At 37.5% G+C, this 72,089-nt stretch overlaps 3 protein-coding genes across 3 annotated transcripts in view; all 3 read right to left on the bottom strand.

Annotated features, from left to right (window-relative positions):
• Window positions 1-908: 908 nt before the first annotated feature.
• LOC128232963 (uncharacterized) lies at window positions 909-3,375 on the bottom strand. The gene is made up of 3 exons (XM_052946780.1): window positions 2,943-3,375; window positions 2,513-2,709; window positions 909-2,294 (listed from the first exon to the last, which is right to left on the bottom strand). Exons 1-3 carry the CDS (start codon window positions 3,255-3,257, stop codon window positions 1,241-1,243), a joined length of 1,566 nt encoding a protein of 521 aa, XP_052802740.1. The 5' UTR covers window positions 3,258-3,375; the 3' UTR covers window positions 909-1,240.
• A 28,961-nt stretch (window positions 3,376-32,336) lies between these two features.
• LOC128233075 (prolyl 4-hydroxylase subunit alpha-1-like) lies at window positions 32,337-53,894 on the bottom strand. The gene is made up of 13 exons (XM_052946953.1): window positions 53,576-53,894; window positions 53,148-53,320; window positions 50,318-50,643; window positions 49,667-49,718; window positions 47,290-47,444; window positions 40,347-40,511; window positions 39,644-39,708; window positions 37,301-37,424; window positions 37,007-37,057; window positions 34,311-34,370; window positions 33,529-33,597; window positions 33,156-33,252; window positions 32,337-32,508 (listed from the first exon to the last, which is right to left on the bottom strand). Exons 1-13 carry the CDS (start codon window positions 53,764-53,766, stop codon window positions 32,435-32,437), a joined length of 1,602 nt encoding a protein of 533 aa, XP_052802913.1. The 5' UTR covers window positions 53,767-53,894; the 3' UTR covers window positions 32,337-32,434.
• Window positions 53,895-66,997: 13,103 nt separating this feature from the next.
• Window positions 66,998-72,089, bottom strand: part of LOC128231493 (phosphatidylinositol transfer protein alpha isoform-like) — a 24,729-nt gene continuing 19,637 nt past the window's right edge. The window contains exon 10 of the mRNA XM_052944389.1: window positions 66,998-71,867. Within this exon, the coding sequence (XP_052800349.1) occupies window positions 71,823-71,867 (45 nt within the window). The 3' untranslated portion in view covers window positions 66,998-71,822. The remainder of the gene's footprint in view (window positions 71,868-72,089) is intronic.

Here is a 72,089-nt window from a genome sequence, read left to right as displayed (position 1 = left end):
GATGTTCAATTGAATATTGGTTTGCATGTAGCTACTGCACGGCCCATAACTCAAGACTGTCGAGTTGTTCTCCTTTTCTGACTTGCTAATTAAAAACAACAAATGAGTGTTACTTTCTTATGTTTGCAGGGTGCAAAACTTAAAGGGGCTATACACCGTGTGATGAAATATCGAAAAAAAAAAGAAACTTGTCAAAAACTGACATAAACTTGGTATCAATGTGTACAATGCATTGAAACTAACTAACTGAAGTACCACATACCGTAGTATACAATTAATTTATTTTCGCATTATTTTTTCCATATTTCTCCATTAATTTTTTTTTACTGGGTATGTATACCTAGTAGAATTCATTCTTATGCGTGATTTGCTAGTTGATGATATCATGGGATATAACCAAGTAAGGTATATTAGCTTAAGCATTCATATGGTTTCGGATAAGCCTTCGTAGCAAAGTGGATACAACACTGGACAGCTATTTTGGTGACACTAGTTCAATCCATAGCTCAATTTTCTTTTACATTTTGGTATTTCTTTACCATTATCATATCAGAAGAGTAAAACATTTTATTAAATAATTTGTCCTGAGATTTGTTACAGAAAAAAACTTTATTGGTGCCAATCTGGTGTACAGTCCCTTTAAACATTGGGACATATTTAGCATGGGGCTAGTTTTTTTAATCTAATGTATCTTAAAGTTAACATTTGTCGGGCATTTCAGTTTGATCTATGGCACTCTTGCCTATTCTTATTTCCACTTAGTTCAATTATGAAACTGATATGAAAATGGTTCATACTGAAAAATCCTTTAAGCAATTCAATACTAATGATTTGAAGTACGTGGTAGATCAATTACACATGGCAAATAAAAAAAAACTCATTTCAGAGCCAAACTTAATAAGTGATCTTTGACTTTTATTCTTAGAAATGTTACAAATAATAAAACCACAAAATACAAAGCAGATGTTTCACAAACAAAAAATTATATCAATAAATTGATCAGTTAATGCATACATGTTTCAAATCAAATCTTGAAATCCATTCACATGAGCATATTTCCTTATCCATTTTTGTCAAACCTGAATCAAATGTGTAATCTCATATGTTATCATATAACTTGCTCGAAAAAATGATTTTAAAACAAAATTGTAATTTCATTGTTCTAGTTAGAAGTATACAAGTTTTTATCCCTAAATCTAATGCTTGATATATACAAACGCTTTCATTGACACATGAGTTATTATTGAACAAGTGGTGGCCATAGATTTGTCAAATATGTGCATATTTTGAACACTTTAGAAATTCTCCTTGACTGTGTTATAGGAATATTGCCATGCAATATTCGAAAGTTCTTGATTCTCTCCATTTGCCTTTCAACATGTATTCGTAAACTTGCAATATCTTTTGTAAGGAGAACCTCACGTTTAGAGAATTGTTTTCCTTTCTGTTTAAATGGTGGAATAATGAGATGAATGCCTCTTGGAGTAGTAAGGTCTGTAATAGTGAAACCCTTATCAACCATTATGGCGTCTCCTTCTTCAAGCAAGTCCAAGAGTCCACATTTTTCTGTGAGTTTCTTGTCACTGGTACAGCCCACCCAACAGTCAGAAACAAAAGTTACAACACCATTTGGGCTTATACCCACCAAAATATTATGAGTCATGTGAGACTTGTAATCACTGTACATTAAACTTTTCAAAGAAAGAGAACTGGATGTTTCACTGTAAATTTCAGTGCAGTCGATAATAATTCTAGTGTTAGAATATTTCTCTTTAAATTGTTCAGGCATGTTATTTTTCACTACCTCACGAGATGGCCATTGAACAAGAAAGGATAATTGTACATGTAAATAGTTGATCCATCTTTCAACAATGTCACTACATTGTGAAGTGGATATGCAAAACCTAGTACCTAGATCTTCAAATAACAGACCTAGACGTAGGCGCATCAGCACCATGAAAAATTCATCCAGAACACTTAGAGTTCTTGGCCGTCCTCCATCTGAATCTTTATAGTTAAGTTTCCGCCTTGATGTCCGCACTTCAGCTTCATCCTTGATTTCATCAAACAAAGCTTCAAACACAACTCGATTAGGGATTCCGGTGTAAAAACTGACCAAATCGTCATTGTATTTTACGTCATCATATGTGAGCATAGGTAGCTGACATTGTACACCAAAGTCTCTAGTAGAATGTTCTGTTTGTGAACTGAAGTCTGCTGTTTTTCCCAGGAAACTTTCTTCAGTTTGTACTTCCATCACTGCACAGTTGTTCTCAGTCTGTGTGTCACAACATCTGAAACATATACAAATTGATCATGTACCCATTTACCACATCTTACATGTACAGTCTGGTAACCCTAACCAAATGTTTGTTTTTTTGGCCTTAAACATTTACAAACACTTAAATTTTCCTATTTTTGTTAAAGAATGAAGAAAAATGATCAGAAGTAATTAACTTATCAGATCGATTTCATAGCACAAGAAGCAATATATATATATATTGAACAATACCTAAAGGACTGATTCTGTGGCTGTAGTACTGGTCCCATGCAGTAATCATGCAGGTGGACAGAGGTATCAATGGCATGCCCGGAAGGGGATACAAATGACAGTTGTGGCTGTATACTATCATCATTTGACAGTTCTAGGTCTAAATCGTCATTGACCGTATCACCATCATCATCATCACCTACGTCTTCATCAAGGAGCTGAAATTGCAAATGAAACTGTATAAGATAAATGTTTTAGTACAAAATCTGCCAGGCTATATGGTACACATTTTTCCAGGCTGTATTTGAAAACAATTCTTTAATCATTTCTTAAATTACAAAATTTACAAATAAGTGCTGTGACATTGTTTTTAAGCACCGTTGATATAACATAATTCATTTTGAGGTGCATGTAAGGAAGAACTTAAACTAATATAAGAAATAAAAAATACCGTTGGCTGGAAGGTTTTGGTAGCACCAGTCTCAGTTGGAAACATAGATGGAAGTGTATGCTGGAATGAAGGTCCTCTGAAGCCAACAAAATGCTCACTACACAATCGTCTGTGTTCATTCCACTGGAACGATCTCATGACCGTTTTACATCGCTGCACCCACACACGTTTTAAACGTTTGTTCTGAGGAAAACGGTGCAATGACACTTTTCTCCCATCAATAACCTTTCCTCTGTAAATTCCTTTACAAATACAATAGTACTTAGGGGTTTTCCTGCCCGTTTTCTTTATTAGTTTTGAATCTTTACTTTCCATTTTCACTTGTTGCTGTTTACTTCCTGGTTTGTGTAGTCCCCGGAAGTAAATTTCCGCTTTTTGCGCATGCCCACTTGAAGAGTATTCAGGGAAAGATAATCGAGTTATCGGAAAGGACAATAGTGGTAGCACGATCTCTTACTGATACTGCCACCTATGGAAGTAGCACGATCTCTGACTGATACTTCCACCTATGGAAGTAACACGATCTCTGACTGATACTGCCACCTATGGTAGTAGCACGATCTCTGACTAATACTGCCACCTATGCTAGTAGCACGATCTCTGCCTGATACTTCCACCTATGGAAGTAGCACGATCTCTGACTAATACTGCCACCTATGCTAGTAGCACGATCTCTTACTGATACTGCCATCCATGGTAGTAGCACAATCTCTTACTGATACTGCCATCCATGGTAGTAGCACGATCTCTTACTGATACCGCCACTAATGGAAGTAGCTCGATCTATGACTGATACTTCCACCTATGGAAGTAGCACGATCTCTGACTAATACTGCCACCTATGCTAGTAGCACGATCTCTTACTGATACTGCCACTAATGGAAGTAGCTCGATCTATGACTGATACTTCCACCTATGGAAGTAGCACGATCTCTGACTAATACTGCCACCTATGCTAGTAGCACGATCTCTTACTGATAATGCCATCCATGGTAGTAGCACAATCTCTTACTGATACTGCCATCCATGGTAGTAGCACGATCTCTGACTGATACTTACACCTATGGAAGTAGCACGATCTCTGACTAATACTGCCACCTATGCTAGTAGCACGATCTCTTACTGATACTGCAATCCATGGTAGTAGCACGATCTCTTACTGATACTGCCATCCATGGTAGTAGCACGATCTCTTACTGATACTGCCAATAATGGAATTAGCACGATCTCTGACTGATACTTCCACCTATGGAAGTAGCACGATCTCTGACTAATCCTGCCACCTTTGCTAGTAGCACGATCTCTTACTGATACTGCCACCTATGGAAGTAGCACGATCTCTGACTAATACTGCCACTTATGCTAGTAGCACGATCTCTTACTCATACTGCCATCCATGGTAGTAGCACGATCTCTGACTGATACTGCCATCCATGGTAGTAGCACAATCTCTGACTGATACTGCCACCTATGGTAGTAGCACGATCTCTGACTGATACTGCCATCCATGGTAGCAGCACGATCTCTTACTGATACTGCCATCCATGGTAGTAGCACGATCTCTTACTGATACTGCCACTAATGGAAGTAGCTCGATCTCTGACTGAAACTTCCACCTATGGAAGTAGCACGATCTCTGACTAATACTGCCACCTATGCTAGTATCACGATCTCTTACTGATACTGCCATCCATGGTAGCAGCACGATTTCTTACTGATACTTCCATCCATGGTAGTAGCACGATCTTTTACTGATACTGCCAATAATGGAAGTAGCACGATCTCTGACTGATACTTCTACCTATGGAAGTAGCATGATCTCTTACTAATACTGCCACCTATGCTAGTAGCACGATCTCTTACTGATACTGCCACCTATGCTAGTAGCACGATCTCTGACTGATACTGCCATCCATGGTAGTAGCACGATCTCTGACTGATACTGCCATCCATAGTAGTAGCCCGATCTCTGACTGATACTGCCACATATGGTAGTAGCACGATCTCTTACTGATACTACCATCCATGGTAGTAGCACGATCTCTGACTGATACTGCCACATATGGTAGTAGCACGATCTCTGACTGATACTGCCATCCATGGTAGTAGCACGATCTCTGACTGATACTGTCATCCATGGTAGTAGCACGATCTCTGACTGATACTGCCACTAATGGAAGTAGCACGATCTCTGACTGATACTTTCACCTATGGAAGTAGCACGATCTCTGACTAATACTGCCACCTTTGCTAGTAACACGATCTCTTACTGATACTGCCACTAATGGAAGTAGCACGATCTTTGACTGATACTTCCACCTATGGAAGTAGCACGATCTCTGACTAATACTGCCACCTTTGCTAGTAACACGATCTCTTACTGATACTGCCACTAATGGAAGTAGCACGATCTCTGACTGATACTTCCACCTATGGAAGTAGCACGATCTCTGACTAATACTGCCACCAATGCTAGTAGCACGATCTCTTACTGATACTGCCATCCATGGTAGTAGCACGATCTCTGACTGATACTGCCATCCATGGTAGTAGCACAATCTCTGACTGATACTGCCATCCATAGTAATAGCCCGATCTCTGACTGATACTGCCATCCATGGTAGAAGCACAATCTCTGACTAATACTGCCATCCATAGTAGTAGCACGATCTCTGACTGATACTGCCATCCATGGTAGTAGCACGATCTCTGACTGATACTGCCATCCATGGTAGTAGCACGATCTCTGACTGATACTGCCATCCATGGTAGTAGCAAGATCTCTGACTGATACTGCCATCCATGGTAGTAGCACGATCTCTGACTGATACTGCTATCCTTGATAGTAGTACGATCTCTGACTGATACTGCCATCCATGGTAGTATCACGATCTCTGACTGATACTGCCATCCATGAAAGTAGCACAATCTCTGACTGATACTGCCATCCATAGTAGTAGCACAATCTCTTACTGATACTGCCATCCATGGTAGTAGCATGATCTCTGACTGATACTGCCATCCATGGTAGTAGCACGATGTCTGACTGATACTGCCATCCATAGTAGTAGCACAATCTCTTACTGATACTGCCATCCATGGTAGTAGCACGATCTCTTACTGATACTGCCACTAATGGAAGTAGCACGATCTCTGACTGATACTTCCACCTATGGAAGTAGCACGATCTCTGACAAATACTGCCACCTATACTAGTAGCACGATCTCTTACTGATACTGCCATCCATGGTAGTAGCACGATCTTTGACTGATACTGCCATCCATGGTAGTAGCACAATCTTTTACTGATACTGCCATCCAAGGTAGTAGCACGATCTCTGACTGATACTGCCATCCATGGTAGTAGCACGATATCTGACTGATACTGCCATCCATGGTAGCAGCACGATCTCTTACTGATACTGCCATCTATGGAAGTAGCACAATCTCTTACTGATACTGCCATCCATGGTAGTAGCACGATCTCTTACTGATACTGCCACTAATGGAAGTAGCACGATCTCTGACTGATACTTCCACCTATGGAAGTAGCACGATTTTTTGACTAATACTGCCACCTATGATAGTAGCAAGATCTCTGAATGATACTGCCGCCTATGGTAGTAGCACGATCTCTGACTGATACTTCCACCTATGGTAGTAGCCCGATCTCTGACTGATAGTGCCACCTATTATAGTAGCACAATCTCAGATTAATACTGGCACCTATGGTAATAGCACAATCTCAGACTGATACTAAACCTATGGTAGTATCAAGATACCTGACTGATACTAGCACCTATGGTAGTAGCAGGATCTCTGACTGATACTGCCACCAATTGTAGTAGCGCAATTTCTGACTGATACTGCCACTAATGGTAGTAGCAAGATCTCTGTCTGATACTGCCACTTGTGGTAGTAGCACGATCTCTGACTGACACTGGCACCTATGGTAGTAGCACGATCTCTGACTGATACTGCCACATATGGTAGTAGCATGATCTCTGACTGATACTGCCATCCATGGTAGTAGCACGATGTCTGACTGATACTGCCATCCATAGTAGTAGCACAATCTCTTACTGATACTGCCATCCATGGTAGTAGCACGATCTCTTACTGATACTGCCACTAATGGAAGTAGCACGATCTCTGACAGATACTTCCACCTATGGAAGTAGCACGATCTCTGACAAATACTGGCACCTATACTAGTAGCACGATCTCTTACTGATACTGCCATCCATGGTAGTAGCACGATCTTTGACTGATACTGCCATCCATGGTAGTAGCACAATCTCTTACTGATACTGCCATCCATGGTAGTAGCACGATCTCTGACTGATACTGCCATCCATGGTAGTAGCACGATCTCTGACTGATACTGCCATCCATGGTAGTAGCACGATATCTGACTGATACTGCCATCCATGGTAGCAGCACGATCTCTTACTGATACTGCCATCTATGGAAGTAGCACAATCTCTTACTGATACTGCCATCCATGGTAGTAGCACGATCTCTTACTGATACTGCCACTAATGGAAGTAGCACGATCTCTGACTGATACTTCCACCTATGGAAGTAGCACGATTTTTTGACTAATACTGCCACCTATGGTAGTAGCAAGATCTCTGAATGATACTGCCGCCTATGGTAGTAGCACGATCTCTGACTGATACTTCCACCTATGGTAGTAGCCCGATCTCTGACTGATACTGCCACCTATTATAGTAGCACAATCTCAGATTGATACTGGCACCTATGGTAATAGCACAATCTCAGACTGATACTGCACCTATGGTAGTATCAAGATACCTGACTGATACTAGCACCTATGGTAGTAGCAGGATCTCTGACTGATACTGCCATCAATTGTAGTAGCGCAATTTCTGACTGATACTGCCACTAATGGTAGTAGCAAGATCTCTGTCTGATACTGCCACTTGTGGTAGTAGCACGATCTCTGACTGACACTGGCACCTATGGTAGTAGCACGATCTTTGACTGACACTGGCACCTATGGTAGTAGCACGATCTCTGACTGATACTGCCACCTATGGTAGTAGCACGATCTCTGACTGATACTGGCACCTATTGTAGTAGCAGTTTCTCTGACTGACACTTGCACCTTTGGTAGAAGTAGCACGATCTCTGACTGATACTGGCACCTATGGCAGAAGCATGATATCTGCCTGATAATGCCCCCATGGCAGTAGCACGATCTCTGACTGGTACTGTCATTTATGGTAGTAGCACGATCTCTGACTGATACTGCCACCTATTGTAGTAGCACGATCTCTGAGTGAAACAGCCACCTATTGTAGTAGCACGATCTCTGACTGATACTGTCACCTATGGTAGTAGCATGATCTCTGACTGAAACAGCCACATATGATAGTAGCACGATCTCTGATTGATACTTCCACCTATGCTAGTAGCCCGATCTCTGACTGATACTTCCACCTATGGTAGTAGCACGATCTCTGACCGATACTGCCACCTTTGGAAGAAACACGATCTCTGAATTATATTGCCATCTATGGTAGCAGCACGATCTGTAACTGATACTGCCATCACTGGTAGAAGTAGCACGATCTCTGAATGACACTTCCACCTATGCTAGTAGCCAGATCTCTGACTGATACTGCCACCTATGGTAGAAGTACGATATATGACTTATACTGCCATCAATGGTAGAAGCACGATCTCTGACCGATACTGCCACCTTTGGGAGAAACACGATCTCTGAATTATACTGCCATCTATATTAGCAGCACGATCTCTGACTGATACTGCCATCTATATTAGCAGCACGATCTCTGACTGATACTGCCAGATATGATAGTAGCACGATCTGTAACTGACACTGCCACCACTGGTAGAAGTAGCACGATCTCTGACTGACACTGCCACCTATGCTAGTAGCAGGATCTCTGACGATCTCGAACTGAAATATGGCACCTATGACAGTAGCTCAATCTCTTACTGATACTGCCACCTATGGTAGTAGCAAGATCTCTGACTATCTCGGACTGATACTGGCATCTATGGTAGTAGCACGATCTCTGATTTATACTGGCACTTATGGTAGTAGCGCGATCTCTGACTGACACTGCCACCTATGGTAGAAGCACGATCTCGGACTGACACTGACACCTATGGTAGTAGCAGGATCTCTGACAATCTCGGACTGATACTGGCACCTATGGTAGAATCACGATCTCTGACTTATACTGCAACCTATGGTAGTAGCACGATCTTTGACTGATACTGCTATCTATGGTACTGTTATTTTCCTCATGTAACTGTTTCGCGCCATAATTTTACTGCGCTGTCATTTTCCTGCATGGTACTTTTTACGGACCATAATTTTACTGCGCTGTCATTTTCCTGCATGTTACTGTTTACGGACCATAATTTTACTGCGCTGCCATTTTCCTGCATGTTACTGTTTACGGAACATAATTTTACTGCACTGCCATTTTCTTGCGTGTTACTGTTTACAAACTATAATTTTACTAAGCTACAATTTTCCTGTGTGTTACTTTACGGAACATAGTTTTACTGTTATGTCCTTTTCCTGCATGTTTTTGATAAACGCTAGCATAACACAAATCATTCGATAACGGTAAACTCTTTTATTAATAATGTTACGGTAAAATTTGTTTTATTATCATTCAATTCCATTTACAAGATTAAGTATTAGAGTTAACACTTTTATTCAGATAAAAGTTCTAATATCTCCTTTGTTGACGTGGGCAAGGTCTTCGAAATAGCTGGTTTGAGTATAAAAAGTTCTTGAACAGTCCTGGAAAGGAACAAATAAAACCATGTTATGTTCTTCTATCATTTTGCCAATACAGTCTAACCCCGTTGGCTCGAACTCCAAGGGACTGGCAACATCGAGCCAAGCGGGAATACTTTCCTTCACTATAAAGAAACCGGTCCTTTACATCTAGTTCGAGGAAACGAGGGATTCGACCCAAGCGAGTTCGAGCTAACGGGGTTCGACTGTATTAACACTCACAGCTTTTCGATAACTGGTGTCTTAAATTTTGTCACATTGCAAGATATATAAATCATTGCCGACGAGTTTTTGTGATCCAATATGAATAACTACAGTCGAACCCCGATGGCTCGAACTTCAAAGGACCAGCGTAAATACCTCGAGCCTCGGAAAATTCGAGCCAAGCGATAATGATTACGTTCAGTATAAAGGAATCGGTTTTTAACATTCAGTTCGAAGAAACAGGAATTCGAGCTAAGCGAGTTCGAGCCGACGGGGTTTGACTATATAAACACTCACAGCTTTTTTACCTTTTCGATAACTGGTGTCTTGAAACTTCGTCTCACTGCAAGTTTTACATATCATTGCCGACGAGTATTCGTGATCCAGTATGAATAGCTATACATGTAAATATATAATTTGCAATTTCATACCAAGTTGCGGTCCGACGATACTCGGGCAATACTGATGTGTGGACTTCGGGCTTGGTTTTCCATTCTGCTTCAAGTTCTCCCAAACGATAGCTGACCCCTAAAAAGAGAGTTCCATTTTACTAGTCGCTATCATAATTATTAACTTTGCAAATAGACTCCGACTTATACGATAGTTTACATTTTTCTCTTAGTTTGTTGATAAGTAACACATCCACATACCTCTGCTATTTCAAATGTGGTCGAACCAAGACAACAACCTTTCCCATTTGTTTATATAATATTTTTATAATGTTTTTATTTATTTGATATTTTGAAATATTGTAAATATGACCATTTTTGCAAATTTAATAAACTTGAGTAAAAGTCGGCAAACCTTTTGGATATGGGCACCGATGTCCATCTTCGGAAATACCACTGTGCCCCAGTAAAAATGTCTAAAAAGAACCGCACCAGTAATAATGTATTATAAAACAACGCCAGTAATAATGTTTTAATAGAACCGCCCCAGTAATAATGTCTAATTAACAACAGACCCGGTAACAATAGGTTACAGAACACTTTAGTATTTAAATACATTTCCTATAAGTTATGTTTTATATAATACCATAGATGTGTCGAATGTTTCTCGACCAAAACATCCTAAATAGGAATTGAGGTCCATTTGAGTCCTAAATAATAAACAACAGAACCAACCACTATTTTTTAAATCGACGCCAGTAGGAATACATACAGTGAAAATGTAAACTAACAAAAAAGATCAAGTTTATCCAGCATGTTCGGCAAGTTTTCTTTTTAAATCACAACCCATTCAGCTTTTAACCTTTACAAATGGAAAGTAGCCAATGGTCTGATATGCTATAACCATATGGTTAATAACTGAACAGAAAAAAATAATTGAGTAGTCAATTCGGAATGGGTGTAATTTGCCCGTTAACAGAAAAGCCATAGAGATACTACCTGAATCATAACTGTAGCTAGTCTGTTTCCAGCAAATGGATATGGATGATAGTCATTGTCCTGTAATAAAGAAAAAAAATATGGTAATAATTTTATGGAAAGAAATGGACATATACAGAAGTTATTTTCCGTAAGAAAACATACCAAATAGTGAGTTTAGTATTTAAAACATATAACAAAATTGTCATACACATTTCTGCACGTTGTTTTATGTTGATCCGGATACTTAATACTGGTTACAAGGTCAATCAACAATTGTTCCCAATTCTATCATTACTGGTTACCATGTTCCCAATTATATCAATAGATGTTACAAGGTCAATCAACAATTGTTCCCAATTCTATGAATACTTGTTACCAGGTTAATCAATAATTGTTCCCTATTCTATCAATACTGATTACCAGGTCACTAGACTTCGAATCCGCCACTTAACTTATGAATGAAGCTATTTTTTTACTGTACTTTTTATATAATTGTTTATTGTTATCATGGGACATTTTGCAAAGTGCTTATTTTGTTTATCTTTCATTTAGGTATTGTTATTCTGTTTGATGAACCTGACTTATTCTTCTGCACAGATTCAGAAAAATAAAATGAAAACAATGATCTCTATTCTGTAATTGTTAAACCATTTTTCGACCTCTTAATTTGTGATCATACATGAGCACCTTAATCAATACTTCTTATCACAAAACAATACTACAATTAAATGAACATTTATTTTTGTCGAAGAAATAATCGGCTTTATGAGTACAAGCCAAACAAGAAAGACAACTCTTTTATTTAAACTAACTTTGGGACATAAGTTTTCTACCCTAACAATCAATTCAAAACCAAAACAAGATTTTGCATCTAAATATCCTTAAATTCTGTAACAGTTGATTTGTGAAACAAACATTACTAATACGTGATTAAGTCATACAGACATTTATAATAAATGTTGTTCAACAATTATCAACAATGCATCTGTTTTAACAGTGAAGCAATGCTTGAGTAAATACTAATCAGGGCTAACATAAAAAAATTCAAATATTTGAACTAAAGTGCATAATTTTGAATTGTTCTGTCTTGTAAAAAGCAATCATGCTTAAAATGATGGTCTTCCTTTTTCGCATTTCTACAATTGGAATAAAACAGTAAAGAATATAGGGGATATTTCTTAATTTCTGTGTAAGATTGTATTTCATTTCACGAGTACCATATAAAAACATATTTTACCAGTGGCAAAGCCAGAGTCAGAAAGTTTGGACATATATTGAATATATGGTATAACTTCGAATTTATGTTCGAGCATTTGTTTTCCTCTGTTATGTTTTATTTGAAAGCATAATATGTTCCAGCATTCAGCTTATTATAAGAAATAAATATATACTGCTTATTAGCAGTTAGGTAAATAAATTTCCTACAATAATCTTTATTTAAACATATGCGATCTTTAAAAAAAATAAAAAAATGACATAATTTAATACTGGTTCAGGAATGACGTCACCATTACGTCATATGTACTTCTGTTGTGTGGAAAATTCTCAATAAAAAAAAATGTTCTTATGATTGATATACATGTTTTCACATGCTCAATACACTGTAAATCAAAACTATCATTATTCCTGAAACTTTTATACCTTAAGTATCTATTCTTGCTTGATTTATTATTTAGAGTAGAGATTAAAGCATAAACCTCTGCCCTATAGTTGAAAGGTCATTTTGGAAGATCTGTCATGGCGGACAGTGCAATTTTTAGAGTTTGTTTTTCAAGTGGAGTGATTTTTCTTAGGAATAACTTGACCCCCCTTTTTTATTGGCTTAAAAGGTAATTTAAAGCTTGTACTTTAAGAATATATGTGGTTATCATAGCCTGCATTCGCTCGAAATGCCTTTAAATGTTGTCTATGGCTGAAAGTTACAACAACAACACTCAATAACAAACATACAGATTATGAGGTACCATAAGCATAGTTAAAGATTACAAGTTACAACCGATTGTACTTTCGATAATATGTTACTTGAGTGGAACCGATTATTGATAGTCAAAGTGGAACTGATTCTCAGCACTACACATGCATGACATAAAGGGTCATGGTTCACAATGGTGTAAAATGTCAGCTGTTTTACACGAAATACAAACAGGGGCAATAAATCAATGATTCAATGCATGTATTAACTAGTCAATGTTGGCCGGCTGGTGCAGTGGTTAGCACCCTCGGACAAGTGGGTTTTCTCCGGGCACACTGGTTTCTCCCACAACTTGAGACCACACTCTCTCGCAACATCGTACCAACAAGAGTCACTTCGTAGAAGTTATCATAACTTTCTTCACAATTGTTGTAATATATATAATGTTTAAACGAACAAGACCAGACAATATTTAATTCGCTTTTAAACACGCATGTACAAATAAATTGCTTGTTAGAACTGTATGCGACTTAAAATGAACACAGGGATAAAAACGTATTAATAGGAAATAAAATATTTCTTGCTATCTCCTCAGACGCGGAGTTCCGCAGCAGGGTTATAAAATCGGACGACTTATTCCCTCGGAGTGAGCGTGGAAAGTGGGTCTAACTCACTGAGTCCACCCCTCATACAAAATATAGTACATGTATGAACCAAAGCCATCCACCCCTTTACCCCAATCGAACACTCTAGTTTATTAACTTATGAAAATTAGTTTTGAGTAATTCCATCAATATTGTGCATCTATTTATTTATACAATTCCTACATATATCATAATATAACTTTGTTATTGTTTTTACAAGGATCGGAAGGATGACAGAACAGCCAGCCAAAATTAAATTGGTCTACGACATCATGCGGTATTTTTTTACTATTGCACAATTTCCAAACGTCAGCATTGTGTGAGTTAGCTTGGTTCTTTAAGTTTATTTATCCTGTTTGTTTCATTCCTAAATGACTTTGTTTCATGCCGTTTGTCAATAATTTCTGGTCGCGGCTTTCATAGTATATCATTTTCTAATGAAAAAACGATCTCTTAGCGTTGGTCATTAGTCTGTGTTGTGAAACTATTTTGTTTGCTCTTTTACTTGAGCGTTACATTCAGATCTAATTCTATGAACAGTTAAACAAAACTTACTTTATTTATGATGCAGGTTGTTGATTTATTTAGTGAACATTTGATTTCAACTTTTGGACAAGAAATCATCTATTTCAACAATGGCAAAAATCAAACAAAAGTCTTCTTTTAAAGAAATACTACTGCTCACCTCACTCAATCATTCATTCACATTCAATCATTCATTCACATTCAATCATTCATTCAGTGGTTTGAATTGAACTATGTAAATTGTCGCATAGTAATTCGGATAAAAAGTATGCCGGTTACATTTAGATTATTGCCTTTTCCCTAAATACACCTACATACATTTAAGCATTCTGTTAAAACACAAATGAATTGTTTATTTTTTCTTTAGCCGCCCGATTGCTGAAGCTGTGGAAAATCTTTGAAGGACAAAAATTTGTGCTGCTCAAAGAATGGTCCCGTTAAGAATTCCATACCGCCTCCGGAGAATGGAATATGGACTAAAAGTAAGAATAGATTCTAAGCATGTGTTGTTTCGATGCTTCTTTTTAGTCAATTAGTGGGGTTTTACATTAGAGTTGTTAAATACTCATTGCAAAATATCCAAGCATAATTTAGTTCATCAACTTGATCTTTAAATGCATGAAATCTGCACTATTTATCAAATTTATGACTTCATATGGGGTTGTGTATGCCTCAAATGATTGTATTAAGGCATCTTGCGTACCTTCACAGTAGTAAATGGTATAATAGTTAAATTCGTTAAAAACATTGCTTTCATGATATTTGCAGATTCCGATGTGTCAGCAACCTGAACTGGTCCAGCAATCTGAAACCGGGAGTCGATGCAGCACTTCTTCCCATATTTCTAGAGAATGAAGATGTTAGTCAACCCTGTCACACTTGTGTGTGTGTAAATTATTCAAACGTATGACAGCAAATGTCTAATTATTGAGCAACATATAGACAATGGAAAAACACCGTTCTCTTACGTTTGTGCAAAATTTAGCATCTGAAACCAGATACTTTCAGAATTTTTCAGTTTTAGTGAGTTTGGTCCATTTCTTTTGTTTCACCATTTGTTCGAGAAGCAATAAGTTCGGCATATAGTTATAATAATGTTTTGACTGTCAATGAACACAAGACAAACTGATGCATTTTAGTAAGCTTAAATTGATTCAATGTTTTAGAAAAAAATGGTTGTTCAAAGGTTTGCGGCTTTTCGTTTGGCCGAAAGGGCTATTGCTGCTTTGTTTGAAAATACCACACTGATTCAATTTTTAAGTATTGAATGGACTCTTGTCAAATTCCAAGTTGTGTTGCATTTAGCTTGAAAATGAAATTGAATCGAAGCATGTTTTAAACTCTGCTTTTTCAAAAATGATACTTAAATATGCTCACGAACCAAAGTTATTGATCAAGATCCAGCTGTCAGTACAGGAAACGAGTGCTTATGTTCTGAATGAAATATCCAGGGTTCTCAATAAGATTCGGTTGAACCCTCTCAAATAGTAAAGTAATCGACCAGCTACTACTTACTCCACTTTAAGTTCACTTATTTTTCCAATTTTGAACTGCCCAAATTGCCATTTGAACAAAACTTTTTGCGATAACTGAATATTAAAAAGAAAATATTAAGTTGAATGAAAAGAGATAAAGCCTCTTTTTTGCTTGAACTTAACATAAGTTGACACTGTATTGCACACCCCCCATGTAAGATGAGTCACGCGCAACAACGCGCCACTTTTTACTTCTGTCATTGTATGGTTTATGAAAAGTATATTAAGCCATTTCAATAAATCGCAATCAAAAATATAAGTATGCAAGAGTTTAATTGAAATTGAAAATAAATAATCTTAAAAACGCGATTTTAAGAGGAACTATTTGACGTCAATAGTGATTTAAAATTACTGCGCTTTATGACGTCAGTAAACAACATCGCACGCGCTTTTTGGTGAAATGAACAAAAGTGCGTTTTCTACGTCAATTTTTCCACAAATTTGAATTTTTATATATGAAAAAATATCCGATCATGTTTTTCCGGTCCGGATAAAAAAAATCCGACCCTCGGGCACGCTGCGTCGCCGGTAACTTGGTAAGCCTCGCTAACGGCTTAGGCTCTTGCCCTCGAGAAGGATTTGTTTGCAATCCCTACCGGAAACACATGATGGATACTTATTATCTCGAATTTTGTTAGAATATTGCAGATCAATAATGTGTCTATGAAAATTCAAGAGCAAAACAGATTTGAAAGTTAACAATGATGATATTAATAGTGTCGTTCATTTAACAATATTCTAAACAATCGGTCGATTTTCAATCATTGGTAAAACTCAAAAGTGCTCATTGAATGGTGAACTACCTTGTGACGTCACCGCCAAAGTAATTAAAGGCATAATATGAACTAGGGCTTGGAGTATTTTGACGGACACCAAGCATGATTGCCTAACACGTTATAGTCTACTTTATGACTAAGTAATACATACCATGTAATTTATCACATAACAGCAGTCAGCAGCCTTTCATTACTGGTTAGCAGATATTTACGCAAAATTTTGTAATTCCAAGACAAAAAATAATGAAGTTGAAAAAACGGTAAATCTGTGAGAGTGCAGCTTTAAGGCTTATTTCTTTAACTGTACACAAATCATATGCTTTTTAATTTCGATCATTCAAGTCTTTTTTGCATCAACATATATTGCGCCCCTTAAAATCCAGTCTCGAGTGTTGAGTGTCTTGAAACTGTTTTGTACCCAATGAATGGGCCGATCGTTCAGAACTTCGTTAATGAGTGTATGTATATATACATATGTATATTAACTCTAGCAGTTCTAAGCTGGCCCGGTTAACACAGTCGGTAAAATGCTAGTATACCAAGTCAAAGGTCCCGGGTTCAAACCTATAGTCTGCAGGCTACAGTCACTGTCGTGAATTGTTTCAATTTAAGTGAAGTCGAGGAATGTGCTTGTTCTGAAGCTCACGTTTTTATTGTGTGTTTACCCCACTTTAACTTAAAAATATATTATGCCATTTCAATATAGCGCAATCAAATATATATGTTTGCAAGACTTTTAATTAAAATTGAAAATAAATAATCGTTAAAAAACGCTATTTTTAGTTATTCAAAATGTCTGCGCTCTATGACGTCAGTAAACAACGTCGCACGCGATTTTTGGTGTAATTGTACAAAAGTTCGTTTTCAATGTCATTATTTCCACAAATTGTTAAATTTAGATATGCAAGTAAAAATATCAATCATGTTTTTCCGGTCCAGATCGAAAAATACGACCCTCGGGCACGCTGCGTGGCCGGTAACTCGGCAAGCCTCGTTACCGGCTTACGCACGTGCCCTCGGGTCGGATTTTTCTATCCGTACCGGAAACACATGATAGATACTTATAACCTTATCATGTGGAGCTCACCTATTCCCAGACCCAAGCCCATGCCACAACACTCTGTTTTTCCGAGAGGTCATTAATTGTTACATATATGGAGACCACCTACTATTCAAGTAATCAAAATCTTGGATAACTTAAATTTTGCTAAAGCTGCAGAAAAATATCTTAATTTCAATAATGCATGGCTGAATATAAATTCATTTTTATTATTTACATTTTCTTATTCCATTTAAAAAATATTGAGTCTTGGAACAATGTAAAGTTTAAACATAACGTTTTTTTTTTATAATGCAGGTGTGTCAGTGAAATTTGCTACAGTGTACTTTTTCTGTTGAGAAAAAGAAGTAGTGCCGAGCAATACGGAGCCAATTGCTGGTCAGACACAGGCATATTTCATTGCTAGGCCGATATGTGGGGATAGTGTTGCAAAGTAAAACTCTTGCAGTCAGAAATGCGCTTTAAATAAACAAAAGTGACACTAAAACTGAAAGTTTGTAATAATATTGACTTTATGTGGCATTATTTTATTATGAGAAATGAATAAAATGCTTATATCATGATTACATTAATTTACATCTAAAATTGGTAGGAGAGAAAATTGGACTGTAAAGCCAACTATATGTGTATGACAAAGTGAGCATTTGAATACATATCAACATTTATTTTAATATTGAGGCATTGCAGACATTGTGTTGCATAGAAAATAAAACATACCTAAGCATTTATTCATTTTCAAATGTCTTCATATGTGTCCATGTCTTTTCTGTTTGTTGATAATTTGATCTTTGGGTTTTGGGTTTCGCCACCAACACTATGAAAAATACATGTATTGTAAAAAATGAATAACTTGTCTGTATTCCTCTTTTTTTCCCACCACCCCTCCGACATTTTTTTTTCTCAAAAAAATCCGTTAACCAATTAATAAAATAAATGGCCTTACGTTTGCGATGTGGTTCCCCACAGGGATGGTCTTTCACAACAATACAAATAGAGGCAAACACCCGTTTTACAATTGTTGGTTCACTGACTGTGTCATCCGCATCTGGCAATTGGTCAATAAAACAGGATAAACGGAATTCATTTTATTTCCTTATGTTTACATCAAATAGTGATTGGTTTAACGGCCTCCGCCGAATCCGCATCTGCAGTGTCCGTCAATGCAATGTGGAGTTCTTCCGTTGTCACAGTTGCAGTCCCCCGCAGCTGCACATCTGTTACCTGAAAAAGGTAAGAGTGGTGGCTGTTTTTATACTCCAACCAGTTTTCCCAAGACATTTTAGTTCAACCTATCGATTGCGTAAAAGAAACAGCAGGTGTGTTTTATTTTTGAGTCAGTCTGGGCTTGATTCTTGTTCATTTCGACAGCCACATCGGCTTGTACTTGTGGTTTCGATTGTATCATCAACAATGCGACATCACGAAGACATTGAAAAGACAAACTATCTAGGAATCAATGGTGACAAGTTGTCCAAGGGCAAGTGTTTCATCAATGAAGACCACTAACAACGAGCACGAACATGCTGTACAGTATACATTAGCGATCTGCACCTTTTCTATAGAGAATAATGTTGCCATATCTACCCGTATCCAAATATGGTCCTGACTATTTAAAAGTAGCACTAATTTGCTAAAGACATTTCATTTCATTTAATCAATAAACAATATCTGTCTACAAACCTGTGTCTTGCAAGCACGTGCAGACTCGGTTCACGCAGTGTACGGTCCATCCAGTGCCAGTACAAGTCTCGTGGTTACAAGATGCCGTACCCAAAAGGCACGATTCACTGGCAACAAGGGCTTAAAAAATAAGCAAGAACTGTCAAGATAACAAAGGCCGCCGAATTGTTCAATTTTCACAGTTATAGCAAAACGATTTCTACGTTTAGCATTGACATTTGAGACATCTTCCCAAAATCGAATTCAAATTAGCAAGTTAAAGCTTATACACGATAGTAACGGGCGGGCGGACGCACAAACAGACGATCTTTCATCACCTTGATGATTTTTTTGAAATGCGCGGGCGGCCCAAGAATTGACGTTAGAGGGGGTGTAATTAAGGGAAGCAACCTTTTGACATTCGCCCGTCTAACAGTACCGACATTCTAATAGTAAAAAGTCGTAGCACGGGGGTTTGGGGTTAGAAGCTTAAGATATTTTTACAATTTCTATGCCGAAATTATGCAATATGAACGTATTTCCGAATTTGACATTAAAAGTAAACTTGAAACAATTTTAGGGGAGGCGCGAGCCGGGTGCGCCCTCCTCTGAAACCGCTACTGAAATGCATTTGTTTCAAATACGAAATAAAGTGTTTCAAATCATCAAGAGTGTTAAAACTAAGATACTGACAACAAAAAATGTTGATTTAAAAAAGACGTTGCTAACGCAACACAGCAAAAAGATGTCGCGTGATCGGTTGATAGACATGACCACGTGATACACACTAGGTATTTAACAAATTATAGAGTATAAATAAGTCCCTGTGGTCGAGTGGTTCTGCTTTTGTTTTTCTATACTATTTTGGCATGGGTTCTTCTCCCACTTAAACTAGAATAATTTTATTATTTAATTGTATTTTTGCAATTTCCTTTTATCATCGCAGTTAACAAGTTACTAAGTCGTTAAACGAGAAACGGAAGTCAATTAAACGAGATAAAAGATAGCACGTATGTCTATTTGAATGACACCGTAGATATCATTCGGAGCTCCTCGTCTATTTTTATCGAAAATAAGCTCGGATTATTTGGACGGTTTACATACTCAAAAAGTGGAACGTTTAAGTCCGCTGCAAGTAGATCGCGTAGTTTATTTAGCAGTTAAACTTTATGACTTAACTCTTGGGAATATTAATTATGTTTGCAATGTTACACTTCACTGTCAATCAATTTAAACTAAGATCAATAAATACAACTCTAAAACACTATATTTAATTAATGATATAATTCAAAATTTACGAACTACTTCAACTGATGTACCGGCATACATCCGAGGTTGTTTTCGATAAAAATGGCCGAGGAGCTCCGAATGCGTAGATATTACACTTTAAATGGCTCACTGGCACCGGATTTTCAAACTCAATCATTTTATTTTTTTTAAATATTATACTTATATACAGTACAAAGTGCATATTTAAAAAAAACAAATTGAACATTTTTCCACATTTTCGGTATCATAATTTTTAGTTTAGAATTATAACATTTTTTTTTTATTTTTTTTAAATGATTGTGTTTGAAAATCCGGTGCCAGTGAAATGGCTATAAATAAGATCAGACAATTTGAGCGAAATGTGGTATCTGATAAGTACCGTGCGTACGTGTAATAGGAGTATCAGTGGTGGATCTAAGAATACATAACTGTAGGGGGGAGGGGGCACAACGACGAAACCCCCTCAAAACTAATGTGTCAAGCTGATGTTTCAAATCATGTGCCATTAACTTCTTTCAGTGAACTGAATCTATTTTTAAAATGATTTTAACTTTTTATTTTTAAAATAAATGTAAAGCAAAGTGAGAAACTGTACATGTTGCTTACCTATAAGGCCAGCCAGGACAGCCAAGGCAATGATGTTCCTCATGTTAAGTCTGTTAGATGGTTATCTCCAGGTTGGTGGACACCCATCTCGTGCGGCGTCTTATATAGGCGCGAAAATGGAAGCATGACTGATCCTACCAAATATGGATGAACCGAGATAACTCCGATGACAAATATATAACGTGAAGTACATGGAACTTTTAGATTTTAAAATCACGACACTAAAATAATTTATTATCAATAGTGTTCAATGAGAGCTACGTACTTAAAACTGATATCATTTTACTAGACGCTAAATTGTAATATTTACCGAATATTCTAATTACAAGAACATACCACAATCAAACAAAGTGGACAGTCATACACACAATTTAGCTGTGTAAAAGTCATACATTTAAAAAAAATCACTTTGATATAGATGTGATGTCCTATGCTGTTTTCAAACTAAAGGAGTCACCACTGTATCCACAATAGAGATATTTTCTTAGTATGTTTTTTCCCTCCCCATATAGTGGGTCCGAATATTTGGCCATGCTGGAAATATCTTGCCCACGGACAAAGATTAAACGGATCCGGCGGAAACAATTCATTTTATCTAACTATATTTTGTTTAACTGAGCTGAGAGAAAACAACATATTTCACGGCCACTCGTGTTGGATAAGTTCATCACAACCCTCGCGCAGGTTGTTCTGTGAACACTCGAAAAACCTCGTTTCCGCAAAAAAATACATTCGGGTTGGGATTTTCCTTTCTTACACTGTCAACCATGGAAGATACATATAGCCTCTATCCGCCTGTGAACGCCATCCAGTAATGTGTATATTGAACGTCATCCAGTTATGTGTACATTGAACGTCATCCAGTTATGTGTACATTGAACGACATCAAGTCATGTGTACATTGAACGTCATCCAGTTATGTATACACTGAACGTCATCCCGTTATGTGTACATTGAACGTCTTCCAGTAATGTGTTCATTGAACGTCATCCAGTTATGTGTACATTGAACGTCATCCAGTTATGTGTACATTGAACGACATCAAGTCATGTGTACATTGAACGTCATCCAGTTATGTGTACACTGAACGTCATCCCGTTATGTGTACATTGAACGTCTTCCAGTAATGTGTTCATTGAACGTCATCCAGTTATGTGTACATTGATACGTCATCCATATGTGTACATTGAACGTCATCCAGTTATGAGAACATTGAACGTCATCCAGTTATGTGTACATCGAACGTCATCCAGTATGTGTACATTGAACGTCATCCTCTTATGAGAACATTGAACGTCATCCAGTATGTGTACATTTAACTTCATCCAGTTAGGTGTCCATTGAACGTCATCCAGTTATGTGTACATTGAACGTCATTCAGTTATGTTCACATTGAACGTCATCCAATTATGTGTACATTGAACGTCATCCAGTTATGTGTAGATTGAACGTCATCCGGTTATGTGTACATTGAACTTTATCCAGTTATGTTCACATTGAACGTCATCCAGCTATGTGTACATTGCACGTCATCCAGTTATGTGTACATTGAACGTCATCCAGTTATGTGTACATTGAACGTCATCCAGTTATGTGTACATTGCACGTCATCCAGTTATGTGTACATTGAACGTCATTCGGTAATGTGTACATTAAACGTCATTCGGTTATATGTACATTGAACGTCATTCAGTTATGTGTACTTTGTACAAGTTTAGAATAGCGTGTACGATTGAACGATAAATGTGTGAGGACATTGGCTTATGCGATCTCAGCGATTGTTTTACAGAAATTTCGTAAATGAATTACAAACTCAAATGCAACTTGAACCCGTACAAGTTGTTTTTCGAAACGTCTCTAATAACTAAGAAAGCAATGACGGATAACGTTGTTTTAAGAAATAGACAACTCAACTAAAATGCAAACAGGAAAGAATATCCAGGGACGGATCCAATATTTGGTGTTGAAGGGGGCTGGGAACCTGATGCAACTTTGAAAATGCACTCCCACCCGAAGAACGGAAACATATAGATGATATATGTTTTATGTGGGTCCTCACCCAAGAAAACTTGGGCTACTTGTAGTAGAAACTTTCAGTCTGAAATTGTGCGTTTGTGCATTTTTATTCCGACATTGAAATATTAAACCTTGGTAAATTTGAGGGGTGGCATGGCCCACAAGACTATTATTCGTCACATACATGTATAACTTTGATATTCGTATCTAGCCCACTTCGTGTGTAAGTTGAACAGCCGTTAAGACCTTTATATATGTACTGATAGGTACTGATAAGGATCAGCTTGTCAAAGTGTGTATTTGGAGAAAGTAAGGTTATTATGATTATAAAGACGATTATGTAATTGAGATGGCAAATAATGTTGACAATTTGCCCAAAATTGAATATCATACTTTACAACAATTGATTACAATATTTGAAAAACCGTGGAGTAACACTAGATGAGACTCATACTGAAATTATCATAATGCACGTAAAACACAATCGTCGGAGTCCCCTGACACACTATTGCGCACTGCTTCGTTTTTCGACGTGGGCGATTTGGCGAGGAAAATCTTGTAATCATGAGTAATTAATGAAATATTTTCAATAGTTATGCAAGGATACATCACGGGAAATCTAACTTTCACATTTGCACTGACACTCATATAAATTTTTGACGTAGAAAAAGTACCTAAATAGTGGTAGCACGATCTCTTACTGATACTGCCACCTATGGAAGTAGCACGATCTCTGACTGATACTTCCACCTATGAAGTAGCACGATCTCTGACTGATACTGCCACCTATGGTAGTAGCACGATCTCTGACTAATACTGCCACCTATGCTAGTAGCACGATCTCTGACTGATACTGCCACCTATGGAAGTAGCACGATCTCTGACTAATACTGCCAATAATGCTAGTAGCACGATCTCTTACTGATACTGCCATCCATGGTAGTAGCACAATCTCTGACTGATACTGCCATCCATGGTAGTAGCACGATCTCTGACTGATACTTCCACCTATGGAAGTAGCACGATCTCTGACTAATACTGCCACCTATGCTAGTAGCACGATCTCTTACTGATACTGCCATCCATGGTAGTAGCACGATCTCTGACTGATACTGCCATCCATGGTAGTAGCACGATCTCTGACTGATACTGCCATCCATGGTAGTAGCACGATCTCTGACTGATACTGCCATCCATGGTAGTAGCACGATCTCTTACTGATACTGCCACTAATTGAAGTAGCACGATCTCTGACTGATACTTCCACCTATGGAAGTAGCACGATCTCTGACTGATACTGCCACCTTTGCTAGTAGCACGATCTCTTACTGATACTGCCACTAATGGAAGTAGCACGATCTCTTACTGATACTTCCACCTATGGAAGTAGCACGATCTCTGACTAATACTGCCACCTATGCTAGTAGCACGATCTCTTACTGATACTGCCATCCATGGTAGTAGCACGATCTCTGACTGATACTGCCATCCATGGTAGTAGCACGATCTCTTACTGATACTGCCATACATAGTAGTAGCACAATCTCTTACTGATACTGCCATCCATGGTAGTAGCACGATCTCTTACTGATACTGCCACTAATGGAAGTAGCACGATCTCTGACTGATACTTCCACCTATGGAAGTAGCACGCTCTCTGACTAATACTGCCACCTATACAAGTAGCACGATCTCTAACTGATACTGCCATCCATGGTAGTAGCACGATCTCTGACTGATACTGCCATACATGGTAGTAGCACAATCTCTTACTGATACTGCCATCTATGGAAGTAGCACGATCTCTTACTGATACTGCCATCCATGGTAGTAGCACGATCTCTGACTGATACTGCCATCCATGGTTGTAGCACGATCTCTGACTGATACTGCCATCCATGGTAGCAGCACGATCTCTGACTGATACTGCCATCCATGGTAGTAGCACAATCTCTTACTGATACTGCCATCCATGGTAGTAGCACGATCTCTGACTGATACTGCCATCCATGGTAGCAGCACGATCTCTTACTGATACTGCCACCTATGGAAGTAGCACAATCTCTTACTGATACTGCCATCCATGGTAGTAGCACGATCTCTTACTGATACTGCCATCCATGGTAGTAGCACAATCTCTTACTGATACTGCCATCCATGGTAGTAGCACGATCTTTTACTGATACTGCCACTAATGGAAGTAGCACGATCTCTGACTGATACTTCCACCTATGGAAGTAGCACGATCTCTGACTAATACTGCCACCTATGCTAGTAGCACGATCTCTTACTGATACTGCCATCCATGGTAGTAGCACAATCTCTTACTGATACTGCCATCCATGGTAGTAGCACGATCTTTTACTGATACTGCCACTAATGGAAGTAGCACGATCTCTGACTGATACTTCCACCTATGGAAGTAGCACGATCTCTGACTAATACTGCCACCTATGCTAGTGGCACGATCTCTTACTGATACTGCCACTAATGGAAGTAGCACGATCTCTGACTGATACTTCCACCTATGGAGGTAGCACAATCTCTGACTAATACTGCCACCTTTGCTAGTAGCACGATCTCTTACTGATACTGCAACCTTTGCTAGTAGCACGATCTCTTACTGATACTGCCACTAATGAAAGTAGCACGATCTCTGACTGATACTTCCACCTATGGAAGTAGCATGATCTCTGACTAATACTGCCACATATGCTAGTAGCACGATCTCTTACTGATACTGCCATCCATGGTAGTAGCACGATCTCTGACTGATACTGCCATCCTTGGTAGTAGCACGATCTCTTACTGATACTGCCATACATAGTAGTAGCACAATCTCTTACTGATACTGCCATCCATGGTAGTAGCACGATCTCTTACTGATACTGCCACTAATGGAAGTAGCACGATCTCTGACTGATACTTCCACCTATGAAAGTAGCACGATCTTTGAATAATACTGCCACCTATACTAGTAGCACGATCTCTTACTGATACTGCCATCCATGGTAGTAGCACGATCTCTTACTGATACTGCCATCCATGGTGGTAGCACGATCTCTTACTGATACTGCCACTAATGGAAGTAGCACGATCTCTGACTGATACTTCCACCTATGAAAGTAGCACGATCTTTGAATAATACTGCCACCTATACTAGTAGCACGATCTCTTACTGATACTGCCATCCATGGTAGTAGCACGATCTCTGACTGATACTGCCATCCATGGTAGTAGCACGATCTCTGACTGATACTGCCATCCATGGTAGTAGCACGATCTCTGACTGATACTGCCATCCATGGTAGTAGCACGATCTCTTACTGGTACTGCCATCAATGGTAGTAGCACGATCTCTGACTGATACTGCCATCCATGGTAGTACGATCTCTGACTGATACTGCCACCTATACTAGTAGCACGATCTCTGACTGATACTGCCACCTTTACTAGTAGCACGATCTCTGACTGATACTGCCACCTTTGCTAGTAGCACGATCTCTGACTGATACTGCCACTAATGGAAGTAGCTCGATCTATGACTGATACTTCCACTTATGGAAGTAGCACGATCTCTGACTAATACTGCCACCTATGCTAGTAGCACGATCTCTTACTTATACTGCCACCTATGCTAGTAGCACAATCTCTTACTGATACTGCCACCTATGCTAGTAGCACGATCTCTGACTGATACTGCCACCTATGCTAGTAGCACAATCGCTTACTGATACTGCCATCCAAGGTAGTAGCACGATCTCTGACTGATACTGCCATCATTGGTAGCAGCACGATCTCTTACTGATACTGCCACTAATGGAAGTACCTCGATCTCTTACTGATACTTCCACCTATGGAAGTAGCACGATCTCTGACTAATACTGCCACCTATGCTAGTAGCACGATCTCTTACTGATACTGCTATCCATGGTAGTAGCACAATCTCTTACTGATACTGCCATCCATGGTAGTAGCACGATCTTTTACTGATACTGCCACTAGTGGAAGTAGCACGATCTCTGACTGATACTTCCACCTATGGAAGTAGCACGATCTCTGACTAATACTGCCACCTATGGTAGTAGCACGATCTCTTACTGATACTGCCATCCATGGTACTGATACTGCCATCCATGGTAGTAGCACGATCTCTGACTGATACTGCCATCCATGGTAGTAGCACGATCTCTTACTGATACTGCCACTAATGGAAGTAGCGCGATCTCTGACTGATACTTCCACCTATGGAAGTAGCACGATCTCTGACTAATACTGCCACCTTTGCTAGTAGCACGATCTCTTACTGATACTGCCACTAATGGAAGTAGTACGATCTCTGACTGATACTTCCACCTATGGAAGTAGCACGATCTCTGACTAATACTGCCATCCATGGTTGTAGCACGATCTCTGACTGATACTGCCATACATAGTAGTAGCACAATCTCTTACTAATGCTGCCATCCATGGTAGTAGCACGATCTCTTACTGATACTGCCACTAATGGAAGTAGCACGATCTCTGACTGATACTTCCACCTATGGAAGTAGCACGATCTCTGACTGATACTGCCACCTATGGTAGTAGCACGATCTCTGACTAATACTGCCACCTATGCTAGTAGCACGATCTCTGACTGATACTGCCACCTATGGAAGTAGCACGATCTCTGACTAATACTGCCAATAATGCTAGTAGCACGATCTCTTACTGATACTGCCATCCATGGTAGTAGCACAATCTCTGACTGATACTGCCATCCATGGTATTAGCACGATCTCTGACTGATACTTCCACCTATGGAAGTAGCACGATCTCTGACTAATACTGCCACCTATGCTAGTAGCACGATCTCTTACTGATACTGCCATCCATGGTAGTAGCACGATCTCTGACTGATACTGCCATCCATGGTAGTAGCACGATCTCTTACTGATACTGCCACTAATGGAAGTAGCACGATCTCTGACTGATACTTACACCTATGAAAGTAGCACGATCTCTGAATAATACTGCCACCTATACTAGTAGCACGATCTCTTACTGATACTGCCATCCATGGTAGTAGCACGATCTCTGACTGATACTGCCATCCATGGTAGTAGCACGATCTCTGACTGATACTGCCATCCATTGTAGTAGCACGATCTCTGACTGATACTGCCATACATGGTAGCAGCACGATCTCTTACTGATACTGGCGTCCATAGTAGTAGCACGATCTCTGACTGATACTGCCATCCATGGTAGTAGCACGATCTCTGACTGATACTGCCACCTATACTAGTAGCACGATCTCTGACTGATACTGCCACCTTTACTAGTAGCACGATCTCTGACTGATACTGCCACCTTTGCTAGTAGCACTATCTCTGACTGATACTGCCACTAATGGAAGTAGCTCGATCTATGACTGATACTTCCACCTATGGAAGTAGCACGATCTCTGACTAATACTGCCACCTATGCTAGTAGAACGATCTCTTACTGATACTGCCACCTATGCTAGTAGCACAATCTCTTACTTATACTGCCACCTATGCTAGTAGCACGATCTCTGACTAATACTGCCACCTATGCTAGTAGCACAATCTCTTACTGATACTTCCATCCAAGGTAGTAGCACGATCTATGACTGATACTGCCATCATTGGTAGCAGCACGATCTCTTACTGATACTGCCACCTATGGAATTAGCACAATCTCTTACTGATACTGCCATCCATGGTAGTAGCACGATCTCTGACTGATACTGCCACTAATGGAAGTAGCACGATCTCTGACTTATACTGCCACCTATACTAGTAGCACGATCTCTTACTGATACTGCCATCCATGGTAGTAGCACGATCTCTGACTGATACTGCCATCCATGGTAGTAACACGATCTCTGACTAATACTGCCATCCATGGTAGCAGCACGATCTCTGACTGATACTGCCATCCATGGTAGCAGCACGATCTCTTACTGATACTGCCATCCATGGTAGTAGCACGATCTCTGACTGATACTGCCATCCATGGTAGTAGCACGATCTCTGACTGATACTGCCACCTACTAGTAGCACGATCTCTGACTGATACTGCCACCTTTACTAGTAGCACGATCTCTGACTGATACTGCCACCTTTGCTAGTAGCACGATCTCTGACTGATACTGCCACTAATGGAAGTAGCTCGATCTATGACTGATACTTCCACCTAAGGAAGTAGCACGATCTCTGACTAATACTGCCACCTATGCTAGTAGCACGATCTCTTACTGATACTGCCACCTATGCTAGTAGCACAATCTCTTACTGATACTGCCACCTATGCTAGTAGCACGATCTCTGACTAATACTGCCACCTATACTAGTAGCACAATCTCTTACTGATACTGCCATCCAAGGTAGGAGCACGATCTCTGACTGATACTGCCATCATTGGTAGCTGCACGATCTCTTACTGATACTGCCACCTATGAAAGTAGCACAATCTCTTACTGATACTGCCATCCATGGTAGTAGCACGATCTCTTACTGATACTGCCACTAATGGAAGTAGCTCGATCTATGACTGATACTTCCACCTATGGAAGTAGCACGATCTCTGACTAATACTGCCACCTATGCTAGTAGCACGATCTCTTACTGATACTGCCATCCATGGTAGTAGCACAATCTCTTACTGATACTGCCATCCATGGTAGTAGCACGATCTTTTACTGATACTGTCACTAATGGAAGTAGCACGATCTCTGACTGATACTTCCACGTATGGAAGTAGCACGATCTCTGACTAATACTTCCACCTATACTAGTAGCACGATCTCTTACTGATACTGCCATCCATGGTAGCAGCACGATCTTTGACAGATGCTGCCATCCATGGTAGCAGCACGATCTCTTACTGATCAATCTTTTACTGATATTGCCATCCATGGTAGTAGCACCATCTTTGACAGATACTGCCATCCATGGTAGCAGCACGATCTCTTACTGATCAATCTCTTACTGATACTGCCACTAATGGAAGTTGCACGATCTCTGACTGATACTTCCACCTATGGAAGTAGCACGATTTCTGACTTATACTGCCACCTATGGTAGTAGCAAGATCTCTGAATGATACTGCCGCCTATGGTAGTAGCACGGTCTCTGACTGATACTGGCAGCTATGGTAGTAGCCCGATCTCTGACTGATACTGCCACCTATTATAGTAGCAAATTCTCAGATTGATACTGGGACCTATGGTAATAGCACAATCTCAGACGGATACTGCACCTATGGTAGTATCAAGATACCTGACTGATACTAGCACCTATGGTAGTAGCAGGATCTCTGACTGATACTACCACCAATTGTAGTAGCGCAATTTCTGACTGATACTGCCACTAATGGTAGTAGCAAGATCTCTGTCTGATACTGCCACTTGTGGTAGTAGCACGATCTCTGACTGACACTGGCACCTATGGTAGTAGCACGATCTTTGACTGGCACTGGCACCTATGGTAGTAGCACGATCTCTGACTGATACTGGCACCTATGGTAGTAGCACGATCACTGACTGACACTTGCACCTTTAGTAGAAATAGCACGATCTCTGACTGATACTGGCACCTATGGTAGTAGCATGATATCTGCCTAATAATGCCCCCATGACAGTAGCACGATCTCAGACTGATACTGCCACCTATGGTAGAAGTACGATATATGACTTATACTGCCATCAATGGTAGTAGCACGATCTCTGACTTATACTGCCACCTATGGTAGTAGCACGATCTCTGACCGATACTGCCACCTTTGGAAGAAACACGATCTCTGAATTATATTACCATCTATGGTAGCAGCACGATCTCTGACTGATACTGCCACATATGGTTGTAGCACGATCTGTAACTGATACTGCCATCACTGGTAGAAGTAGCACGATCTCTGACTGACACTGCCACCTATGCTAGTAGCCAGATCTCTGACTGATGCTGCCACCTATGGTAGAAGTACGATATATGACTTATACTGCCATCAATGGTAGAAGCACGATCTCTGACCGATACTGCCACCTTTGGGAGAAACACGATCTCTGAATTATACTGCCATCTATATTAGCAGCACGATCTCTGACTGATACTGCCAGATATGATAGTAGCACGATCTGTAACTGATACTGCCACCACTGGTAGAAGTAGCACGATCTCTGACTGACACTGCCACCTATGCTAGTAGCAGGATCTCTGACGATCTCGGACTGAAATATGGCACCTATGACAGTAGCTCAATCTCTTACTGATACTGCCACCTATGGTAGTAGCAAGATCTCTGACTATCTCGGACTGATACTGGCATCTATGGTAGTAGCACGATCTCTGATTTATACTGGCACTTATGGTAGTAGCGCGATCTCTGACTGACACTGCCACTTATGGTAGAAGCACGATCTCGGACTGACACTGACACCTATGGTAGTAGCAGGATCTCTGACAATCTCGGACTGATACTGGCACCTATGGTAGAATCACGATCTCTGACTTATACTGCAACCTATGGTAGTAGCAAGATCTTTGACTGATACTGCTATCTATGGTACTGTTATTTTCCTCATGTAACTGTTTCGCGCCATAATTTTACTGCGCTGTCATTTTCCTGCATGGTACTTTTTACGGACCATAATTTTACTGCGCTGTCATTTTCCTGCATATTACTGTTTACGGACCATAGTTTTATTTTCCTGCATGTTACTGTGTACGGACCATAATGTTACTGCGCTGTCATTTTCCTGCATGTTATTGTTTACGGACCATAATTTTACTGCGCTGCCATTTTCCTGCATGTTACTGTTTACGGAACATAATTTTACTGCGCTGCCATTTTCTTGCGTGTTACTGTTTACAAACTATAATTTTACTGCGCTGCCATTTTCCTGTGTGTTACTTTACGGAACATAGTTTTACTGTTATGTCTTTTTCCTGCATGTTTTTGATAAACGTTAGCATAACACAAATCATTCGATAACGGTAAACTTTTTTATTAATAATGTTACGGTAAAATTTGTTTTATTATCATTCAATTCCATTTACAAGATTAAGTATTAGAGTTAACACTTTTATTCAGATATAAGTTCTAATATCTCCTTTGTTGACGTGGGCAAGGTCTTCGAAATAGCTGGTTTGAGTATAGAAAGTTCTTGAACAGTCCTGGAAAGAAACAAATAAAACCATGTTATGTTCTTCTATCATTTTGCCAATACAGTCTAACCCCGTTGGCTCGAACTCCAAGGGACTGTCAAAAATTTCTCGAGCCCTGGCAACATCGAGCCAAGAGGAATACTTTCCTTCACTATAAAGAAACCGGTCCTTTACATCTAGTTCGAGGAAACGAGGAATTCGACCCAAGCGAGTTCGAGCCAACGGGGTTCGACTGTATAAACACTCACAGCTTTTCGATAACTGGTGTCTTAAAATTTTGTCCCATTGCAAGATATATAAATCATTGCCGACGAGTATTTGTGATCCAATATGAATCACTACAGTCGAACCCCGATGGCTCGAACTTCAAAGGACCAGCGTAAATACCTCGAGCCTCGGAAAATTCGAGCCAAGCGATAATTATTACGTTCAATATAAAGGAATCGGTTTTTAACATTCAGTTCGAGGAAATAGGAATTCGAGCCAAGCGAGTTCGAGCCAACGGGGTTTGACTATATAAACACTCACAGCTTTTTAACCTTTTCGATAACTGGTGTCTTGAAACTTCGTCTCACTGCAAGTTATACATATCATTGCCGACGAGTATTCGTGATCCAGTATCAATAGCTATAAATGTATAATTTGCAATTTCATACCAAGTTGCGGTCCGACGATACTCGGGCAATACTGATGTGTGGACTTCGGGCTTGGTTTTCCATTCTGCTTCAAGTTCTCCCAAACGATAGCTGACCCCTAAAAAGAGAGTTCCATTTTACTAGTCGCTATCATAATTATTTACTTTGCAAATAGACTCCGACTTATACGATAGTTTACATTTTTCTCTTAGTTTGTTGATAAGTATCAAATCCACATACCTCTGCTATTTCAAATGTGGTCGAACCAAGACAACAACCTTTCCCATTTGTTTATATAATATTTTTATAATGTTTTTATTTATTTGATATTTTGAAATATTGTAAATATGACCATTTTTGCAAATTTAATAAACTTGAGTAAAAGTCGGCAAACCTTTTGGATATGGGCACTGATGTCCATCTTCGGAAATACCACTGTGCCGCCATATGTCGGGTTTGATAACTAGAAAAAATATAAATACAAAAGTGAAAAGGAATCAAGCACTAAGACTAATAAGTAAAATAATTCTAAAAAACTGGCAATACGATACTGTAAGTACAGAATCTAACAAAAACAAAGAAAATTTAAAATGTAAAATGAAATCCCCAATTTGCCCCAGTAAAAATGTCTAAAAAGAACCGCACCAGTAATAATGTATTATAAAACAACGCCAGTAATAATGTTTAAACAGAACCGCCCCAGTAATAATGTCTAATTAACAGCAGACCCGGTAACAATAGGTTACAGATGACTTTAGTATTTAAATACATTTCCTATAAGTTATGTTTTATATAATACCATAGATGTGTCGAATGTTTCTCGACCAAAACATCCTAAATAGGAATTGAGTTCCATTTGAGTCCTAAATAATAAACAACATTTAAAAACCATTTCTTACAAGAAAAATAAAATTGTTTGAACCAACCACTATTTTTTTAAATCGACGCCAGTAGGAATACATACAGTGAAAATGTAAACTAACAAAAAAGATCAAGTTTATCCAGCATGTTCGGCAAGTTTTCTTTTTAAATCACAATCCATTCAGCTTTAAACCTTTACAATGGTCTGATATGCTATAACCATATGGTTAATAACTGAACAGAAATTTTTTATTGAGTAGTCACTTCGGAATCGGTGTAATTTGCCCGTTAACAGAAAAGCCTTAGAGATACTACCTGAATCATAACTGTAGCTAGTCTGTTTCCAGCAAATGGATATGGCTGATAGTCATTGTCCTGTAATAAAGAAACAAATAAGGTAATAATTTTATGGAAAGAAATGGAGATATACAGAAGTTATTTTCCGTAAGAAAACATACCCAATAGTGAGTTTAGTATTTAAAACATATAACAAAATTGTCATACACATTTCTGCACGTTGTTTTATGTTGACCCGGATACTTAATACTGGTTACAAGGTCAATAAACAATTGTTCCCAATTCTATCAATACTGGTTACCGTGTTCCCAATTATATCAATACTGGTTACCATGTTCCCAATTCTATCAATAGATGTTACAAGGTCAATCAACAATTGTTCCCAATTCTATCAATACTGGTTACAAGGTCAATCAACAATTGTTCCCAATTCTATGAATACTTGTTACCAGGTTAATCAATAATTTTTCCCAATTCTATCAATACGGGTTACCAGGTCAATCAATAATTGTTCCCAATTCTATCAATACTGGTTACCAGGTTAATCAATAATTCTTCCTTATTCTATCAATACTGGTTACCAGGTCAATCAATAATTGTTCCCAATTCTATCAATACTGGTTACCAGGTTAATCAATAATTGTTCCTTATTCTATCAATACTGGTAACCAGGTCAATCAACATTTTTTTTCCAAATTCTATCAATATTGGCTACCAGGTCAATTAACAATTGTTCACAATTCTATCAATGTAATCAATAGTTGTTCCAAATTCTATCAATACTGGTTACCAGGCTAATCAATAATTGTTCCCAATTCTATCAATACTGGTAACCAGGTCAATTAACAATTGTTCCCAATTCTATCAATACTGGTTACCAGGCCAATCAATAAGTGTTCCCAATTCTTTCAATACTGGTTACCAGGGCAATCAAAATTTGTTCCCAATTCTATCAATACTTGTTACCAGGTCAATCAATAACTGTTCCCAATTCTATCAATACTGGTTAGCGGGTTAATAAATAATTGTTCCCAATTCCATCAATACTGGTTACCAGGTCAATCAATAATTGTTCCAAATTATATCAATACTGGTAACCAGGTCATTCAATAATTGTTCCAAATTCTATCAACACTGGTTACCAGGTAAATGAAAAATTGTTCCCAATTCTATCAATACTTGTTACCAGGTCAATCAAGAATTGTTCCCAATTCTATCAACACTGGTTACCAGGTAAATGAAAAATTGTTCCCAATTCTATCAATACTTGTTACCAGGTCAATCAAGAAGTGTTACCAATTCTATCAATACTGGTTACCAGCTAAATGAAAAATTGTTCCCAATTCTATCAATACTGGATTTAGTAGGTTAATCAATAATTGTTCCCAATTCCATCAATACTGGTTACCAGGTCAATCAATAATTGTTCCAAATTCTATCAATACTGGTAACCAGGTCATTCAATAATTGTTCCAAATTCTATCAACACTGGTTACCAGGTAAATGAAAAATTGTTCCCAATTCTATCAATACTTGTTACCAGGTCAATCAAGAATTGTTACCGATTCTATCAATACTGGTTACCAGCTAAATGAAAAATTGTTCCAAATTCTATCAATACTTGTTACCAGGTCAATCCAGAATTGTTACCAATTCTATCAATACTGGTTACCAGGTAAATAAAAAATTGTTCCCAATTCTATCAACACTGGTTACCAGGTAAATGAAAAATTGTTCCCAATTCTATCAATACTTGTTACCAGGTCAATCAAGAATTCTTCCCAATTCTATTAATATTTATGCAAAAAGCTACAGAAACATGCTCAGTAGCAAAAAGTTTAAACATAAACCCGGTTTAGTGGCAATGGGCAAACGCCAAAGACATAGAACACAAAATCACAAACAAGAAACATAGAACAGCACAAAACTCTACAAACAGCACAGTGCATAAATACTATATATATATATATATATATATTGGAACGGTCAGTAAAATGTAAATTTAATCAAAATGTGTTCCCAATTCTATCAATACTTGTTACCAGGTCAATCAATAACTGTTCCCAATTCTATCAATACTGGTTACCAGGTCAATCAATAATTGTTCCCAATTCTATCAATACTGGTTACAAGGTCAATCAATAATTGTTCCCAATTCTATCAATACTGGTTACCGGGTTAATAAATAATTGTTCCCAATTCCATCAATACTGGTTACCAGGTTAATCAATAATTGTTCCAAATTATATCAATACTGGTAACCAGGTCATTCAATAATTGTTCCAAATTCTATCAACACTGTTTACCAGGTAAATGAAAAATTGTTCCCAATTCTATCAATACTTGTTCCCAGGTCAATCAAGAATTGCTCCCAATTCTATCAATACTGATTACCAGGTCAATCAGAAATTGTTCCCTATTCTATCAATACTGGTAACCAGGTCAATCAACAATTGATCCCAATTCTTTCAATACTGGTTACCAGGCCAATCAATAAGTGTTCCCAATTCTTTCAATACTGGTTACCAGGCCAATCAATAATTGTTCCCAATTCTTTCAATACTGGTTACCAGGTCAATCAGGAATTGTTCCCTATTCTATCAATACTGGTTACCAGGTCAATAAATAATTCAGCAAAATTAATAACTTAAATACTGCAGTGGCATCAGATGGATTCTTTTTAAACCAGTTATAGAAAAGGCAGGCGAACTTACCCAGAAATCTGTCCAAGATCGCGTAGGTACACCGGGACCTATATTTTCCATCTGTTTAATATAAACTTATTATTATATGAATTTAATATGTATTTATGGTGCTATAATTTTTTGTGTAAATATGTCTTAGCTTCTTTAAAAGTATTTCATTTTAAGAGACCGTTTTAGTAAAGCTTTGGGATTCGGTATGTAACTGTATGAATACCAAATACCATATAAAATGGAAAGCTGCTGATTGGTTTAACCATGCCTTCGAATGATTTAAACGTTTATGTAATATTATAAAATAGCCACCTGGTAGCATTCAGAGCTAGTGACGTCACCAACATTATAAATGTGAAATTTCGTCATTCGTTCCAGTCGCCGAGAAACGTTCCTCAAAAGTTGGTAACGCTCGTTCCACTCGCATAGCAACCCACTGCAAACAGATCACATTCCTCACTGATTACATCATGCTGGAAAGGGACTAACATGCGTGTACCAAGGGCGGCTCCAGGATTCGTCATGAGAGGGGGCGTAACTTAGGGGACGTAACCTTATGACTTGCGCGCCTCCCTCAAAACCAATTTCGTTTTGGTTTTAATTGTTGGCACGGGGGTTTGGGGTACTCACTTCAGAACATTTCAACACTTATTTTTTAACTCTTTATAACTATTTCATTACCTTCTTTTCCTATAATTAAATAACAATTTAACGATTTTAGGGGGGGGGGCGCGTACAACGAAAACCAAATGAGGACTCAGAACGCACTGACAGTTAATCAATTCGTTTTAAATCATAGTGACCAACCTATCAATGGACGTCGTTCTATCGCTTTTTCGAATTAATGACTAGTTATCTTATATATTTCGAAATTTAAGAGCTTAAATGGTCAGCTTTAGCAAAGGTTATTGGAATATGCAAGGAAAAAATCAATTTGCTCTTTGACACTAACGAAATATTTAAAGTGACTTTCTTATTCAAAATCAACACATACACATGTATAAAAATATCAATTTTGACTGATAAACCTTTAACTACTTACTAAATAATACATTTATGGAAACTATTAAAGGGACTGTGTCACAGATTGGCACTAAAAAAAGTTTTTTTCTGTAACGAATCTCAGGACAATTATCTAATAGAATATGTTACGCTTTGATATCATAATTGTAAAAAAGTACCAAAATGTAAAAAAATAAAATGTGTCGGAGACCGGGTTCGAACCCGCGTCGCCAAAATTGAAGTCCAGCGTATTACTCACTGAGCTACAAAGGCTTATTGTACACGGGTGACATAATTAAGCTATAAACCTACCTCGGTAATATCACGTGATAACACCGACTAGCCAATCACGCATAAGGAATGAATTTTACCTGGTAGACATACCCAGTAATCTTTTTAATGGAAAAATACGAAATAACTGCTAAACTGAAATAAATTATAAACTATGTGGTACTTCAGTTAGTAAGTTTCAATGCATTGCACACATCGATGCTAAGTTTATGTCAGTTTTCGACCAAAAAAATTGTTCGCTATTTTATCGTACGTAATAACTGATAACACGATTTTAACCAGGTATTTAATAGCTGAAAACGCAAATAAAATATTTAATGATTGGTAAATGCTCAAATATTTACTATGGTTTACTAAAGTCTCATAAGACGAAAATAGCGTGTTTTATGCTCATTTCTCTCAAAATAAACTCGGTGTCCTTCATATGTTCATAAGAACCATTGTTTTCGACAGTTATTCATCGTTTTTGGAATATTAAAACAATATAATAAATTGCGTTAAACCTTATTTGGGAGTTAGAGTGCATCTTTAATATTATTGAAATTGAAATTGAAATATTGAAAGTATACATTTGACGATGTTTTTTATCGTACATTCATTGATAAGGTGACCCCGACTAGGAATATTATTTAGTACACTAAAGTGAATGACTTGTATTATTCATAATGGGGCCGTATGATCAACGACCGTGTCGTACGAGCAGTTCTTCATATTCTTTATTCTTGGTTGTAATGAGATCTATTTTGAAACAAAAGGTTTGAATGGAAATATTACTCTTGTTCATACAGTCGAACCCCGTTGGCTCGAAGTCCAAGGGACCGGCTACATACCCTCGAGCCTAGGAAATTTCGAGCCAAGCGGTAATGTTTACATTCAGTACATAGAAATCGGCCCCTTTCACCCAGTTCGAGCCAACAGGAATTCGAGTCAAGCGAGTTCGACTGTCGTTCTTCTAGTACTGCATAGTCGATGATGACTTATATTAAACAGGTTTCATATGAATTGGAACCACATTTTTACTCAAACGAAACTAGTAACTACACCCACTTCACGAAATTACTGAAATTATACGCAATGAGGGCGAAGCGCAAGTTATGTTTATTTTAAATTACGTGGGTAACTGAAGTAGCTGTGTCACGCTTTTCGTGCAGTACGTAGCGTGCATATATCAAAATACCGTTCTAATATATCTGCACGCTACATACTAAACCGTAAAAGCTCCACCATATGGCTACCGTTCTCAAACGAGAATTTAAAAAGGAGGACGCAGAAAGCACTCTCAAATATCATGCAGTCATGGCGTTATCGGACGAATAAGTGCAACAAGAGACACGATTTGACTACAAATGTAATAAAGCTGACCTTCGGTGTCTGAAGTCTGCTCTTTTTCCGTCTTTATAAGGAAACATGTCATACTTCTGTTGAAACTGTAATGATAAGGCGGGAATTAACACATGACTTTAGTTATTTTGAACCTCAACAAAATTGAGAAGAGCATTTTAGAGATAGGAATTTGTGTCATCATAATTATCGTCGTCGTCATCATCATCCTCATCATCCTCATCATCATCATCATCATCATCATCATCCATCATCATCATCATCATCATCATCATCATCATCATCATCATCACACCACCACCACCAAAGAAAATTTCATCATCATCATCATCATCATCATCATCATCATCATCATCATCATCATAAGGAGCAGCAGCAGCAGCAACAGCAGCAACAGCAGCAACAGCATCATCAACATCATCATCATCATCATCATCATCACCATCATCATCATCATCATCATCATCATCATCATCACACCACCACCACCAAAGAAAATTTCATCATCATCAACATCATCATCATCATCATCATCATCATCATCATCATCAACAACAACAACAACAAAAACAACAACAACATCACCATCATCATCATCATCATCACTATCATCATCAACAAAAACAACAACAACATCATCATCATCATCATCATCATCATCATCATCAAATACACTAAGTATATGGATACACATGAGTCTCATATTTAATGAAGTATCAATTACCGCATTTTCTCCATATGTTTTTATTTTCTCCGCTTCCTTTTCATTAATGACATCATAGTAAATTTCTATCCTTGGTCGACGTGACAAAACTTCCACTTGAACGTAACCATAGCAATCTAAAAGCGGTGTGAGATGGCAATGGAATTTAGACAAATTGCCTTCTTTCTGAAACAGAACAGCAAATTAACCAATGAAATCAACCGACAAAATTATAAGCACAAACAACTATATATAATAATATAAATCACATGAATTAATTAATTAGGAAATGCAATCAAATCCATTGCATAATACATGATTATTGTTTATTGACACTAGTATTTGCATAGTAACTTCCCTTTATATTAAGACTGATACTTAGACATGCCAGAGTTACTCCCCTTTGATGTAAATTGACCATTTGTAATTTAAAAGGAGTCATTTGATGAAACACCAGCTCTAACATGTTTCTGGCATATTATTATTGTAAGTTATCATCGATACTAAGTTCATTATGTTACTTATTGTATTCATTAATGTACTGTACCAATTATTGTTTAGTATCGTTTCCAATGTTAATTATCGGGACAACATATTATTTGGTAAATATCTGAGTATGTCTCATTCATGTATTTCAGACTGTGTTCATTGTTAATCTAATAAAGAAACACAAAAAGACCACGTTCTTATATGAACACAGTAACACAATGCCAGTCGCACACTGCCCAATACCAGGATGCGAGTACGTGACGGAGGACGTTGAGGTAGCAATCGTTGCTGCACTTATTACGGCTCATTCCATGGTCCACGCCCCAGGCCCATCCGCCAAAATTGAGAGGGTCAAGCGACCAACAATTGCGTTAGCTGGTACCAGTGAGGACTGGGCTTATTTCTTATCGCGTTGGACAGATTATGTCGCTGCTACCAAACTCGAAGGTCGCACCAAAGTGGTTCAGTTATTAGAATGTTGTGATGAACCTCTCAGAAAGGACTTGACACGTACAAATGGTAACACCCTTACAGAACTTACTGCAGATCAGGTGCTCACAGCCATCAAGGCACTAGCCGTTCGCGAGGAGAATACAATGGTTGCAAGAGTTAATCTACATAACATGAAACAAGATCGTGATGAAACCGTGAGAAGTTTCGGTGCGCGTATACGTGGTCAAGCAGGTGTTTGCAAGTTTTATGTGAAATGTGCCAACTGTGCTTCAGACGTCAATTACACTGACGCCATTCTTCGCGATGTACTCACAAAAGGACTTGCCGACCCAGACATACAGCTAGACCTCCTGGGCGACAGTAACCAGGAGATGAATCTGGAGGACGTGTTTAAGTTCGTAGAAGCGAAAGAGGCGGGAAAGCGCTCAGCTTCGAAACTTTTGGACTCCAATGCAGTGGCAGCTGCAAGCAGCTCTTATCGAAAGCTCAAGCACGTAAATCAGCCGACGCCCAAGGACAAAACAGAAACATGCACATATTGTGGTACCAGAGGTCACGGAAAAAGCTCCACATCTAGTGTTCGACGAAATGAGTGCCCAGCATATGGACACATATGCGACTTGTGTAATCGCAATCATCATATTGAAAGTGTTTGTCGTAGTAAAGATAAGCCTAAACTTAACAGAAACATTAACACATTCTCAAAGAATTCAGCTGTATTTGATGCTATATGTACTGTTAATGATACTTTTGTTAATGCCTTTGACGATTCTAGCACGTTAAGTGAGTCTGGTGTTGAGCGTGCATTACGCATTGACCACCATGTATATGATAAACTTTCAGACACATGGGTTAAGAAACGATCAGCCTCTCAACCATTTGTTAATGTTGTTGCTACAGTTTCTCATGATGATTACTCTGCCCTTGGTTTTGACTTGAAAAACAAATGCTTTATTTCAGCTACTATACCTGCCATGGCAGATACAGGATGCCAGAGTTGCCTAACTGGTTTGAAAGTCCTCAACAAGCTAGGCCTGCGCGAATCAGACCTCATCCCAGTGACCATGAACATGCATACAGCAACAAATGTTGGAATCAAGATCATCGGTGCTACGATACTCCGCTTGCGTGCCACTAACGATACAGGCATACCGATAGAGACCCGACAGATGACTTACGTATGTGATACCACTGACAGGTTGTTCCTCAGCAGAGAAGCCTGCTCAGCACTAGGTATTATTCCCGATGCCTTCCCTGCGGTTGGTGCATACGCAGCAAATGCTGTCACGGTGAATCCCCACCCATCACCATTGGCAACGCATCCATGTGACTGTCCCAAACGCCAAATGCCCCCTCCCCCTCCCACAAGGATGCCATTCCCTGGCACATCTGAGAATTTACAGCGTTTAAAAACCTTCCTCCTAGACCACTACAGTGCTAGTACTTTCAACACATGTGAGCATCAACCACTGCCTTTGATGGACACACCCCCGATGAAACTCATGGTAGACGACACTGCGGAACCCATTGCCCATCATACACCCATACCTGTCCCTATTCACTGGCGTGAGTCGGTCAAGGCCGGTTTAGACCAAGATGTCCGTTTAGGCGTCATAGAGCCAGTCCCAATCGGTGAACCCGTGACATGGTGTCATAGGATGGTCATATGCGCAAAGAAAAACGGTGAGCCTCGCAGGACAGTCGACTTCCAAGCCCTCAATGCTAACGCAACACGTGAAACCCATCATACCCAATCACCATTTTACCAAGCCCGTTCTGTCCCACATGGCAAAAAGAAAACAGTGTTTGATGCTTGGAACGGTTACCACAGTGTACCAATACGCGAAGAAGACCGTCACCTGACGACATTTATCACTCCATGGGGACGATACAGGTATAAAACAGCACCCCAGGGGTACATTGCATCCGGTGACGGATACACACGAAGGTACGATGAACTTGTCTCAGACTTCCCTAACAAGACGAAATGCGTAGATGACGTGTTGCTATGGTCTGATTCCATAGAAGAAAGTTTCTTTCAGGCAGTTCGTTGGTTGGACTTATGTGGCAAGAACGGCATTACCCTAAACCCCACGAAGTTTGCCTTTGCTGAGGACACAGTAGAATTTGCAGGGTTTGAGTTAACACAAGACAACGTCCGTCCATGCAAGAAGTTCCTTCGAGCAATCCTCGACTTTCCAACACCGAAGAATATAACTGACATACGTTCGTGGTTTGGGCTTGTCAATCAAGTTGCGTATGCATTCAGTATGGCCGACAAGATGATACCATTCCGACAACTGTGGAAGTCAAATGTGCCATTCCGCTGGACAGAAGAACTACAAGACTTGTTTGAAGACTCCAAACGCGTCATTGCCGGTGAGATCGAAATGGGTGTTCGAATATTTGATCCTAACAAACCAACGTGCTTGGCAACAGATTGGTCAAAAGATGGCATAGGTTTCTTTCTGCTCCAGAAACACTGTCCCTGTCCCATTTCCAAACCATTTTGCTGCAATGATGGTTGGAAGATTACCCTTGTCGGAAGCCGTTTTACACATAGCGCAGAATCCAGATATGCCCCAATCGAAGGTGAGGCCCTAGCTGTGGCAGATGCTTTAGATAAGGCAAGGTATTTCGTTTTAGGGTGCAATCAATTGATCGTTGCTGTTGACCACAAGCCGTTGCTGAAGGTGCTCGGTGATAGATCTCTTGAGGACATCTCTAACCCACGTCTACGTAACCTGAAAGAAAAGACGCTGCGCTATAAGTTCCGAATAGTCCATATCCCTGGTGTCAAACATCGGGCAACTGACTGTTTATCTCGACACCCGACTGGCGACCCAGAAAAAATGGAACTCGCAGATGATATAGCTTCAGTACAGTCTCTTTTGCCTATTTTCACTCACAACCCTTCGCTGATGAATGGACTTCGTACCTCGGACACAGATTTGCTGATTGACGACACCGTGAAGATTGCAGCAGTTTCTTCATTGAATGCCATTCAATCAGTTACTTGGGATCGCGTTCGCGTTGCCACTTCAAGTGACCCAGATCTGCACACTTTACTGGGTATTATCGAGTCTGGTGTGCCGGACAATCGCCAGGAGATCCCAGCGACACTAAGAGAGTTTTTTCCTTTTCGAGATCACTTGCACACGGCAGACGGAGTGATTCTCTACAAAGATCGAGTGGTCATTCCACCATCTCTTAGACATGAGGTTTTGGACTCGTTGCATTCTGCGCACCAAGGTGTTACAGCGATGACGGCTAGAGCAGAATCCTCAGTCTTCTGGCCGGGAATTACACAAGCCATCAGTAATCAACGAGCAACCTGTCAGCATTGCAACCGTATAGCCCCATCTAACCCTAGCGCGCCACCAACACCATTGACAGACCCAGATTACCCATTCCAGTGCGTGTGCGCCGATTACTTCCACTATAAGGGCTGTAACTACTTATTGGTAGTCGATAGATACTCAAACTGGCCAATAGTTGAGCGAGCTCATTGCAGGGCTGATGGTTTAATAGAATGCCTTCGGCGTACCTTTGTCACATTTGGCATCCCTGATGAATTAGCCTCTGACGGGGGACCTGAATTTACATCCACCGCCACCCGCACGTTTCTAAAGAATTGGGGTGTCCACCACCGTCTCTCATCAGTTGCTTTTCCTCATAGCAACTGTCGTGCAGAAGTTGGGGTCAAAACTGTGAAACGCCTCATAATGGACAACACAAAACCAGATGGGGGTCTTGATACAGACTCTTTCCAACGGGCGATTCTGCAATACAGGAACACACCAGATAGAGACACCAAACACTCTCCATCCATGTGCGTTTTTGGTCGCCCTATTCGCGACTTCATTCCCATCCCACCTGGTCGATATCAACCTCATGCTACTTGGCACGACACCTTAACTTTACGGGAAGACGCACTTAGGAAGCGCCACATGAAAGAAAAAGAGAGATTATCACAACATACGAAACGTTTACCACCATTAGCTACGGGAGACCATGTCCGTATTCAGAATCAAATAGGCCAACATCCTCTGAAATGGGATAAGACTGGAACAGTCATTGAAGTCCGCCAGTTCGATCAGTACGTGGTCCGCATCGATGGATCAGGACGGGTCACACTCCGTAACAGGAAGTTTCTGCGACGTTTTGTCCCAGTTAATCCTACACCGTCTAGACTGACAATTGATAGAGACCTAGCGATGTGTCGACAATACCCCACACAGCCCACAACCGGGCCGGCGAATCAGCCAATAAATCCCTCATTGGACCCTGGTCATGAACAGATTCAAGGGAATACAACAAGTTCAACATCACTGCCTGCGACAACGGATGCATCGCATTGGAAGTCATCAAACCCTATGACGACCACCCCTCTTATCCACAGAATCAATAGTCGTCAACATACAGATCCACATATACCTACTACCACAGTCGGCGAGCCAGTGGAGCCAACTAACGACGCACCAGTCCCTCTTGTACCTCCACTCACATCTACCACACAACGAGATAACCCATCAACGAGCCAGTCTGTACATACCACACCTCTGCGAAAATCCAATCGCCCAACAAAAAAGCCTGCGTGGCATAATGACTTTGATATGTAGATGTCTTATCATAAAACACTTCTTGTGAGTCTGATAGACCGCAGTTTGATTCAAACTTCGTAATTATATCTGTTTGCATTGTTTAGCTGATATTTTTGCTTCAGTTTTCTGCCTAGTCAATTCTCTAGTCATTGTTATTCATAGCTACATTTTTTTTTCACAACAGCCTTTATGTCATTATATTACAAAAGACTCGAAGGGGGATACATGATTATTGTTTATTGACACTAGTATTTGCATAGTAACTTCCCTTTATATTAAGACTGATACTTAGACATGCCAGAGTTACTCCCCTTTGATGTAAATTGACCATTTGTAATTTAAAAGGAGTCATTTGATGAAACACCAGCTCTAACATGTTTCTGGCATATTATTATTGTAAGTTATCATCGATACTAAGTTCATTATTTTACTTATTGTATTCATTAATGTACTGTACCAATTATTGTTTAGTATCGTTTCCAATGTTAATTATCGGGACAACATATTATTTGGTAAATATCTGAGTATGTCTCATTCATGTATTTCAGACTGTGTTCATTGTTAATCTAATAAAAAAACACAAAAAGACCACGTTCTTATACATAAGGTATTAGAATACAACCTAAATTTTCAGCCAATGAGATAGCAGATAGGCAACCATTCAGTAGTAGACTTAATCGTTAAGAATTTCAATGTTCGCGCGTGTTTAAAGGTAGCCTACTGCGAATCATCCGATACACACTCCTTGCGTCAGATTTTGCGTCGACAATGTATCAGCCAATAAGGTTGTATTCGAAGTCATTTAGATGACATGAAATTAATTCTTAATGAATAAGAAGGACTCGTTCGCTACGCTCACTCTGCCCATTCTTAATCATTAAGAATTCACTTCATGTTATTGTAATATAACTATTACATAGAGTACATTAGCATGAAAAACTTAATATAGCAAACGTTTGTTGTTTCCCAATTGTACGAACACTTCTGTACGACCTATTGTAGCACATAATGGACTGATAGTTCAGAACTTTGTTAAAGTTAACAAAGTTGTTAACGTCATCGTTGTTAACTTAAAATCTTTACTGCTCTGCAAGTTTAATGGATACATTTGTGATCTGCTGTATTTCTAACAAATGATTTGAGGAAACTGTTTCAGCTGATCTTGTTTATATTTAAATATTTGAGCACACCATCAAGTATTTCATGTTAAAAAGTTAACAACGATGTTGCTAATCATGTTGTTAAATTTAACAAAGTTCCGAGCAATCGGTCCATTGTGTATTCTTGTAATGTTATTCCATGTAATAAATGTTCTTCTCAATTATATGAAAAAATGTATGCACTGTAGATAATTTATGTTGTACACGTCTTATTAAAATCTATGTTCTGCTCTGTTTTTATTTTAAATATTATTCTACCTCCTCAACGGACGAACGACAAAGCTGTTCAAATTCCTGGACATCTCTGTCAGCAACATTTTCATTGTCAAACCGCGTTACTTCAGTGATGTCATCACGTCCGCTATGCGCGCGCAAGAACTGGAGGTCACTTGTCACACCTTTGTTATCAGGGTCTAAAAAGAAGTACATAAATATTTATAAAAAAAACACTTATACTTCCTTGGTCATTTCTTTAGGAGTACGATTTAAAGCTGCATTCTCACAGATTTACCGTTTTGACAACTTTTTTATTTTTTTGTCTTGGAATGAGCCAATTTTTGCGTAAATATCTGCAATCCAGTGTAATAAGTCTGCTGACAAAAGATCAGATCGCAGATTTTTATATTTAAATTCGAAAATTGATATTTCATGCATTTTTCTTAAGCCGTTAGTAACGGTTTAAGTCATAAAACATAAATTTTCGAACGGAAATATGAACATCTGCGATCTGCTCTTTTGTCTGCTGTCTCATATCACTGGTTGGCAGATCTTTACGCAAAAAATTGCTCCTTCTAAGACAAAAATTAAAAAATGGTAAATCTGTGAGACTGCAGCTTTAACAATCTGGTTAAGGTCAGCCAATAATGTGAATAACTATTTAAGACCTGTTTAGTTTTGTTACTCTATAAAATTTGAAACATGTTATGTGGATCACGTGAAGAAGACAAGCAGCCAACTAGACGAATATGTCTTATGAATCGATCTTTCGGAACCCCATTTTTATCGTAAACAACCTCGGAGGTATATGGACGGTTTACAATGTAAGAAATCGGTATGTTTAAATCCGCTGCAAGTAGATCGCGTAGTAATTTCAATTTAGCAGTTAAACTAAATGACTTAACTCTTGGGAATCTTAATTATGTTTTCAATAAAACACTTCACTGGCAATCAATTTAAACTTAGATCTACAAATACAAGCTAAAACAATACATTTTTTTATAATATAATTCAAAATTTTACGATCTATTTCTACTGATGTACCGGCATACATCCGAGGTTGTTTTCGATGGAAAATGGCCAAGGAGTTCCAAATGATGAAACGATATTAGGGGACAAATAAGTCGTAGTTCAAAGACAATAAAGATGGCGTTAAATAGGCTTAATCGTTTACAACGTAAAGGGACTATACACCAGATTGACACCAAAATCTTTTTTCTGTAACGAATCACAGGACAATTAATTAATAAAATGTTCTACTCTTTGATATCATAATTGTAAAAAAAATACCAAAATGTAAAAGAAAAATCGAGTCGGAGACCGGGTTCGAACCAGTGTTGCCAAAATTTGCAGATCAGTGTTGTTTCCACTGTACTACGAAGTCTTACTCTAAACCGTTGAATATTTAAGCCATATGCCTAACTTGGTAATATCACGTGATAACATCGACTAGCCAATCACGCATAAGAATAATTTCTACTAGGTAGACATATCTAGTAATCTTTTTAAATGGAAAAATACGAAAAAAAACTGCGAAAAATAAATAATTGTAAACTATGTGGTACTTCAATTAGTTAGTTTCAATGCATTGTACACATCGATACCAAGTTTATGTCAGTTTTCGACAATTTTTTTTTTCGCTATTTCATCATACGGGTTGCAGCCCCCTTCACAGACGTCCGAATTTGATATCCCGCCTGTTGAAAACTCACTATAATGAACATATTTTGATCAAAGGGGTTCGCTCGCTCTGCTCTTCTTTAATCATAAATATTTTACAAAATATGTTATATCAATCGCTAAGAGTTTCTATGACGAATCAATAGTATAATAGAACTCGAGTAGTGTTTAATTATGCCTTTGATGAACAGACGTTCGTTTATATGCCAAATACAGTGTGTGTATACCACGTGTCAAATTGCGTCATAAATGCTACGTTGGAAGGCAACATTTTGCTTCAAATGAAGACTTTAAACATAGACAACTTCACTATTTCTTCACCATTTTAAATAAAAGTTCAAACATAGCACAGTCTACGCCTCTTACGGAGCCCCACCTTCGGTCTTTTACCAGAGTTTGATTGAGAGTTTAGTTTCTTAAAACACGTCGTCAAACCATTTCACAAAACGGCCATCTGACGGAGCACTGTCAAAATATTCTTTTGGAAACAGGTTTGTCGAAGTGTTTGATGAAACTAATCACCTTATCAAACTCCGGTAATAAAACGAAGTCGGGGCTCTTTAAGTGACATAGACTGCCCTTTGTTTCTTTTAAAATGGTGTAGTAAAAAAAGTAATCTTTGTTTTAAGTCTTCATGTTTAGCAAAATGTTGCCTTCCTACATAGCATATATGACGTAATTTATCACGTGGTATACACACACTGAAAAAGTAAAGATGAAAACCCAAATGCTTGGTTACCTATCTTTGAGAAGATTTCTAGAAGCTGTACGCCTTTCGAGGTTATACCGTACTGCAATGGAAATAATATAATAATAGCACAAAATAGCCATCAAAGGGATTCGCTCATGTTTTGGACCATTTTTACTTCACGGTAATGCATCTGAAAACATTAATATTATAATTAATTTACTCTCTGATACTGAAATTGGACAAACAAAATACAATTTAAAATATCCCACGCCGGTTGAGTAAAAAGTAGAAAATTGACAACAGAACCGCTCGCCCACAAGGGCTTAAACATTATTGGATGGATAGGTAATTTTACGTTTAAGCCTTTTGTTGAATCGTGTCACTATCAATAGTTACACTCGTGGACTTCAAAGACAAAATTTGAGCATTTATCGACATTTGTTGAAGGGTTCTAGTCTTCTGAATCTTAGTTTTAACACTAACTGATTTGCAACACTTTATTTCGTTATAAAAAGTGGATTTTACATTACATGAGCGATCTCCTTTACAAACAAGTTTTAAGACTCAATGTTGAAATGTCGACTTATGACACATATAAAAACAACGTGTAACTGATTTAAATATATTGTATTTTATATATTTTTAATCAATGCTTCAATTGAAAATCATCTTTTCGGAAACGTAAGGAAAGACGCATACCTCTTTGTACGTCAACGCCAAGCGCCTGACAAGCGCCGAATGTTTGACGTCGTGGTCTGAGTCATACTTAGACAAATTTTCAGCCAAATACTCAAACCATTTAATAGCTTCATACAGCAGTCCAAAATCTCTCGCTGCATTGGCAATGGTGAAAACGGCATCCGCGTCGATCGCATCATTAGATACATGGCCTACTTTTCCAGTTAGGACAGTCTCAAGGTCAAGGTCATATACATTCCAGACATTCAAAATGGCTCTGGATGCAAGGTTTATGTCATCCGCTTCTGGCCAACGGTATCCTGATTTTCTCTTAACAACTTCGATAACTAAAATGAATAATACAAATGCAAGATACTTAATATTTACGTTGAATATCAAAATATTATAAAAAAACACATAAAAAATGGGTATATGTTATTAATACTTAATTCGAGAATTGTGTTCAGTGCTTACCATGAACAATTTGTAAATGCAAGAATTTTGATTGGTCAGCAGTAATTATTAGATATTTAGAGACCAATCAATAAATATTTTAGCCAACTTTTTACCAAAAAGAAACAATAGGTCCATACCAAACAAATATTGGAATATTCGATCGAACAGTTGGTATTCGAATGTCAAAATCGGTATTCGAATAGTCGGTGTTTTTTTTGTTGAATAAATAAAAGAATAAACCTTTTTCCTACATCTGTGTTTTTGTGTATAGTGTTCGTTTATCTTGTTTTTACAACGATTGCCCCCTAATGAGGCGTGAACATTGTAAACACATGATCTTACATAAGGGGCAGTTTTAGGATTTTATGTCATAGGGGGCGTAATTAGGGCTGTAAACTTTTGACTTAGCGTAAGCCCTTCGCTTGATAGCGATTTTTTTTGTTTAAATTGTGGTCAGGGGGTTATTGGGGTGCTCCCAATATAAATTTTTAATATTTTCTAGTTTTTGGGTGTATTTTATTACTATTTCTCATGCATCATTTTTTTACTTTTATTGTTAAACAAAAATCGGCTATGAGGGAGGGGCGCCCCTGTTACTTTTCAAACCGATTTGTTAGCGTAGACTGCCTTCGTAAACGAGCGGTCTCTTTGAATAAAAGGCGACCATGTTCTCATCATGTACTAAATAAAGTATTCGAATAAATAACTAAATCTGAATCGGATTATGAAGTTCTCTCCCATGACATCGTTAATGATGTGCGGATTAAAATTGCGATACGGCATAGGTAAAGGGTAAGGTTTGTGTACCGTGTTGCTTGAGGTCATTGTTTTTTTTATTAACATGGTTGATGGGGCGGGGGGGTCATACTTCCTTGGGTCATGCTGGTTTGGGGTCAGGCTGGTTTGGGGCTCATGCTGGTTTCAAGTCATGCTGGTTTCATGTCATGCTGGTTTCGGGCGTTGGTGGTTTGGCCCATGGTGATGTTTTAGTATTATGATGGTTTGGTGGTCATGGTGTTTTTTTTTGTCATAGTGGTTTGAGGTCATTATGGTTTTTGTCATACTGGTTTGAAGTCATCATGGTTTGAGGGTCATGGTTATTTATGGATCTTGCTGGTTTGGGACCATGGTGGTTTGGGATCATGATAGTGTGGTGTCATAGTGTTATTTAGAACCATGGCGGTAAAGGTCATCTTGGTGATGGACCACAGTGATCTGGGATTATGGTGGTTTGGAGCCATGGTGGTTTTGGGTCATGGTGATTTGGGGTCATGGTGGTTAGAGGTCATGGTGATTTGGGGTCATGGTGGTTTGGGTGATGGTGATTTGGGGTCATGGTGGTTTGGAGTCATGGTGGTTTGGGATCATGGTGATTTGGGGTCATGGTGGTTTGGGGTCATGGTGATTTGGGGTCATGGTGGTTTGGGGTCATGGTGATTTGGGGTCATGGTGGTTTGAGGTCATGGTGATTTGGGGTTATGGTGGTTTGGGTGATGGTGATTTGGGGTCATGGTGGTTTGGAGTCATGGTGGTTTGGGATCATGGTGATTTGGGGTCATGGTGGTTTGGGGTCATGGTGATTTGGGGTCAAGGTGGTTTGAGTGATGGTGATTTGGGGTCATGGTGGTTTTGAGTCATGGTGGTTTGGGGTCATGGTAATTTTGGGTGATGGTGGTTTGGGGTCATGGTGATTTGGGGTCATGGTGGTTTGGGTGATGGTGATTTGGGGTCATGGTGGTTTGGAGTCATGGTTGTTTCGGGTCATGGTGATTTGGGGTCATGGTGTTTTTTTAGAATATTGGTCTCAGGGCGGTTCAGGGTCATGGTGGTTTGGGACCATGCTGGTTTTGGGCCATGGTAGTATGGGGTCATTTTGGTTTAAGGTCAAGGTGTTTTGTTAAACCCATGGTGTTTGAAGATTTCTTGGTCCGGGGCCACGGTGGTTTGGGGTCATGGTGGTTTTAGGTCATGGTGTTTTGTTAAACCCATGGTGTTTGAGGATTTCTTGGTCCGGGGACACGGTGGTTTGGGGTCATGGTGGTCTGAGGTCATGGTGTTTTGTTAAAACCATGGTGGTAAAGGTCTTCTTGGTTCGGGGTCATGGTAGTTTAGGTCATGGTGGTTTGAGGTCAAGGAGTTTGGTTAAAACCATGGTGGTTCAGGTCTTCATGGTTCGGGGCCATGGTAGTTTACGGTCATGGTGGTTCGGGGTCATGGTGGTTTGGGGTCATGGTGGTTTGATGTGGTTTGAGGTCATGTGGTTTGAGGTTATGGTGTTTTGTTAAAACCATGGTGGTAAATGCCTTCTTGGTTCGGGGTCATGGCGGTTTAGGGTCATGATGGTTTTGGGCATTTTACCACTACTCATATGATAAATCAAAAGTTGAACTCATACCGTCTGCGCCAGTAAGAACAGGGCAGTCTTCATCTTCCTCACACGTCATTTTCCGCTCCAGTGTCACCCAGTCACGTGTTGCGCGTGAAAGCACGTGGTATACAGAAATGGGTGTGGCAAAATCTTCGTTTGACAAGGAAACGTTATTTTTAGTCTCGATATTTTCGATGGCTCTGGATTTGAATAATACATACTTTTTAGGTATATTGATATTCTAGCCATCACTAATATTTATATTTTTAGAAACAGCTTGTATACACGAAAATAAATGTTTTCTTTCTATCCTGAAGTTTGTAAAGGTAAGAAATACTAGTAGGTTGATTCACATACAAACAATTTACTTCATCTTACTTTACGTATACCAGTATATAAATACTTTTTTTTAAATGGATGCTGAAATTGTAAATTGAATTTCTCAGTAAACTTACTCTTTAATAGAAGAATCAAAATGAAGTCCATTTTTCTCTTGCCGTCTGATATAGTCCGTCAAACTATCCAGTATTTTTCTTTCAAGTTCTAAATGGTTATGGACACCATGGGAGGATGTGTAAATGTGGCACAAATGGATGTCAATCACAAAGGAACAAGTTAATGCCCACAAAATCACGCGTATTTTCATTCTAATTTGATTGTTTTGCACAATTTAAAATGTTATTGAATTAAATGTCATTTAATCAAATCCTTATCATAAACGGAATAACATTTTGTAAATCAATGAAAATGTTACGCGTCCACAACAGACCAACGTGGAAAGATTTGAATCACAAAAACATAAAGGCCAAACAAAAGCGTGAATTCGTTTACGTCCTCGATCCGTCTAGAAGTCGTTTACGTCCTCGAGCCGTCTAGAAGTCGTTTACGTCCTCGAGCCGTCTAGAAGTCGTTTACGTCCTCGATCCGTCTAGAAGTCGTCCTTGATCCGTCTAGAAGTCGTTTACGTCCTCGATCCATCTAGAAGTCATCCTCGATCCGTCTAGAAGTCGTTTACGTCCTCGATCCGTCTAGAAGTCGTTTACGTCCTCGTTCCGTCTAGAAGTCGTTTACGTCCTCGTTCCGTCTAGAATTATGGTTAGCGTTCATTATTTTTGATGCGCACTTTGAGAACATTATAGAAGTGATGTTATCTGTATATTTTGAGAGAATGAACGGTTAATTTCATAATTTCAAATAACAAGAGATTTCAAAATGTACTTATTCCTATGTCGTTCCCGTGGGTTGTTATAATTGGAGTTCATGTTTCATGGATTACCAGTAGTATGGCGGAAATGTGTTTTATTAGTTTCTAGGGAAGAACTGTCTCCAAATAAAAAATATAATTAAAGTAGGAAAACTAACAGTCTCAATTTGCTTGAAACAACAGCTCAATTATTGTAATTGCAATTCCCCCCCCCCCAAAAAAAAAAACAAGGCTAAGTTCCATTACAGTTTAAGAGGCTGTATAAAGTAATTGGCTAATGCCCTTCGAAACCTAGCTCTCTTCGTAAAGAAAATGGCGGATTGTTATACCTAATTTGAATTTGTTCAAACTTCGACGTTCATTTCATTTTAGAAATTAAAATATAAGCCTTATACAAAACGGATTTGAGCACCTCGAAATCAATAGGGGTCATCTGCTGCCATTGCCAACCAGCCTTCCAAGTTCCTGGGTCCAAGCGTCTTTCAGTTATTGATCGGAAACCGTTTTTTTAGTTCAATGTCAGCTTGACCTTCGACTTGCTAACTTCAAAATACATATGAGTCATCAGCCGCTCATGACCAACCTGTCTACCAAGTTTGAGGTACCTGGACTAAAGCGTTCTTCGGTTATTGTTTTCTTAAACCGTGAGGTAGGACGAAAGGATGGTCGGATAACTTTATGCTCTTCAGAGGAATAAACGTGGTGCTCAGGCGCGGATCCAGGATTTGACGTTAGAGGGGACGTAACTTAGGAGCGCCTCTCCCTCATTACTCCCCCCCCGCGCCTTATTTTGAAATATAAAGTAAACTTGGATGATTTTAGTAGGCGCACCCCCTCCCCCACCCCACCCCGGGCTCCGCTAGTGGTACTAGCACAATCTAGCCTGAAATGTTGAGTTTCACTATATTCTGGAAATATTATAAACTGAAGGAAGACTATTTAACTGGTATTCTACTTTCTAAACCTATAAAAGCATTTTGTGAACAATAATTTTTGTCAGGCCTAACTCATGTTTTATATTAACAGGCGACAACAAACTTCAAAGCATCAGTAATAGCCAGGGACGGGGCAATATCATATGTGAAACATGTCAATTAACGGCCATGCACCATGTGTGCAGACAAAACTCACCAGATGTTACCTAAGGAATTAAGTTTCCCTCTTGTATGGAAGAATCAATTTTGTTTTCTCGGAAATCAATTAGTCCGTCGTGGCGTCCAATCACGTTCAATCTTCCTCATTCTATAGTCTATTTCTACAGTTTTTCATATAGAGGCAATAAGGGTTAAAAAATGGATTGGTTAGGGTTACATCCATTTCAAAAATAGGTAGGGTAGGTAGGGTTTTAAAAAAAACAATATTAAGCTTTATGAGAATGTTTTAAGAATGTTATTTTCGGCATTGGAGAATGGTGTTAAATCATCTTCTGTATAAAGCATTTAAGGTTTTAAACTACATATTAAAACACAATTAAAATACATAATATATATATATATATATATATATATATATATATATATATATATATATATATATATATATATATATATATATATATATATATATATATATATATATATTATTTTTTTATTATTTTTTTACAAACTGAATATAAAAAGGTAGGATCGGAAAAAAAAATAATAAAAATAAAATAAAAAATATATATATTTTTTTTATTTTTTTTTTTTTTTTTTTTTTTACAAACTGAATATAAAAAGGTAGGATCGGTGCCTATTTCGTAGGTAAGGTCGGGTTTCCCGAACCAAATGTATTATAGCTTGTGCCTAAGGTGTTGCTTCCTGTACAATACCATGATTGCACATTTTAAACTATAAATGACCATGAATGACAATATTTATCTAAATACAAAGATGAAAAACAGAAATGTTGTTTACAAACTAGCATAAGCATTTCCTAGAATTATCTATATTGTAAATGTTTAATTAAATTCAGTTGTAAAATAAAACCTTCACTTTGAAACATATCTTTATTTCCTGTAAATTGATCTACTGTAGGTACATTAATTAAATTTGTTTTTGGAAATTCAGGCATAAGCAACCTATGTTAAAGTTACTCGCTCATGGTTGCATTTTACTTAATTACGAAATAAAGTGTGTCAAATCACAAGGAGAGTTAAAACAAAAAAATACCAAAAGCTGGAACCCTTCAGCAAATGTTGATATTTGCTCAAATATCGTTTTTGAAGACCAAAGTTTTCATTAGCGTTTATAACGCGATTAATATTAATTACGGCTGTGATGTTGTGTGATTTGTTGATTAACATTATCACGTGATGTTATCAATGTATCATTAACACGTCAACATATCCACTACTTTTGTTAAAGTCCCGGTGGCCATGTGGACTAGCCGACTGTTTTCTGCTCTTTTAATTCTTTTTTATGCTACAACTGTATTTTTTCTGCAATTTCAATATAACCGTATAGAGTAAAATAATGATACAATAAGTGTTTTCAGATGCATTACTGGGAAAACTAAGTTTTGGTCCAAAAACATGAGCGAGTCACTTTAATAACTGACTTGACTGTTTTCTATATTACCGGGTATCTCTCCTTGTTGTCTGAAGAACCACTCAGAAACTACAGCAAGGATTTCAATGGAACTTTGAATATATACGAGGGTTGTCCAGAAAGTTTTGAGACTGTGTATATATTTCAAAACGTTTTAATATAAGTCAACAAACAATAAACAGCTGTGTATATAGACTATTCACGAGTTTCCTTTTGAAAAATAAAATTATATAATCTCAAAATAAGGATGGAAATGTTTGTCAAGGCAACCCATCTAGCGCTTCACGGAGCACTTTGAAACTAACGTTTTCTGAAAATTGTTCACACTTAATATATACCACTCCATCTGAATAATGGACGCCAAATCGTCGCGTCAAAACATATGACGCCAGTATGACGTCATCTGCATCATTACGCAAATTATTTACGCCATCTAACTTTAGACATGTTTGTTATGATCAACAGAAGTAGAGAGGTATTTCGATGATGTCGGAAAAAAATCCAACGTTGACGTCACGCACGGAGCAGCGTGCTATGATCAAACACTGTGTTCGGAGCAGGATGAGGCCTACACATACGTATATCCCTTAACAAGGGATAAATCAAAGCCAACATGTTCAAAGGCTTTGATATTTCGCCGGCATGGACGTATCAGTGACGGGCATGAAAATGTGTGCGATTTAAAGCAGAGCGGCAGACCGTCAGTCGTGAGTGAAAGTGACGTAAATTCAGTGCGGGACAGGTTACAAGAATATCGGTGGAGGATAGAGAGGGAAAACGGCGAATCCGTTCAGCTAAAAAAGACAGTTGTTCATAATATCATAAGAGTGGAACGGACAGATATTCAAGTAATGGGTTGAACGGCACCGTACGTATGTACGTGCAGAAGGAGCGTATTTTGAAATAACTGTAAATGACGTGACGCAATGGGACAACGAAGTGCTCCGTGGCTTGTAACCTGTACTTTTTGTAATGTTTGTTGTACACGTTCACTTCGTAGTATATGGTTGAATCTTTCAGGATTTGTTTATGTAAGATACAATTGTCAGCTGATAGATGGCAATATAATATTACGCTGTGAGCAGCTAAGGATTTTTTACTGTAGAACAGATTATTGTGAAGTTATTTCTCCATGTACATTAATTTCCATAAAACAATTCGAATTCAATCTTGGAAACTATAAAAAGGAACTTAATGAAATCGATATAGATAACAAATGTTAAAATGTGCATTAAACAAGAATTACCACTCTTTGATATAGTATTACAAAATTATCTATTAATTTTTGCTCAAACTTGCCTTAAATATTAATCTTAAAAGGGCTGTACTCCGTATGATAAAATAGCGAAAAAAATTGTCGAAAACTGACATAAACTTGGCATCGATGTGTACAATGCATTGAAACTTACTAACTGAAGTACCACATCGTTTACAATTTATTCAAGTTAGATCATTGTCCTGAGATTCGTTACAAAAACAAACTTTTTTGGTGCCATTCTGGTGTACAGTCCCTTTAAACTACTGGAAGGAATTAAATAAATTTAGCAACATCTCCCTATGTTATTTTCCAATTTACTTTGCTCTTATCTAATGCTTTCACTCTTAAATGACATTTATATAAACATGCTCACATGAAGAGGAGACATCAGTTTTCTCAGCGCTTTAAATCATGTTTTGCAAAAGGTTTACTGTATTCACTGTCACTTTATACATTTATCAAAATGAAAGTTGGATATTTGTACCATCGTTCACTATTTGTCATCCTGAATGGTGGATATCTGTACCATAGTTCACTATTTGTCATCCTGAATGGTGGATATTTGTACCATAGTTCACTATTTGTCAAAATAAATGTTGGATATTTGAACCATCTTCACTATTTGTCAAAATGAATCTTGGATATTTGTACCATCGTTCACTATTTGTCAAAATGAATCTTGGATATTTGTACCATCGTTCACTATTTGTCAAAATGAATCTTGGATATTTGTACCATCGTTCACTATTTGTCAAAATGAATCTTGGATATTTATACCATCGTTCACTATTTGTCATAATGGATGGTTGATTTTTGTACCATCGTTCACTATTTGTCAAAATGGATGGTGGGTATTTGTACCATCGTTCACTATTTGTCAAAATAGATGGTGGGTATTTGAACCATCGTTCACTATTTGTCATAATGGATGGTGGGTATTTGTACCATCGTTCACTATATGTCAAAATGGATGGTGGGTATTTGTACCGTCGTTCACTATTTGTCATAATGGATGGTGGGTATTTGTACCGTCGTTCACTATTTGTCATAATGGATGGTGGATATTTGTACCGTCGTTCACTATTTGTCAAAATGGATGGTGGATATTTGTACCGTCGTTCACTATTTGTCATAATGGATGGTGGATATTTGTACCGTCGTTCACTATTTGTCATAATGGATGGTGGATATTTGTACCGTCGTTCACTATTTGTCATAATGGATGGTGGATATTTGTACCGTCGTTCACTATTTGTCATAATGGATGGTGGATATTTGTACCGTCGTTCACTATTTGTCATAATGGATGGTGGATATTTGTACCGTCGTTCACTATTTGTCAAAATGGATGGTGGATATTTGTACCGTCGTTGACTATTTGTCAAAATGAATGGTGGGTATTTGTACCATAGTTCACTATTTGTCAAAATGAATGGTGGGTATTTGTACCGTCGTTCACTATTTTTGTCAAAATGAATGGTGGGTATTTGTACCGTCGTTCACTATTTGTCAAAATGAATGGTGGGTATTTGTACCGTCGTTCACTATTTTTGTCAAAATGAATGGTGGGTAGTTGTACCGTCGTTCACTATTTGTCAAAATGAATGGTGGGTAGTTGTACCGTCGTTCACTATTTGTCATAATGAATGGTGGGTAGTTGTACCGTCGTTCACTATTTGTCATAATGAATGGTGGGTAGTTGTACCGTCGTTCACTATTTGTCATAATGAATGGTGGGTAGTTGTACCGTCGTTCACTATTTGTCATAATGAATGGTGGGTAGTTGTACCGTCGTTCACTATTTGTCATAATGAATGGTGGGTAGTTGTACCGTCGTTCCCTATTTGTCATAATGAATGGTGGGTAGTTGTACCGTCGTTCCCTATTTGTCATAATGAATGGTGGGTAGTTGTACCGTCGTTCCCTATTTGTCATAATGAATGGTGGGTAGTTGTACCGTCGTTCCCTATTTGTCATAATGAATGGTGGGTAGTTGTACCATAGTTTCACTATTTGTCATAATGAATGGTGGGTATTTGTACCATAGTTTCACTATTTGTCATAATGAATGGTGGGTATTTGTACCATAGTTTCACTATTTGTCATAATGAATGGTGGGTATTTGTACCATAGTTTCATTTTTGTCAAAATGAATGGTGGGTATTTGTACCATAGTTTCATTTTTGTCAAAATGAATGGTGGGTATTTGTACCATAGTTTCATTTTTGTCAAAATGAATGGTGGGTATTTGTACCATCGTTCACTATTTGTCAAAATGAATGGTGGGTATTTGTACCATCGTTCACTATTTGTCATAATGAATGGTGGGTATTTGTACCATCGTTCACTATTTGTCAAAATGAATGGTGGGTATTTGTACCATCGTTCACTATTTGTCAAAATGAATGGTGGGTATTTGTACCATCGTTCACTATTTGTCAAAATGAATGGTGGGTATTTGTACCATCGTTCACTATTTGTCAAAATGAATGGTGGGCATTTGTACCATCGTTCACTATTTGTCAAAATGAATGGTGGGCATTTGTACCATAGTTCACTATTTGTCATAATGAATGGTGGGCATTTGTACCATCGTTCACTATTTGTCATAATGAATGGTGGGCATTTGTACCATCGTTCACTATTTGTCATAATGAATGGTGGGCATTTGTACCATCGTACACTATTTGTCATAATGAATGGTGGGCATTTGTACCATCGTTCACTATTTGTCATAATGAATGGTGGGCATTTGTACCATCGTTCACTATTTGTCATAATGAATGGTGGGCATTTGTACCATCGTTCACTATTTGTCACAATGAATGGTGGGCATTTGTACCATCGTTCACTATTTGTCAAAATGAATGGTGGGTATCTGTACCATCGTTCACTATTTGTCATAATGATTGGTTGATATTTGTACCATCATTTACAATTTGTCGAAATGAATGGTGGATATTTGTACCATAGTTTACTACTCGTCAAAATAAATCTTTGATATTTATAACATAGTTTACTTTTTGTCAAAATGAATCTCGGATATTTGTACCTTTGTTCACTATTTGGCATAATGAATGGTGGATATTTGTACCATTGTTCACTATTTGTCATAATGAATGGTGGGTATTTGTACCATCGTTCACTATTTGTCATAATGAATGGTGGATATTTGTACCATCATTCACTATTTGTAAAAATGAATGGTGGGTATTTGTACCATCGTTCACTATTTGTCATAATGAATGGTGGATATTTGTACCATCGTTCACTATTTGTCAAAATGAATGGTGGGTATTTGTACCATCGTTCACTATTTGTCAAAATGAATGGTGGGTATTTGTACCATCGTTCACTATTTGTCATAATGAATGGTGGATATTTGTACCATCGTTCACTATTTGTCATAATGAATGGTGGGTATTTGTACCATAGTTCACAATTTGTCAAAATGAATGGTGGATATTTGTACCATAGTTCACTATTTGTCAAAATGAATGGTGGGTATTTGTACCATAGTTCACTTTTTGTCAAAATGAATGGTGGGTATTTGTACCATCGTTCACTATTTGTCATAATGAATGGTGGGTATTTGTACCATCGTTCAATATTTGTCAAAATGAATGGTGGGTATCTGTACCATAGTTCAGTATTTGTCATATTGAATGGTGGGTATCTGTACCATCGTTCACTATTTGTCATAATGAATGGTGGGCATTTGTACCATCGTTCACTATTTGTCATAATGAATGGTGGGTATCTGTACCATAGTTCACTATTTGTCATAATGATTGGTTGATATTTGTACCATCATTTACAATTTGTCGAAATGAATGGTGGATATTTGTACCATAGTTTACTACTCGTCAAAATAAATCTTTGATATTTATAACATAGTTTACTTTTTGTCAAAATGAATCTCGGATATTTGTACCTTCGTTCACTATTTGGCATAATGAATGGTGGGTAGTTGTACCATTGTTCACTATTTGTCATAATGAATGATGGATATTTGTACCATAGTTCACAATTTGTCAAAATGAATGGTGGGTATCTGTACCATAGTTCACTATTTGTCATAATGATTGGTTGATATTTGTACCATCATTTACAATTTGTCGAAATGAATGGTGGATATTTGTACCATAGTTTACTACTCGTCAAAATAAATCTTTGATATTTATAACATAGTTAATTTTTTGTCAAAATGAATCTCGGATATTTGTACCTTCGTTCACTATTTGGCATAATGAATGGTGGATATTTGTACCATTGTTCACTATTTGTCATAACGAATGGTGGGTATTTGTACCATCGTTCACTATTTGTCATAATGAATGGTGGATATTTGTACCATCGTTCACTATTTGTCAAAATGAATGGTGGGTATTTGTACCATCGTTCACTATTTGTCAAAATGAATGGTGGGTATTTGTACCATCGTTCACTATTTGTCATAATGAATGGTGGATATTTGTACCATCGTTCACTATTTGTCATAATGAATGGTGGGTATTTGTACCATAGTTCACAATTTGTCAAAATGAATGGTGGATATTTGTACCATAGTTCACTATTTGTCAAAATGAATGGTGGGTATTTGTACCATAGTTCACTTTTTGTCAAAATGAATGGTGGGTATTTGTACCATCGTTCACTATTTGTCATAATGAATGGTGGGTATTTGTACCATCGTTCAATATTTGTCAAAATGAATGGTGGGTATCTGTACCATAGTTCAGTATTTGTCATATTGAATGGTGGGTATCTGTACCATCGTTCACTATTTGTCATAATGAATGGTGGGCATTTGTACCATCGTTCACTATTTGTCATAATGAATGGTGGGTATCTGTACCATAGTTCACTATTTGTCATAATGATTGGTTGATATTTGTACCATCATTTACAATTTGTCGAAATGAATGGTGGATATTTGTACCATAGTTTACTACTCGTCAAAATAAATCTTTGATATTTATAACATAGTTTACTTTTTGTCAAAATGAATCTCGGATATTTGTACCTTCGTTCACTATTTGGCATAATGAATGGTGGGTAGTTGTACCATTGTTCACTATTTGTCATAATGAATGATGGATATTTGTACCATAGTTCACAATTTGTCAAAATGAATGGTGGGTATCTGTACCATAGTTCACTATTTGTCATAATGATTGGTTGATATTTGTACCATCATTTACAATTTGTCGAAATGAATGGTGGATATTTGTACCATAGTTTACTACTCGTCAAAATAAATCTTTGATATTTATAACATAGTTAATTTTTTGTCAAAATGAATCTCGGATATTTGTACCTTCGTTCACTATTTGGCATAATGAATGGTGGATATTTGTACCATTGTTCACTATTTGTCATAACGAATGGTGGGTATTTGTACCATCGTTCACTATTTGGCATAATGAATGGTGGATATTTGTACCATCGTTCACTATTTGTCATAATGAATGGTGGGTATTTGTACCATCGTTCACTATTTGTCAAAATGAATGGTGGGTATTTGTACCATCGTTCACTATTTGTCATAATGGATGGTGGATATTTGTACCATCGTTCACTATTTGTCATAATGGATGGTGGATATTTGTACCATCGTTCACTATTTGTCATAATGGATGGTGGATATTTGTACCATCGTTCACTATTTGTCAAAATGGATGGTGGGTATTTGTACCATCGTTCACTATTTGTCATAATGGATGGTGGATATTTGTACCATCGTTCACTATTTGTCATAATGGATGGTGGATATTTGTACCATCGTTCACTATTTGTCATAATGGATGGTGGATATTTGTACCATCGTTCACTATTTGTCATAATGGATGGTTGATATTTGTACCATCGTTCACTATTTGTCAAAATGGATGGTGGGTATTTGTACCGTAGTTCACTATTTGTCAAAATGAATGGTGGGTATTTGTACCGTCGTTCACTATTTTTGTCAAAATGAATGGTGGATATTTGTACCGTAGTTCACTATTTGTCAAAATGAATGGTGGGTAGTTGTACCGTCGTTCACTATTTGTCATTATGAATGGTGGGTAGTTGTACCGTCGTTCACTATTTGTCATAATGAATGGTGGGTAGTTGTACCGTCGTTCACAATTTGTCATAATGAATGGTGGGTAGTTGTACCGTCGTTCACTATTTGTCATAATGAATGGTGGGTAGTTGTACCGTCGTTCACTATTTGTCATAATGAATGGTGGGTAGTTGTACCGTCGTTCACTATTTGTCATAATGAATGGTGGGCAGTTGTACCGTCGTTCCCTATTTGTCATAATGAATGGTGGGCAGTTGTACCGTCGTTCCCTATTTGTCATAATGAATGGTGGGCAGTTGTACCATAGTTTCACTATTTGTCATAATGAATGGTGGGTATTTGTACCATAGTTTCACTATTTGTCATAATGAATGGTGGGTATTTGTACCATCGTTCACTATTTGTCATAATGAATGGTGGGTATTTGTACCATCGTTCACTATTTGTCAAAATAAATGGTGGGTATCTGTACCATAGTTCACTATTTGTCATATTGAATGGTGGATATCTGTACCATCGTTCACTATTTGTCATAATGGATGGTGGATATCTGTACCATAGTTCACTATATGTCATAATGAATGGTGGGTATCTGTACCATAGTTCACTATTTGTCATAATGATTGGTTGATATATGTACCATCATTTACAATTTGTCGAAATGAATGGTGGATATTTGTACCATAGTTTACTACTCGTCAAAATAAATCTTTGATATTTATAACATAGTTTACTATTTGTCAAAATGAATCTCGGATATTTGTACCTTCGTTCACTATTTGGCATAATGAATGGTGGATATTTGTACCATTGTTCACTATTTGTCATAATGAATGGTGGATATTTGTACCATCGTTCACTATTTGTCAAAATGAATGGTGGGTATTAGTACCATCGTTCACTATTTGTCATAATGAATGGTGGGTATTTGTACCATCGTTCACTATTTGTCAAAATGAATGGTGGGTATTTGTACCATCGTTCACTATTTGTCAAAATGAATGGTGGGTATTTGTTTCATCGTTCACTATTTGTCATAATGAATGGTGGATATTTGTACCATCGTTCACTATTTGTCATAATGAATGATGGATATTTGTACCATAGTTCACAATTTGTCAAAATGAATGGTGGGTATCTGTACCATAGTTCACTATTTGTCATAATGATTGGTTGATATTTGTACCATCATTTACAATTTGTCGAAATGAATGGTGGGTATTTGTACCATAGTTTACTACTCGTCAAAATAAATCTTTGATATTTATAACATAGTTAATTTTTTGTCAAAATGAATCTCGGATATTTGTACCTTCGTTCACTATTTGGCATAATGAATGGTGGATATTTGTACCATCGTTCACTATTTGTCATAATGAATGGTGGGTATTTGTACCATAGTTCACTATTTGTCATAATGAATGTTGGGTATTTGTACCATAGTTCACTATTTGTCATAAGTAATGTTGGGTATTTGTACCATAGTTCACTTTTTGTCAAAATGAATGGTGGGTATTTGTACCATAGTTCACTTTTTGTCAAAATGAATGGTGGGTATTTGTACCATAGTTCACTTTTTGTCAAAATGAATGGTGGGTATTTGTACCATCGTTCACTATTTGTCAAAATGAATGGTGGGTATTTGTACCATAGTTCACTATTTGTCAAAATGAATGGTGGGTATCTGTACCATAGTTCACTATTTGTCATAATGAATGGTGGGTATCTGTACCATAGTTCACTATTTGTCATAATGAATGGTGGGTATCTGTACCATAGTTCACTATTTGTCATAATGATTGGCTGATATTTGTACCATCATTTACAATTTGTCGAAATGAATGGTGGATATTTGTACCATAGTTTACTACTCGTCAAAATAAATCTTTGATATTTATAACATAGTTTACTTTTTGTCAAAATGAATCTCGGATATTTGTACCTTCGTTCACTATTTGGCATAATGAATGGTGGATATTTGTACCATTGTTCACTTTTTGTCATAATGAATGGTGGGTATTTGTACCATCGTTCACTATTTGTCATAATGAATGGTGGATATTTGTACCATCGTTCACTTTTTGTCAAAATGAATGGTGGGTATTTGTACCATCGTTCACTATTTGTCAAAATGAATGGTGGGTATTTGTACCATCGTTCACTATTTGTCATAATGAATGGTGGATATTTGTACCATAGTTCACAATTTGTCAAAATGAATGGTGGATATTTGTACCATAGTTCACTATTTGTCATAATGATTGGTTGATATTTGTACCATCATTTACAATTTGTCGAAATGAATGGTGGATATTTGTACCATAGTTTACTACTCGTCAAAATAAATCTTTGATATTTATAACATAGTTTACTTTTTGTCAAAATGAATCTCGGATATTTGTACCTTCGTTCACTATTTGGCATAATGAATGGTGGATATTTGTACCATTGTTCACTATTTGTCATAATGAATGGTGGATATTTGTACCATCGTTCACTATTTGGCATAATGAATGGTGGATATTTGTACCATCATTCACTATTTGTCATAATGAATGGTGGATATTTGTACCATTGTTCACTATTCATCAAAATGAATGTTGAAAATTTGTACCATAGTTTACTATTTCTAAATGAATGGTGGATATTTGTGCCATAGTTTGCTATATGTCAAAATGAATGGTGGATATTTGTACCATAGTTTACCATTGTCACATTGTCAAATGACAAAAGTACACAAATGAAATAAATAAACGTCATTATGCAGACCAATTCATGCAAAATAAACATGAGACTTACAAATAAATACTAGGGCACTGTAAATATTACATTTTATTTGACATTACAAGCACTGTGACATGAAGAAGATTAATAACATTTATGACCTTGAAACAATGTGGATGTTAAACAGAGTATGTTTTTTAATCTACACAGATTAACACCAATTGCAGAACACTCAATAAAATGAATCAAGGGTCACCGATACCATTTGTGAAACATTGATATAGAACAAATGACTTCTGACAAAAGCCTATGCATTTTGCATGATTTGTGTATTCGGGACCGGCTATTGTGCTCGACTCCTCGACTTATTTCGGTTTCGATGCAGCGTCAGTATATTTTATATGAAAATAGAAGGAAAAAGGTTTGGGACTAAGCTCCAACCTTGAGGGACCGCCGGTTCTCGAACGACCGCCTGTTCAAACGACCACAGTTTTACTGTAATTGGTTTACTTTTTCACACACATCGAAAAAAAACATCAAGTCATTATTGGCACCTAGGGGTATTTGTGAAAGTTTTACTGAAATACATAACCCTTAATAAATCTTATTGAGTGTATTAAAGAATTTTAGAGAGATCACAACAAATGAAATACCAATCCTTTTACAGTTTAAGTTACTCAAAGAATTCACAACTAAAAAAATAACATATCAGTGCTTAAATCTCAAGGTACCTGAAAAATAATGATGAGGAAAAGACATGTTTCAACAATTGTTTAAACACCATGAAATGTTAAAAATATAGAAATTTAGTTGCAAGGACTAAAAACTGATTTTATTGACTTAACATCATCTATTTTTTAAATACATATTTTATCCATTTCACAGTTAATTTTGAGGCGTTACATGTTCCATTTGCTTTAATCATATTTATACATGCAGCTTTATTAAGAAAACAAAAGCATAAAATAACAAGTGGTCAGTGGAGCGAACACCATAGCTTGTCTGGTTTTTGTTGAAAAAGGGCCCTAATTCAATAATTATACAAGGAGGAGTTATGGATTACTAATTTGATTTGAAATATATCTTGAATGGTTTTGAGTTATGGCCAAGGATAATGTTTTTCACAAGTTTTATTGTTGCAAAAGAGTTATGCACTTGACAAGTAAGGAAGTCAGAGTTATGGGCCTTGCTATTCATGTGCATATTGTTTCTGGCAACATGTGTATCACATTTCATTTTAATATCTTGAAGAACGTTTTTGAAGTTACCTTGAACACCATTCCAGTTATGACCAAAGCTTTTGCACATTCATAAAGTTTTATGTCATTATTTTGAACAATTTCTTTAAAATATGGCCATGGTTCACCATTTTGCACAACGACGCCAACACCAACGACACCAAGCCTATAACAATAACTCAACTTTTTTTCACACAAAACATAGATGAGATAATAGTTGACACGTTGTACCTGACTGATATGAACAGAAAAACAAAATGTACATCGCAAAAGAAATAATAACAATGTATATAGTGGGATAAATACGACTTAAAAATATATGCACATTTTAAATATGAAACTGTCCATTTCTTATGCAAGAGTTTATAAAAACTAAAGCAATGCCGTGTTGTTTTTTTCTTTCAATTTGTCAAAATATTAACAAAGAAGACAAAAATGTACAAATCATTTCTAAAAATGAAATTCAAATATACATTTTACAAAAAAAATCAAAACGATCATCAACATTTTTAAAAAATCTTTCAAACGCATTTTGAAAATACGTCTTTTGTCCTTGAAAAGTTGTTTTTTTAAGACAAAACCGCCATTTTATGACTTGATATAAACATAAGCTAAGCAAACAACAAACAAATCATAATATCTAGAATATGAAACAGACAGTTTCCTTTGAGCACAAAACTAGGTTTGAACATATAATAACTTGCTTCAAAGATATGAAATAACCGGAAAATTTAGCAATACAATCCTTTTGTCCGAAGCTATTAGCAGTCTCCATAAAATAATGCTAACATAAAAAGGGGTTTAAATTTTAACTGACAGAATGCTTCTGGCTGTCACTTACGCTTTTAATTCAACAGGTCTATCTTCAGCACCCTGGTACATTTTTCTGCTTACGCTTCATAATTATCATGAGAAAATTGACAGACGAAATGTCTTCTTCATGACTTTTGATGAGGTAGGGGAGAAAACTCTTTTAATGAAATCACATACTTAAATTGAATACTCTTGAACTGAGATTCACCATTGATGTAATCTGGGACCAATAACAGTTTCAATCCTTCTCCCAGATGTAATAGAGGAGTTTTGTTACTAAATATAGAAAAGAACACAGCAAAATTTCATTGGCTTAGATTCCTACGGGTTCAAATTCTGCTCCAATAAAACTGCATAAAAGCTTATTTGATAGACAATATATTTATATGTATATTTATATTTACAGACAGTTTTAAATATAGTATTTTCTTGGACCTGATCAAGATGAGAGCAAAAAAGTCTGAAGTGTCATTCAACAAAAAAACGCTAAGAACCTTTTCACGTACAGCCATCAGTATAGTTTTTTTTTAAGTTACAAGGTAAAATCTTGCATGTAACATGGCTAACACCAACTATAGTTCAACACAAAAATAAATATCACATACAATGTACATGATTACAACACTAAAGTGGACAAAGCACTCAACAGTTTTTTTATACATTAAGGAAACACTCAACAGTTTTTCACACATCAATATCATATCTATTCAATGTTATTTTGTGATCATAACATCTTCATGATTTAACAACATTAAAATTAGAATAACACTTGCATTATTTAAGGCTTTACTGGTTATATTACAAAGAATTTCAAGAACACTTCTCATTTCTCGTTGAGATGAATTTAACTAATTATAAATGATCCAACATTGAATTTTGTTTTTTTGTTTTCTTATTTTTATTTTTATATGAATCAAAAATATAAACAAAAACTATGAAAATTCTCATAATAATAAATATTGATGATGGCCTAAGTTTTAAACATTTTATTGATCAATTTACACCTTTACTCAAATTTATGATAATCACAATAACCTTTTTTAACCAAACTTAAAAGACGGCCTACTGGCCGTATGTAAAAAACATTATATAGTTTTAGCGAAAATGTAAACCAAAGATGATAATGTAGTTTATTTCACAAACATTTCCACTTAAACACATTTAGGTTACAATTAAATCTGAAATGTCTTGCTGCTAATGACCATAGGAGGCAGTTTCACTCAGAGATATATATTTATTATATATAGTATCATTATATGAAGGTCTTGAAGATTTTTTATCCCTTAACCAATGTTATCTTATAACATCTAAAGAGATAAAACAAAACTTATTGACATAAGCATGCATTTTCCTCAATGAGCTTGAATGTACAAGCAATTTTGACAAAAATACATTTCAAAATATTGAATGTTTTTTTAAAATCTTACTTTTTCTCCATTTTTTTTTTTAATAATTATACAAAATTATATATCATCTCTGACTTATACTGCCATCTATGCTACAGACACAATTTATGCTCATTCATTTAGTCCTAGCTGCAAACAGTGCATAGAGGATAAATAACAGTATCACCACCACTTCTGATTCCAAGCTGAAATATTGTCCTAATACTAATAGTCTAATTTCATGTTCTGACAAAGTAAATAAACATAATAAAAAAATAATAATAAAAAAAATGGCTAACAAAAGGTTTTGATGGAATAGTATTTTCTTAGAGAAACAAAAAAATATAACACTGCTTTCATTTTTTCAGTCTTTTTTTAAAAACATTCTTGCCTTTTTCTACCAATTTCGTTTAAAATCAGGCAAATTTTCCCAAATCAGATAGGCCGCCCCCCCTTTTCCAAAAATGTTGGAAGAAAACACTGAATTAAAACTAAAATAATACATAGAACCCGTAACAAAAGCATTCCATGTTTATCCATCCCACTGCTCCATCAACCGTGACCAGCAGAGATCGGTCCTACAGTTATATCTTATAACTAAGTTTTGACATTGTTTCAAATATGTGTTGCGCCAAACAGAAATATAAATATCTTGAAGCTACTCATCACCTTAAATACACATCACACCAAAGGAGCCGCAGTTCCTTTTTCAGTCACAAGAAACCATGGTGTCATATTGTGACGTCGAATTGTTCACTTATGTCATATTAACTATAATACCCATCTCTGCTGGTTTGGTATATAAATGCACTAGATCTGGGGCTGTATTCATTATTATTTTTATCCTTATTCTTAGACACGAACCAGTGATTCCATTCAGTCTATTGGCCAGTTATTTTTACAGTCCAATCAAATCACTCATATCCTTAGACACACCTCAGTGATTCCATTCAGTCTATTGGCCAGTTATTTTTACAGTCCAATCAAAAAACAAATTTTACCCTTAAACTTAAGGTCGATCAAATTTAGTCATTGAACATGGTCCCAGATCATCAAAACATTCCTACGGTACCTTTGGTTGGTTAAATAGTATAATACAGCGTTCATTTTTCATCACTTCCCACAAGCTAATAATCATTAAAAAAAAACACAAAAAAACAAGCCATGTCAGAATGCTTCTAACTTCTAGTTTAGTTTTCATAAATATTAAGCCTATTTCTGGTTTCAAGATATAACTTAATAAGCATAAAGCATAATTATCATACAATGAGACTTTAAATTCAAACGTTATATTCTTTCTCTCAACAGCTAACAAACTAAAATTCAAAGTTATCTAGGAAAATGTCTATACATATTCGGTGAAAAAAAATAAAACACTATATGATGCAAGTGTTCTTCCCTATATCACAGAGCGTGCCCATCACGCGCGTTACAATGACAAATGTTTCCGGAGATGCATGTTAACCTAGGTCGGTCGTTTTATCAATCATCTGCAGTCATCCCCCTCAGCTGGCCTTTGGCTCTTTGCTGAAAATAAGAGTACATGTTCATTAATGACAGGGTTGTCTTTCGATATGTTATTTGGCGGATATAAGGCCCCATTCCCCAGGCCAGGAAATATTTTTTCCCTAAATTTTGGTCAAAATTCCACACCAGAATCTCAAAAATTTAGACCTTAGACAGAAGCATAACATCAGTGCTCTTTGTTTATAGCCCATCTCTCAAGGCTGCTGATGTTATGCATATAAA

This window comes from Mya arenaria, chromosome 4 (genome assembly GCF_026914265.1).
Source record: "Mya arenaria isolate MELC-2E11 chromosome 4, ASM2691426v1".
Lineage (NCBI taxonomy): Eukaryota > Metazoa > Mollusca > Bivalvia > Myida > Myidae > Mya > Mya arenaria.
Note: the sequence above shows the minus strand (reverse complement) of the source record. Positions and strands in the feature narration are given on the sequence as shown.

What these genes read in the sequence shown, in the direction of transcription:
- LOC128232963 (XM_052946780.1), bottom strand. Translation starts at nt 3,257, where the DNA reads ATGGAAAGTAAAGATTCAAAACTAATAAAGAAAACGGGCAGGAAAACC. An exon ending in CCAAAACCTTCCAGCCAACG is followed by an intron (nt 2,710 to 2,942) that starts GTATTTTTTATT and finishes TTGCAATTTCAG; the next exon opens with CTCCTTGATGAAGACGTAGG. An exon ending in CCACAGAATCAGTCCTTTAG is followed by an intron (nt 2,295 to 2,512) that starts GTATTGTTCAAT and finishes TATATGTTTCAG; the next exon opens with ATGTTGTGACACACAGACTG.
- LOC128233075 (XM_052946953.1), bottom strand. Translation starts at nt 53,766, where the DNA reads ATGAAAATACGCGTGATTTTGTGGGCATTAACTTGTTCCTTTGTGATT. An exon ending in TGGCGTTGACGTACAAAGAG is followed by an intron (nt 49,719 to 50,317) that starts GTATGCGTCTTT and finishes TTTCCATTGCAG; the next exon opens with TACGGTATAACCTCGAAAGG. An exon ending in AGAAATCTTCTCAAAGATAG is followed by an intron (nt 47,445 to 49,666) that starts GTAACCAAGCAT and finishes ACTTCTTTTTAG; the next exon opens with ACCCTGATAACAAAGGTGTG.